General features: G+C 47.8%; 4 protein-coding genes and 1 long non-coding RNA gene across 10 annotated transcripts in view; 2 read left to right on the forward strand and 3 right to left on the reverse strand.

The window, feature by feature from the left end:
• Positions 1–20,016: 20,016 nt before the first annotated feature.
• LOC146756700 (uncharacterized) lies at positions 20,017–27,071 on the reverse strand. Its single transcript, XM_085524091.1, has 7 exons — positions 26,924–27,071; positions 24,715–24,854; positions 23,624–23,692; positions 23,411–23,482; positions 23,218–23,319; positions 22,371–22,514; positions 20,017–21,846 (listed from the first exon to the last, which is right to left on the reverse strand). The coding sequence occupies exons 2-7, from the start codon at positions 24,725–24,727 to the stop codon at positions 21,701–21,703; spliced, it is 546 nt and encodes a 181-aa protein (XP_085380217.1). The 5' UTR covers positions 24,728–24,854; positions 26,924–27,071; the 3' UTR covers positions 20,017–21,700.
• Positions 27,072–28,393: 1,322 nt separating this feature from the next.
• Positions 28,394–32,234, reverse strand: LOC146756701 (uncharacterized). 5 transcript variants are annotated; one of them, XM_085524057.1, is made up of 4 exons: positions 31,566–32,234; positions 31,326–31,410; positions 29,944–30,015; positions 28,394–29,560 (listed from the first exon to the last, which is right to left on the reverse strand). In XM_085524057.1, the coding sequence occupies exons 1-3, from the start codon at positions 32,171–32,173 to the stop codon at positions 30,010–30,012; spliced, it is 699 nt and encodes a 232-aa protein (XP_085380183.1). In that variant the 5' UTR covers positions 32,174–32,234; the 3' UTR covers positions 28,394–29,560; positions 29,944–30,009. The 5 variants fall into 5 exon arrangements, with proteins under 5 accessions (XP_085380183.1, XP_085380182.1, XP_085380184.1 ...); XM_085524058.1 differs by lacking the exon at positions 28,394–29,560 and adding an exon at positions 29,567–29,755; XM_085524054.1 differs by lacking the exons at positions 28,394–29,560; positions 29,944–30,015 and adding exons at positions 30,119–30,190; positions 30,965–31,232 and having other exon boundaries at positions 31,566–32,215.
• An 18,908-nt stretch (positions 32,235–51,142) lies between these two features.
• Positions 51,143–55,567, forward strand: LOC146756702 (uncharacterized). Of its 2 annotated transcripts, none has more exons than XM_085524025.1 (4): positions 51,143–52,696; positions 52,886–53,012; positions 53,598–53,708; positions 53,814–55,567. In XM_085524025.1, exons 1-4 carry the CDS (start codon positions 52,673–52,675, stop codon positions 54,743–54,745), a joined length of 1,194 nt encoding a protein of 397 aa, XP_085380151.1. In that variant the 5' UTR covers positions 51,143–52,672; the 3' UTR covers positions 54,746–55,567. The 2 variants fall into 2 exon arrangements, with proteins under 2 accessions (XP_085380151.1, XP_085380152.1); XM_085524026.1 differs by having other exon boundaries at positions 53,817–55,567.
• Positions 55,568–58,265: 2,698 nt separating this feature from the next.
• On the reverse strand, positions 58,266–58,947 carry LOC146756703 (uncharacterized). The gene is made up of 2 exons (XR_014937266.1): positions 58,718–58,947; positions 58,266–58,642 (listed from the first exon to the last, which is right to left on the reverse strand). It is a non-coding gene; the product is annotated as an uncharacterized LOC146756703 (long non-coding RNA).
• A 9,020-nt stretch (positions 58,948–67,967) lies between these two features.
• LOC146756704 (solute carrier family 15 member 2-like) overlaps positions 67,968–69,955 on the forward strand; it is a 4,693-nt gene continuing 2,705 nt past the window's right edge. The window contains exons 1-3 of the mRNA XM_085524249.1: positions 67,968–68,009; positions 68,138–68,225; positions 68,844–68,985. Coding sequence (XP_085380375.1) covers positions 67,968–68,009; positions 68,138–68,225; positions 68,844–68,985 — 272 coding nt within the window. The remainder of the gene's footprint in view (positions 68,010–68,137; positions 68,226–68,843; positions 68,986–69,955) is intronic.

Consider the following 69,955-nt stretch of genomic DNA (forward strand, 5'->3'; position numbering starts at 1 on the left):
CCCAGAGCCAGAAGCTTCCATTCCAAGGAGTGCTGACTCAACTACTTTGGATTCGAGCTGTCACTCCAAAGAGAGCTGACTTGACCACTTTGGACATATAAATAAGTTGGTGCTACCATTGGAAATTGTCATCGTGGTCACCATTAACAGAACAACGCCTGACGACCCACCACGACTGAAGACCAATGACTGAACTACAAACCTCGATGGATCCATGGTGGTGAATATCTCCCTCTTGCTTCCTACAGAAACTCCTTGCTTCTATTTCATATTTTTACTGCATTCCCTTCCCCATCACCCTACACCATAATAGCATCCGTCCTCCCCTTCCCCATCTCCCTGATAAAGTCTTGTAATAAACTGGTCGGACCAATGTTTGAACCGTTGTTTCTTACTCCCGCACCAGGTATACGCATATCAAAGAACCTTGCCTCCCTCCTACAAACTGGGCTGAGACAATGGCTCTTCTTACCTTACAGGCCAGGAAGGTGGAACCAGCAACTCGAGCACAGCTGCGGTGTGGGGCTGGGGGTTGGAAGGGGTCCCTGTGCTCCTTGTGCTCCTTGTGGTGCTGCACCAGGGCTGGGCTGGGACTCTGCAGGGAGCTGAGGGTTGGGATGTGAACGTGGCCCTATGGGACACCATCTCTTCTTCTTCACACAGGAAGTAACCAAACCGTCTGAGTGCTGTTCTTCAGCCTGCAAGGGGCCAACTGGCCACACGAGCATTTGGGGTCGGTGATGAACACAGCCCCATCCCCTCTACCTCTCACATCTCCCTCTGCTTCCTATGCTGTTATGCTTTTCCTGTGCTGCTTCTTGTGAAATAAAGTGTTGGGCTGTTCTGTGCTCAGCCTGCCTGCATTCTGCTCTGTGCCGTGCTTGGTTTTGGGGTGGATGAGGGGACCTCCCCTCATCCCTCCTCCCCCCACCCCACACTCTTTGCCCATTGCTCCATTTCACACTGCTGCTCTCCTCCTCCCCTTTGCACTCCCTGTGCTATCTGCACCGCTTTGGCATGAAGACATGACTGGAAAGTTCATCCAGTATTGGGCTGAGCTGTGCTTCCCCCCCATAACCCACAGTGCTGCCACAGCCACATTCTGAGGGAAGACACCCAGCTTCCATAACCAACCATGCACTGAGGCTGAGCTGCCCACACCCCACATCCCAACCTGCTCCTCTACAAAACATCTCCACTTTATTCCATACAAATCCCAGAGCATCCCACTCTTCCCATCCTGCAGCGGGGAGCGGAGACAGCCACAGCTCCCCATGTCCCATCGCATCCCACTCCAGCTGCACTGTGGTCCTCAGTGCTGCAGCAGCCGGCTGTAGGGTCCACCGCGGGTCCTCAGTTCGGTGGGTGTCCCCATCTCAGCCATGGTGTCATGCTCCAGCACCACAACATGGTCTGCCTTCTCCAGCATCCGGGGTTGATGGCGGATGAGCAGCATTGACTGGTCCCCCCTGTTGGGCATTGGGTAGGTTTGTGGCGTGGCATTAAGCTGGTACATTCGGTGTTACACACTGTGTGTGAGTCCTGTCCGTTCCCGTGTGCGGAGGCACGGTACTTTCACACAGCAGCCTTGATTTGTCACCGGATTGGGAGGCGACAGCCTTCATGTCGGAAATGTGGACAAATGCTTCTGTTGTCTGAACCGTCTCTTGGCCCTCAGCACAATGATGCTCTGCCTTTCCAACCCTTCACAGCACTGCTAGGTGCCAAGTGCTGTGCTTACATCTGTTGTACGATGAGTGGCAGAAGAGACTTTCCAAGGGAAATGCTTCATGCTGTAGATAAACAACAACAACAAATACAGCTGGGTTAATGTGGTTGTCTTCCTGTGGCATATTAGTTGAAGCAAAAAAGAAAATCCCCATCCCTTCTGGCTGGTGCTCTTGGCCACCCCCAGGATGGGCTAAAAAGCTCTTCCAGGTCCTTTCCTTTGAGCCTTTGCTGCAGAGGGTCCCCACAGATTCCATTCCAAGATCTCCCTAAGCCTCCCTGTTTCCTACAGCTGTAGGAACTGATCCTAAAACAGCTGGGCTCTGTTTCCAGCCTGTGGGACCCCAGGAGTTCCTCACACCATCTTCTGCAAAGCCAGAGCTGCCCACAGTCCCCCACAGCCACTCTTTCCACTACATACATCAGGGTGCGGATGCAGCGCGCTGAGTCCCGGATGTCCCAAACTTTGATGTACGACGTGGTGAACACCAACCCCATGTGGCTGCAGTATTTGATGGAAACAACATTATTTGGGTGGTTGCTGAGAGCAGAGCACCCATCAGCACCAGAGGTGCTCCTAAAGGGCAAAGAGAAGGTTGTCCTTGCACTTGGACAAACTCAGGAGCACGTTCACCCGAGGCTGAGCTCTGCACAGCAGTGACTTGGCTTCTGGGGCAGAGAACTCTGCTCACACAGGACCCAGCACTGCAGAGATACGGCCAGGAGTGGGGAACGCCTGCACGTGTTTCCCTGGAAGATGCTTGCAAGAAAAACACACTGACAGTGCCCAGTGTTGCTCACCCCAGCATTACAGTCCTGGTGGAGAGCCAGGAATGGGACAGGACATGCTGACAAGAGATGGCACAGAGTGTGTGATGAGGACCTCAATCTCCTTATTATGTGGATAATGCGGAGAGGTCTGGCTGACGGAGCTTCTCACTGTGTGAGTCGGTCAGCATTAGAGAAAGCCAGCATGGAGTTCTGTGAGCTTTTGCAGGGGACAAAGAAGCGCAGAAGCTGCTACCCACCCTTGGTGCTCTTAGTTAACTGAATTGGCCAAGGAGGAGCGGGAGTTATGGCTAACCTGTTTCCTGCAGGGGTGAACCCCAGAGGTTTGAGACCAAATGAGGTTTGGCAGATGGATGTCACAGACTTCCCAGAGTTTGGGTGTTTCCGTCACTTGCATGTCACAACTGACACATGCAGTGGTTTTCTCTGGGCTGTGGCACAATCTGGACAGACCGCCATGCATTACATAAAAGCGTTGTGCATGGCCATCGCTGTCATGGGTGCACCTCATGAGTTTAAGACTGACAATGACCCAGCATATAGAAATGCATGCTTTGGATGCTGGTGCACAGCTTGGGGCATTAAGCATACCTTCGGTATTCCTGGCAGCAGCACCTGCCAGGCTATTATGGAGTGTGCACATCAGACCTTGAAGGGGCGTATTTGTGCGCTTAAAGAGGGGCGAGGGCTGGAGGGGCCTGAGCTGTGCCCACACGCTCTCCTCCTGCGTAAGAGAATCGGATGGGAGACCATCAGCTGACCGAATGGACACCAATAGGTCAGGTCCTGATCAGACCTGATGGAGGGCCATGGCTCCCAGACCCTATGCCACTCCTTGTCAAGGGCAGGAAACACGTCTGTGTCGGGACCCCAAGTGGGCCCTGCTGGCTGCCGGCACGTTGGGTTAAGCCGGCACCAAATGACGAGCCATCCTGAGCACCGTGAGGATCCGAACATCTCAGCACCGGTTTTGGTCAACGTCTCCTTGGTTAATGTCTCCAGTGCAGCCAGTGATTTGACGTCAGCACTGGGCAGCGGCTGCTGGTAACGGCACATGAGACAGCGTTGCTCCCAATGTGCCTGAAGGTCCGAACTGGGAATCCAGCCTTCATGCCGGACTGATAGTTCGTGAGCGGGGGAGACCTTGTTCCTGGATAGTCCCCCAGTGGTGGACATTCAGAACGATTCTGCACAGCCAATATGTTTTTGTCTTCTTATTTGGTTATGGAGTGTGACATTATAATGCACACTGGACAGAACTGGATTGCCACGAAGATTCTGTACAATAGTGTTACATTGAACTTGGAGAAGTTGTAACTCCATTGTGTACTGTGCTGTTATCTTGAACTTGAATGCACCGTTCTCTACAAGTTGACTAAGTGTTGCCATACAGCATTTCACAATTTTTAGGCAGATTGCTGTTGTGTGCTTTCAGGTTTGTAGTCACTGCAGCTGCATCTCTTTGGTATGTTATTATGACAGTTTCATTGTTTTTCGCATATGTTTAATGATTGATTCATTTGCGGAATAGCCTTAAATGTGCAAATAACCTTTGGGGTAACAGGGAGTATGCAGGGGAACCTTTACAGGGGCTGGAGATGATAAAGAGGGGGGAGATGTTGGGTATTGGGCAGGTGGTGCCTGCGTGCACCAGAGCTGGAGTCATGGAGGTCATGGGTATCTGATAGGGGCGGTCACCTGCACCATTAAATAGGGTTTGTGGCATGGCATTAAACTGGTACTTTCGGTGTTACACACTGTGTGTTCTGGTTAGCATTTGGGCTGCTGTGCTAACAGATGTGTCTGGGCTTATCTTGTTTTAAAATGGAAGGGCTTGTAAGGAGCAGAGGGATGTGAGGTATTTCTAGTCCGCTTCATGCTCCCAATTCCAGAACCCTTCCAATTGTGAGGAAACAGAAGTGCTGAGCTGTGTGCGTGTTCCACGGTGCAGAGTCCAGTGACAGTTGGTGCCCGGTGTCTGTGCTGAGCAGCATTGAGGTCTTTAGGAATGTAGGAATCTGCCAATCCGTTGTGAAGGTACTAAAGGTAAAAAGGCAGCATTTCTATCAGTATTGGAGGAGGGAAGGGAACTTTGTCCTTAAGTGCTGTTTTTGTTCCCTTTGTCATGCAGTCAATCCAGCAACTAACTTGAGAACCCGACTTCTCCTCTCTTTAGTTTAGATTTGGGGAAATTCCCTGGGAAAAAAAAAAAAAAAAAAATTTCCTCGAAAATTCACTAGTGCCTGTGTGAGTAAAAGGTTCCAACCTTTATTGACTATCGGAAATGCTTAGCTCAGAAATGTGCAGCACTTTAATGAAAGAGTTCTGAATCACTTGAATTTGATCTTCTGTCTGGCCTGGTTGCAGGTTTTACTGCATTTGGTACCTTAAAAAATACAACAACAAAACAAATCTAAAATATCAAAATATTTGATTTTTACATCAGAAAAGAAAAAAAAAAATGAACCAACCCAAACCCTTGTTGTGGCTGAGCAGATCGTGCTGCAGCTCCATGCAGTGCTGAGTTACAGTATACAGGCACATGTGTGTGGATTTGTGTATTGATACGCACTGGCATGCTTTTGCTGTACAGGTAATAAAGACGGAGGATGGTTTTTGTGGATTCTTCAAAGGTGAAAAATCCTTGAAGACCAGAAATTCCAACTTACAGAATTTGACATAGGCAAAGTGAGGAGGAAAATTCTTCCTAACCTGTTATAATTAATTAATTCACGGATTCAGTGTTGGTTCGGCCTACAGGAGAAGTGAACTGCAAAGCTTTGAAGATCACTGTATTTGCTGAGGTTGTCCAGGTGGTTGAGCTTGAAGACCTGCAGCGGTCAGACAAATGTGTTGGGGTTACTCACTGCTGTCACTCGTGGTGTTGAAGGAGGGGCTCCATTGGAGGGCTTGCAGCCGTGCAGCCCAGGGACTCCGTGCTGAGTCAGGGTGATATTACTAGAGTTTGACCAGTGTTGAGGAGGGCAATGTTTTGAAACAACTGCTCCTGAGAGACTGATTGAATGAAGAGAACAAAGCTGGGAAGACGGGTGGGCATTCCTCATTCTTTTCTGCTTTTTAGTGTTTTGCTTAGGGTTCCTTTTCAAAAGAAGATTTCACTGATCAAGACTGTAGAAGACTTTCAGTCCAAGGAAGCACGAGCCAGCTCTTTGAGAAGCACAGGAAGAGCTGCACAGAGATCCCCGAGACCAGAACTGCTTCTGTGCGCTGGTCCAGCATGTCGATTAAAGGAAATGATTGCTATTTCTACTTCTATTCCACTTGTAAAAAGGTCTGCTTGGGTTTTTTCCTTCATTTTTTCTTTCTTTCAGTTCTGAAGTTAAGAGGAATGGGTAGAATAAGTAGAAGTATTACTGGTCTTCAGCAAACTTCATAACTAATTGCATTGTACAATAGAGCAACTCGCTAAAAATGAGCTCAAAGCATGGCCAGTTCTCAGGCTGTACTATTTCATTTTCCTCTCTTGGTTTCCATTGGGTTACAGGGAGACAACTGTCCCTTCAGGCACTGTGAAGCCGCTTTGGGCAATGAAACCATCTGCACGCTGTGGAAGGAGGGCCGCTGCTTCAGGAATGTCTGCAGGTTCAGGCACATGGAGATCAGTGTGAGTGTTGGCTCCTCAGAGTTTATCACCAAACCCACTTCTCATTTCTTTAGGTGGGCTGAATGTGCTTTTGCAGATTAGGTTCATTTGCTTTGAAATGATGATGGTTCCTACGGTTAAGAATAGGGGAGGAAGCAGAGGGAAGAGAGCTCAATGGCATTGGTATATCATAGCAGAATATTCTTGTAGTTGATACCGACAGTGTTCTATCAACAGATACTAAAGAACCACATCATTCAGACAAGCATTCTGCAAGGTGTGTTAGTTTAACCCCTTCTAAACTGGTGTCCTCACCCACAGAATGCTAGGAAAGCTCAGTGAGCCTGGTGCTCCCAGCCTGCGCACGCTTCAGAGTGGTGTTTGAGTGCTGCTTTGTGGCAGTCTGCTCACTGGCACCATCTGGAGCTCAGTCTCCCTTTGCAGATCTTAAGTCCACGTTACCATCAGCTCTTCTTCCTTTCTGTCTTCAGAAAAAACGCAGCATGATTTCCTGCTACTGGGAGAACCAGCCAGGAGGCTGCCAGAAATCCAACTGTGCCTTCCATCACACCAAGGGACGTTACCTCAATGGGGTTTTCTTTCCACCAAGCCAAAGTGAGTTTGTCTTTTTTAGGTACGAAAGATTAACTCTATTACTCACAGGTGGGTATAGTGTCATAAAGAATGCCAGGTAAAGTTCACTTGTGAGCTGATAGATAGGTTCAGAGCTGAACTTTGTGTGCTTCTGATACCTCAGTTTTATCTTGCATGCTCAGCTTCTCTCTGCTCCTGTGGCCTTTGCCTTGCAGGTTGTTCTCCTGCATTTAAGCTTTTACTGGGTGTCAGGGAGATGAATAGATGAATGTTGTGTAGGGGGGGATTTCTTTGTTCACAGAGAAGCCATTTGGATGGGCAAGTGGAGACTCAGCATTTATCTGTGTGGGTTTTCAGCCTTGCCTGCCATCTTTGTGCAGTGGATAATCTGATTGAATTCCTACCGCATAACTGAAGAGACTGATTTTTTCTTTGCTTGTACAGACCAGCTTTCTAAGGAGGGAGAAGAAACAAAAACACCTGTCCAGCAATCAGCTGAAGAAAACCATCTTGGATTGCAGATAATTTCCACTACAAAATCTGATGCTGATACAAAACAAGGTATTCCAGGATTAATCAGAAGCACTTGCCAATTAACTCCAAAGCAATTCATTGTACAAACACAACAGAACATAGGGTTGCTGAATGGAATCAGCTATTTCCATGATCTTGTTCCTACCTTGTAACTTCATGTGCCTTTCAGATTAGGAAGGTAAACTCCTTTGTTTACATCATTAGAGCAAGACGAGGCCACAGCATGGAGTTTAAGTGCCTGTATGTGCATCTTTTCAACCAGTGGTGAAAGCCACATTTGCTGATAGAGGAATCTAATGTCATATGGATGGGATAAAGTAAGGGATAAAGCCTACTTTTAATATCCAGAAGGATGAAAGGAGGGCAGCAGACAGACATCAGGTCCATGGTGCTCTTAGCTGTGGGGAGAGCTGACAGGGTTTGTTCTGCATGCTTCTGAGCAGGAGGCAGTTTGCAGAGCTGTGGTCCTCAGCGTGTGCCTCTGTCCCTCAGTCTCATTTACTGCTCTGTGTTCCCAGATGACAGTTTGAATGCTGGAATAAAAACACTTGGATCAGAAGGACCTTCAGGAGCTCCTGCTCATCGGCTTAAATCTCAGATTGTTCGTGTGCCTAAGAAGGAGAATGTGCGGACACTGGTCAGCACTGTGATGCTGCCTGCAAAGCAGGGTAATGATGAGTACCTTTGCTTCCATTTGGTGGCTCCTAAGTGGAATGGATAAATTACAATTGGGACTTACCCTGAGTGCATTACAGTTGCAATATTATTTTGTGTCAGGGCTGTCAAAGTGGTGTCTTTTGGTTGTATTTGTTTTGGGTGGGAAATGGGCTCACAAGACAGTAATTCTGTTGGTTTCTGTCAAATAAGCACTTTGTTTTTCTTTGTTTTAGGGGAGGTGCCTGTGAGTCAACCGAATACTGCTGATAAACCTGGAAAACGGAAATCCTCTGTAGGTAAGGGCTGCTTGTGAGCTGCTGTTTGGCTGCCTCCACGTAAATGGGAGGGCACTGCTGAAGCAGGAGGGAGGAAAGTGTGTCGTGGGTCTGTGATGACTCCAAGTGGCACACAAGTGTAGGAGCTGAAAGGTGAATTTGAGAACATACACTTGGAGAAACCAAAGTTTGTGGTTGACTTGTAAAAATCTTTCTCCAAAGGAATTATCTTAGGAATGTTGTTGTTTTCTCTCTGTAGCTGATGTCAGTGGCCTTCCGCTGAAGCGCAGCCTCGTAGAAAGGCTGGGGAAGAAGATCGAGGTTGACAGAGCACCAAGGAGAGGTAAATGGTCATCGGTGTTTGCTGCACAGATTCTCTAGGCTTTCTGCTTATTCTTTCTCAGGAGCGTTGTTGTTGGGAACACGTATATTCTGTAATATTATGACAAATCTGGAAACTTGAGCTCTCGTTGTAATTTCTTGTAATCCTTATGCTTCTCCTTTCTTGATGATGACAGAGAAGGGTGCCAAGCCAGCAGGGGAGATCTGGAAGAAGAGACGACTGGAAGAAGAGAAGCAAAAAGTAGAAGAGGTTCTTACTGAGAAGAGATCTAAGGATAAGCGCAAGAAGAAGAGAATTTTCCCTCCACCTGAGCCTGGTAACGTGAAACTGGAAGAGCCACGGCGTAAAATCAAGCGATTGGAAGAAATGCATATTAAAAGCTTAGAAGAAATCAAGCAGGAGAAAGCCCTGCGGATGCAGCAGATCGCAAAGCCAGCAGGTAACGAGGTGTTTCACTGTCTGCTCTGCTGAAGTGCTTCCCCTGTCAAGCAAATGGAGTTTGCTTAGAATTGCCTGGGCTGTTTCTTACAACATGCAAAGGCAGGAAGTGCCAGGATGTCCATCCATGTGTTTTTCCATTGAATCCGTGGTGTCTGCCTGCTTCATTCTGGAAAATTCATTCGCTGTGAGGTTTTGTAATTCAGTTTCTCCTGTACTTTCTTTCTGCCATGGTTTTGGTGTGGCATGTTCTGTGTGTTGACGCCAAGGTTATCTTCATCTTTGGCGTGTTGCTTGTTTTAATATGTAAATGTGTTTGTAAAGCATGGATTGAGTCCTTAACATGGGGGCCAACCTCTGTCAGAAAGGTCAGGGGGGTGAGTTATTCATTGGGCAGGTGAGAGAGGCTTTGTGAAGAGACAGCATGTGAAGGAGGGAAGAGCTTGGATACTGTATGGACTGCGAGATGTCGCCTCTCTCGTGTTCTTTGTTATTGAATGTGAGGAAATAAGCACATGGAGGAAACACTGGCACTCAGGTTTCTTTCTATGCTTGCTGTTGACCAAGTGATTTTCTTTTTCCTTGTTTTAAAGCACCTGGAAGAGAAGAGGAAAAGACTGTGGAATGGAGCAGGGCTGCTCCCAAAGCTGTCTCTGCACCCGCAGAGGTGAGTCCCTTCTGTAGATGGACACAGTGACACAATTTCTTCACATGTTCTCATGTCTCACTGCTCACCATGTGCCACCATCATGAGTGCATTCCTACCTTCCTGCCTTTGGTGAAGAGCTGCAGCCATGTTTCACAATCCTGATACTTTCAATGGCTTTCCCAGACAGCTTTGCACTCCTCAAACTCAGAATTGATCTGATTGTATCTGGCAGTGAGGCAGTAACCCTGCTGGCACCAGGTACAACTTGTGAGGTTAAGGTGGGAGCACTGGCTACAAAAAGGTCACGATGGCTTCGTGTTCAATGAAATCAGACTGTGGGTGGATGTTGTGTAGGGGAACAGGAATGACTTTCTGTTGCTCAAATAGAATGTGGTATGTAACAGCTCTAGCACTGTGCTGATTTAAACGAGCACTGAAGAAGAGGAGCCTCCAGCTAAAAAAGCAGCTTTGGTAAGGAGGGGAAGAAGTGTCAGTGCTGTCCTGGTCAGGCTGATACTGAGATACAACTCCTGTAGAAAGTGTGGAGAACTGAAATGTTCTGCAGGTTTCCTTTCAAAGTAGTCACTGTGTGCAGGATGCTGGATGAATGGCAGTGTGCGCACAATGCTCTGCAGCCCTGTGATTCCTTTGTGGTGTGAAGGAATTTGTCCATTAATGCTGCATTGTTAAAAAGACCTGAGGTGCTCTGCAGCCTTCACGTGGTTGTTAACATCCTTCAGGAGCCCCTTAGCCCCCGTGTTGGGTTCAGGATCAGCAGTGCTGAAGGAGAAGCGCTGCAGAGGAAGGATCTCCTGAGCAATCTTTGTCTTTCTTTGACTTTGTCTTCCTTTCTTTGACTTTGTCTTCCTTCTTCCCAGACTGCTGCTCCAGCCCTGCCGGAGGTCAGCCTGCTCACCAAGGCTGTAGAAGATGACACTGAAAAGTTCATCTCGGAAATCTCAGGAGGGGAAATGGAAGCAGAAATTGACTTGGACCTGGAGAAGGATGAGGATGATTTCCTTCGTGAACTTTCTGAGATGACTGACTGTTGAACTGCGTAGTAGTTATTATAGTATGTTAAAAAAAAAAAACAAAAAACACAAACAAACAAAAAACCAAAAAAACAACAAAACAACAACAACAAAAAAAAAACCCTTTAATTTAATAAAAACCTTTTCTTTTTGGTTGGATACCCTAGGGTGATACTTTACTAAAGGAGGCTTCACAATAATGAGTCTTAAAGCACAGCTGAACTGGTAAAAGATTGGCAGACTGCATTCCATTGTCCTGAGTTTTCCTGCTGGTCAGAGTTGAGGCCCTGTGCATCCATTCCCTGATCTAGGTTGGCTCCTTTCAGCAGCAAGAGGACAAAGCAGTTCTGTGACAGCCCAGAAGGACGTCCATCTGTGTGCTGCAGTGCCTGGCAATTGATCTCCTGATTCAGTGACGCTCTGAAGGCTTCAACCTCAAGCTCCTTCCTTCCCCCTCCCTTGGCCATGCTCAGCGTTGGGTGCAGCTGGAAGCTTCTTCGGTGCTCCCATTTCTCGGGCAGTCCCCATGTCTAGCCTGGAGTTCTGCCAGCTCTTGAGTTTTTTTGGTGTATGCTTTTGTTTATGACTCGAATCCTTTAAGGCAACTTAATGACAATGTGGGGGTGGGAGGGAGCAGAATTATTCTGGTGTTTTGGACCAAATGTGCCACCAAGGTGGGGGGTGCTCCCTGCTTTCCAGTTATCAGCAGTGATGCAGCAGCAGTGTGAGAAGCGGGAGCTGCATGCCACTGCTGCGTTATTCCCTCCTTTCCCTTTTGCTGGATTTCCAGTGCTGTTTGCTGGCAGAGCTTGATACTGTGCTGATGATTTCTGGAAGCCAACACGTGTGCGCTTCGCTTGTCTCAGTTCAGTGTGCAGCCATCCCAGCCCTGCTGTGGGCACAGTGCAGCCCTGGCCCTGCTGGAGGACGCCGTGGTGACTCTGTGCTTCAGCAGGGTATTGAGTGGTTTTCTGCTGACTCTGGGTGGGACTGTGCCCATGTCGTGTCTGCCACTGTTACTGTAAATATTTTATCTTTTCCTTTTGTATTTGCCTTCTATTTAAGATATTGTATGAACGTAGTCAGGCTCCTCTGTTTATGCCGGCGGCTCTCAGCTGTGTTTTTAAATAAACCTGGCACAGGACAGCAGTGCTGTACGTCTGCCTGCAGCTCTTGGAGGGAGCAGGAGGGGAGCCAGGAGTGCTGCTCCAACAACATCCTGGTGCTGCTGCCACCAGGGTTAATGCTGAGCTGCTGTTATGAGCTCCATGGAAGAGATGAGCTCCAGCACGGCCTCCTCACACTTATTTGGTTCTGAAGCCTTCAGTTGCTATTGGCCGTGGCACATTCCATGCAGTGTGAATCTCTCTAACAGACATAACTGTATCAGTGGAATTGTGGGGGCTGGGAGGGAGGACACAGTGCTGCTGAGAGCAGGGCCAGGCAGCCCAGCATGCTCAGCACCACAGCCAGGTGAGGCTGGCAGTTCAGTTACAGGTGTGTGTGCAGCTGGTCACCACTCAGCCTCCCCCATTGCAGCTCCCCGTGTCCCACAGTTCCCCCATCCCCGTTCTCCCGGTGTCCCATTGTCACCCTGCCACACCACTGCTGTGTGCACTAAACCTTTATTGCCCCCCGAAGAGGTCCTCATTGTACACCACCTGCGCCCGCTTGTCGAGGTTTCAGAAGAGGGGAAGGGAGATTGCGATTAGGTCTAACAAAAAATGAGGGAGAAAAAAGGTGATCTGAGAACGAACGGCAGTTTAATAACCCAATAATGCTAAACAACAACAAGAGAGTTTCAACAAAGAGAATACCAAGTCCCCAATGTCACCGATGTTGCTGTGGAAGGCAGGAAACTCTGACCACGTTGTCTCCTTGCAGTGAGCCGGGCCAGCAACCCCTTGTCCCCTTTACTCCCATTATTAGCATGGTGTTCTGATGTGGAATACCAACACCAACCAAATTGCAAAACCATAACATTCCACCCCTTATTACACATCATCACATCATGCCTAACTTTTATCAACATATAAACAGAACAGTAGTTAACATGCTTTACATATGTACATACATATATATATATATATACACACATGGAATCACAGGCTGCACTCCCCCAGCATCAAATTTCCCTGTGGCACACACTGAACATCCCCATCCTTCTGCATCACCCACCAGGTGCACCCAGGTCCCTGTGCAAAGACAGTTCCACGGAGGGGCCTCCCCTTTCCAGAGGCTGGGAGGACCCAAACCACTTTTCCCAGCATATTCTTTACATGCACCACAGGAACCTTGTCTCCCTCCACGGTACGCAGGGAGTTGGACTGTGTAGCGCCGTCTCGGTTGGCTGATCCTCGGGTGTTTACCAGCCAGGTGGCTTCTGCTAGATGTTTCTCCCAGTTCTTAAATGTTCCACCACCCATCGCTTTCAGCGTGGTTTTCAGCAAACCATTGTGGCGCTCGATCTTACCAGCGGCTCGTGCGTGATAGGGGATGTGATGGATCCACTCGATGCCATGTTCTTTGGCCCAAGTGCTCACCAGTGAATTTTTGAAATGAGTCCCATTGTCTGATTCGATCCTCTCTGGGGTGCCATGTTGACACAGGATTTGTGTCTCTAGGCCTAATATGGTGTTTCTGGCAGTGGCATGGGGCACCGCATATGTCTCCAGTGCTGGGTCCTGTGTGAGCAGAGCTCTCTGCCCCAGAAGCCAAGTCACTGCTGTGCAGAGCTCAGCCTCGGGGTGAATGTGCTCCTGAGTTTGTCCCAGTGCAAGGACAACCTTCTCATTGCCCTTTAGGAGCACCTCTGGTGCTGATGGGTGCTCTGCTCTCAGCAACCACTGGATACACGGCTCCAGGCGCGTGTGTGCTTTGTCGCCTTGAGCTGTTTGCTCTGATCGCATCTCACCCTGGGGAGCCGGGATTTCCCTTTGGTCTCGGTGTCACTTCGAGACCAGTAGCAACACTAGGGGTCAGAGGAGAGCTGCTGAATGTGTGAGCAAAGCTGCTAATTGAGAAGGAGATCGCACGCGTGTGACTTGGAAACCCGAATTAATGAGCTTACCATCACCCTCCTGACTAATGCAGACCTCATGCAGCCCTGGGCCTGCCCTTCTCCAGCCTCCTGCCTTGTTTTGCCTACTCATAGGAAAAGATTTAGCATAGCTCAGAGCCCCAGGCAGCGCTTGGAATGCCAGCAGGAAAGAGCTGCTGGTGTCCACATAGCTCAGGACTGCAGCAGTGGGGCTGCTGGACCTCAGTGTTCTGAACACTCTGATGTGGAAGTGATTGGCAGATGCTGTGGCCGGAGGGATGAGGTGCCTGCAGGGCATCCCTTGGAAGAAGGTTTGGTGAGGATGGATCCTCTGAGCCAGCATCGGGGACAGGGTGCTGGGTGCAAATGCCAGTGCTGCCCCCTGTCATCCTGTTGGTTTTAAAAGGAGTACAGCTCCGTTTCCAAACTTTGCCAACCACAGGCTGGCTGGCAGCTTGAAGGAACTGCCATGAAATTGGTCTAATGAAGCATTCCTGGCAGAGCTTCAGGATGGAGAAAGTGCAGTTTGTCCTCAACTGAGCTGAGGTCCAATGAGCTGAGTTTCCTGGCTCAGAGCAGAGGCCGTGAGCATCACGTCTCACAGTCTGTATCACCTGGGCAGAGCCGTTAGGCAGGGGCTGCTAGTGGGGAGATGCCAAGGTTTTCCATGAAGATGATTGCTCAGATATGCCTGAGTTCAGATGGAGGGGCCCATTGCCCTACCAGGAAGTGGAAGATGCTTGGGGGAGAGGCAGCTCGTGCTTTCCCATTCCTGTAGGACCTTACAGTGCTGTGCCTTTCCACATACCTACCCCACCTTCTTTCTTTCCCATGCAGGGGTCATCATTAATCCAGTGGGTGGCACCAAGAATGCCCGGACAGCCCCACTGCATTGTGTCTCTGTGGCAGAAGGACACACCAAGCCTGTGCTCTGCCTGGATGCCACCGATGAACTGCTTTTCACTGCCTAAAAAGGTATATGTTGGACAGAACAGGTGTGGGGGCTGCTGGCTTTTTATGCGCTATTCTCATAGATCTCCCCAGGCTGGCGTGGGGAATTGAGGTGCATGTCAGGGATGGCTCCTTCTGGGCTGCTCCCCTGTCCCTGCCTTCTGATGTCCAGGTGCTGGAGCAGGCTGGCTCCATTGCCCTGGAAAGGAGCTGTGATTGGTGGGAGGCAGCGCTTGGGAAGGAGTCGGTGCCTCCACGCCACGGAGGAACTCCTTAGCCCAACTCTCTCAGGCACGTTCTTCTTCCTGCAGACCGGAGCTGTAAGATGTGGAACTAGGTGACGGGTCAGGAAATTGCTTCCCTCAAGGGTCACCCAAATAATGTTGTTTCCATCAAGTACTGCAGCCACACGGGATTGGTGTTCACCGTGTCCACATCGTACATCAAAGTGTGAAACATCTGGGACCCAGCGCGCTGCATCCGCACCCTGAAGTATGTAGTGGGAATAGTGGCTGTGGGGGACTGTGGGCAGCTCTGGCTTTGCAGAAGATGGTGTGAGGAACTCCTGGGGTCCCACAGGCTGGAAACAGAGCCCAGCTGTTTTAGGATCAGTGCCTACAGCTGTAGGAAACAGGGAGGCTTAGGGAGATCTTGGAATGGAATCTGTGGGGACCCTCTGCAGCAAAGGCTCAAGGGAAAGGACCTGGAATAAATTTTTAGCCCTTCCTGGGGGTGGCCAAGAGCACCAGCAAGAAGGGATGGGGATTTTCTTTTTTGGTTCAACTAATATGCCAGAGGAAGACGACCACATTAACCCAGCTGTATTTGTTGTTGTTGTTTATCTACAGCATGAAGCATTTCACTTGGAAAGTCTCTGCTGCCACTCATCGTACAACAGACTTAAAGCACAACACTTGGTACCTAGCAGTGCTGTGAAGGGTTGGAAAGGCAGCGCATCATTGTGCTGAGGGCCAAGAGACGGTTCAGACAACAGAAGCATTTGTCCACATTTCTGACATGAAGGCTGTCGCCTCCCGATCCGGCGACAAATCAAGGCTGCTGTGTGAAAGTACCGTGCCTCCGCACATGGGATCAGATGGGACTCACACACAGTGTGTAACACCGAATGTACCAGTTTAATGCCACGCCACAAACCTACCCAATGCCCAACAGGGGGGACCAGTCAATGCTGCTCATCAGCCATCAACCCCAGATGCTGGAGAAGGCAGACCATGTTGTGGTGCCGGAGCATTACACCATGGCTGAGATGGGGACACCCACCGAACTGAGGACCCGCAGTGGATCCTACAGCCGGCTGCTGCAGCACTGAGGACCACAGGGCAGCTGGAGTGGGATGCGATGGGACATGGGGAGCTGTGGCTGTCTCCGCTCCCCGCTGCAGGATGGGAAGAGTGGGATGCTCTGGGATTGGTATGGAATAAAGCGGAGATGTTTTGTAGAGGAGCAGGTTGGGATGTGGGGTGTGGGCAGCTCAGCCTCAGTGCATGGTTGGTTATGGAAGCTGGGTGTCTGCCCTCAGAATGTGGCTGTGGCAGCACTGTGGGTTATGGGGGGGAAGCACAGCTCAGCCCAATACTGGATGAACTTTCCAGTCACGTCTTCATGCTAAAGCGTTGCAGATAGCACAGGGAGTGCAAAGGGGAGGAGGAGAGCAGCAGTGTGAAATGGAGCAATGGGCAAAGAGTGTGGGGTGGGGGGAGGAGGGATGAGGAGAGGTCCCCTCATCCACCCCAACCCTGAGCACGGCACAGAGCAGAATGCAGGCAGGCTGAGCACAGAACAGCCCAACACTTTATTTCACAAGAAGCAGCACAGGAAAAGCATAACAGCATAGGAAGCAGAGGGAGATGTGAGAGGTAGAGGGGATGGGGCTGTGTTCATCACCGACCCCAAATGCTCGTGTGGCCAGTTGGCCCCTTGCAGGCTGAAGCACAGCACTCAGACGGTTTGGTTACTTCCTGTGTGAAGAAGAAGAGATGGTGTCCCATAGGGCCACGTTCACATCCCAACCCTCAGCTCCCTGCAGAGTCCCTGCCCAGCCCTGGTGCAGCACCACAAGGAGCACAAAGAGCACAGGGACCCCTTCCAACCCCCAGCCCCACACCGCAGTTGTGCTCGAGTTGCTGGTTCCACCTTCCTGGCCTGTAAGGTAAGAAGAGCCATTGTCTCAGCCCAGTTTGTAGGAGGGAGGCAAGGTTCTTTGATATACATATACCTGGTGCGGGATTAAGAAACAACGGTTCAAACATTGGTCCAACCAGTTTATTACAAGACTTTATCAGGGAGATGGGGAAGGGGAGGACGGACGCTATTATGGTGTAGGGTGATGGGGAAGGGAATGCAGTAAAAATATGAAATAGAAGCAAGGAGTCTCTGTAGGAAGCAAGAGGGAGATATTCACCACCATGGATCCATCGAGGTTTGTAGTTCAGTCATTGGTCTTCAGTCGTGGTGGGTCGTCAGGCGTTGTTCTGTTAATGGTGACCACGATGACAATTTCCAATGGTAGCACCAACTTATTTATATGTCCAAAGTGGTCAAGTCAGCTCACTTTGGAGTGACAGCTCGAATCCAAAGTAGTTGAGTCAGCACTCCTTGGAATGGAAGCTTCTGGCTCTGGGATCTTAGCAGAAATTCCTTTGTTCCCATCTTCTGAGCCTTGCCAGCAGATAAGAGGGAGCAGGGATACCCATCCGCATCCTGTTTTTCACAGGGCACGATGGCTTCATTACCCAGATTTCCCACACCAAGCTGGAGCTATTTAGTCCCGGGCCAGATCTTCCGCTCATAAACAGTCCTGAGCACTCTTCTGGAGGCAAACAGCTCTGAAGGAAGGTGCTTTCAAATATTCAAATACCCAAAAAGTGATATTGATTGTCACACGGTAGCACCCATTACTTGCCACTTCAATAAATCATTGAGAGTCTTCTCACAAGAAACACCTCAGGAAGCAAGCTTGGAGCCAGAAAACAAGGAAGGACTCTCACAGCCATGACCCCCAGCCCTGTTCTTGCTGTGGGGCATGGAGCAGCTTTGAGCACCAGGAAGGGGAACCCTGGGAGAAATCGGGGACCTCAATGCTGCCCTGGCACTGGGCAGAGGTGGGGGACAGCGCTGCCCTCATCACTCACTGGGCGCCGTGTTGTAGCCTTTCTCCTTCTTCCCTGCAGACAGAGAGATGCATCAGCACAGGTTCACATCACAGCCAGGCTGAGGGCTCCTGAGGGAGCCTCAAATCCCCCCACAGCCCCCACTGTCCTCCTACACCCCTCCACTTTTACCTGCATGGCGTCTGTAGATGATGAATCCAACGCCAGCCATGATGGCAATGGCCACAACGGCGACAACCACCCCCACCACGTTGGGCACCAGGCTGGACTGTGACCGCTCTGGGGGAAGGCAGGGCTGTCAGCAGGGGAAGGGGCAGCCCAGAGCCCCCCAGCCCCACATCCCCTCACTCACCTCATGAGTAGAGGCTGGGCTGGGGCAGGCTGGCGTGCTCCACGCAGCACTGGTACTTGTCCCCGTGCGGGGCACGTACCTCCGACCGGAGCTGTTGTAGTGCACGAAGATTTCGCCATCCACGTACCCCACTTCAAAGAACCAGGGCTGCTCGGGGCCGGAATCCGTCATCCCTATTTCAAAGTACCGCATGGAGTGGAGCTCTGTGGGGTCGGAGCGCGGCGACCCCCCCTTTTTTATTAATTAGCAAGCTACTGCCTATAGAATAACAACACTACTTATATTAATAACATAACCATTATAACTCAATCAAGACCTCGATTGACAATCCTCTAGAAGTGAAAAAAGAGACAAGTCAAACACAGCATAACAACATTACTGTTAAACCTACTAAAAAGAACAAACTCGTTTGCTCTGCAACCTAAGTTTCTGCAACCTGGAAATAAATCCATGAGGGTCCCATTGTGTTCACATGTCACTAGTTAGGAAAAGTCTTCAACTTTCATATACTCTGATATATTAATTTTTAATGGCCACTAAAATTTGTGCAACAAATGCTTTTAGGATGCCCATAACCATGCCTTTGAGCTAATAATTGATAATTGAACTTTATGAAGTTGCATGTCAGATAGAACCAGTTTTAGAGGACAAATGTGCTGGAGTATCACTAGGGGCATTATTACTTATTGACCCTTGAGAAACAGCAAACCGTGTTGGTGGTGGTTGCGACAGGCGGTGCCAGCAGGGCCTTCCCTGCTTCAAAGTGCACCTTTCCTCTCTCACCCATCACAGATTCTCTCCTGCATTCAGGGTCTGAAGGATTTCTTCCAGTTGTACACCATATCTGCATGGCCAGTGCGTGATACAGAGCCCAAGTGGAACAGCTGCCTGGAAAACAGAATAAACTATCAAATTTAGTTCTATTAGTATGCACTTTTGTCTCAAGTGATGCATGGTCATATTTTTAAAATCCCAATTAGTTGGGTGTAAGAGACGTATCCATTCTACAATACAGGGTCATCCCTTTGCCTGGGATTCCTTTCCAGGTTTTGTCTTTGCAAATTAAGAAAAGCTAATTAATAGGCTAATAACATCATGAGTGAGCAGTACTAACATACTAAAAGAGCTATTCCCATAGATTACAGCACTGATTACATCAAATCCTTTCTTTAACACACATTTGATCTATGGATAATGCCTAAAATTCTAATTCTTGAGACTGCATTGGTAACACTGAAAATCACACACTATGTCAAACCATTACTAATATTATTTATAACACCGCAAGTTACAAAGCAATTCCACTAGGAAAGAAACACACAACACAGTTACTATAAAGGCTGGATGCTATTTTCTGCCTTGAGATGAGACCAACAACGTATTCTGGTGGTGTTAGTAACAACCGCACAAGATTAGAAGTGTCTAGTGTCATATGAGTATCCTCAGTGAAAATCCATTGAATGATTTGCTTAGAAGCTTCAGATCGTATCCCATAGTCAGTCACAGTCTTACCAGCCTGCTGTAACAATTTCCAATGATGCGCTTCCCACCGAGCAGCTCCCTGCTGATCGTCTATCAGCGGGCAAGCGAGCTGAAACACAGCTTGACACGGTCCCTCCAATATCATGCCTCTAATGACTCCAGACCAACACAAAGGTGGAGGATCGCTACGTGTGGGGGGGAATCGCATAGACAGGGGCTGTAAAGACATCGGTGAAACGCTCAAAGAGACTGATGCCTCCTTCATACGCAGTTCTAAGTCCTGCAGCTCCTCAGTTAATGTTTTATTATGTTCCTCCAACGCTTTCTCATTCCCACCATTATCCGAGTCGCTTTCACTCTCAGGAGCTTCTTGCTGCTCTGCACACCCCTCAGCCCCCCCCCACCGCACCTTCCTCACCAGCCAAAACCGGATCTGCCAGAGACGTTGAAGAGGTCGAGGACGGGGGATTATTCGGGGCTTCTGCGGCAGCCCTGACTTGTGAGGCTGATGAGCAAACAGAGTACGAACCTCCTGGTAACAGGGAGTCAAGCTCTGACCTTGACTGAGCACTAGGTCCGGATAGAGCTTGTACCACAGCAGCAGCAATCTGCCGCTCGGCTTGCATATTCTTCAATGTATTTATTTTGTATTCCTTATTTTTGGAGATAACAAAGTCCCACATATGGTCGACTATTTCTCGACATTCGGCTACAGTGAACATCAGTGCCACCTCCTGAAGGTGTCCATTCATATGAGCCCATTTTACCAGCTCGGATATGCATTTAGGAGATACCTGCTCCCCTCTCTTAGAGAGAATACATTTGAGCAGTTCCTCCACAGCTTCCCACAACATCGTGGCTTGCAGAGAACGGGATGGTACCCCGATGAGAGGTGAGTGCCAACCCCCCCCCCAGTTCTTTATTGCCCCCGCACCGCGCTGTTAGAGAGGGGAGGTTCTTTGTTCCTTCTCTCCCTGGGTTTGTTCCCGCTGTCACCGAGTGAGCTCTAGAGAGAACTCCGTGACACAAACTCATTGCAAAGTCTAAGCTAGAAGAAGCGTCACCTCAGTGCATCCCAGAAAAAGAACAGCGTTGAGATTTTAATTGGTTTTGGTTTTTTGTTTTATTGAGGGTGGGTTGTTTTTTGTTGTTTTTTTAGGGTTTTTTGGGGTTTTTTTTTTCTTTTTTTTGGGGGGGGGTAGGGGGGTGCGAGGGGAAGGGAGAGGGAGGGGACAGTTGTTTGGTTGTTTTTCATATACAATAAAGCTATGCAGTTCCGCTGTCAGTCGCCTCAGAGAGTTCCCGAAGGAGCTCAACCACATTCTGCTCAACATCGAGTTGTTCCATTGAGTGGAACAATGGTAGTCTTGCAGATGGAGCAATGCAGGAATTCTGACAGGATCTCCAGGTGTATCCAGTTCATCATCTGAAAGCTCCGCAACCAAATTGGAAGGGACCAGTCCTCTTGTGCCATCTGTCAGCTCTCCCTGAAACCAGCCATTCTCACCCACATCTCCAAAGACATTACGCATTGTCCGGCAGTCAGAGGAAGCTCGTTTTCTGGGTCCTCATTAGGACCCTCAACAGGAATGTAGCTGTGTCGAGCTAAGAATCTTCAAACTGCTGGTGATACCTGTCCTGGAGAATGCAGGATGAAGGACAAAAGCTCTGCTCTCACATTCAGGGCCATCCTCTGACAGAAGGCAGCACTCAGGACTGTTCCCAAGGATCTCTTTCATGGCTTTGAGTTCAAGCTCCAGGTCTTCCAGATGACCTTGAAGACTTCTGGCCTCTTCAATGGCAGAATGGAACGGACTGGAGCTATTACGGAGACTCTTGTTTGACTGGGTCAGAGTCTGTCTCGTTGCCTTCCCCAGCTCCATCTGCTGCTTCTGCTGCTCTCTTTTCCCTCTTGCGCGCTCTGTGAGAATGAGTTTCAGAAAGCACTACTCACTGACAGGAAATAAGGGGAAACTTGAAAGACTTTGCAACCTGAGTCCTGGCAGTGTACTGCCAGCGGCTGATTTGGCCGTCCAGGATCCTGGCACCACAAATGCTTCATTGCCAAATGCAGCAATAAGGTGTTCTGGGGAAAGGCCAACTCACAGGTAGTTTTTGAGCACCCATATCACAGCACCAACGGCCAGCACCAGCGCAGGCAGCAGCATCGCTGAGACCGTCACCGGAATGCGGCGCTTCCACACAGATCTGTGAGCAGCAGCCTCTGTGCTTTTGCCTGTGTTCATCCCTGGAAGAAATGAGACAATGTCCCACGTGACCTTCAGCTGCGCTACAGATAATCTCTCAGTGTGCTTCATGGACCCAAGAGGTCATTTTGTCAGTGGGTGCCTCCGTCTCTGGTGCCGAAGCACCGGAGGACAAGAAGGATTGCTTCCACCTCTCGTTGGGTACGAAGAGGCTGCACAGGCACTACCCGTGTCCTCCTCTGGGCCGAGAGCTGGGGCTGTACTCTGGGGTCTGGGCTTGGTCTGTGGGGAGAGCTACAGAGCAGAATCCCTCATGCTTTTCCCGGCATGCGTGTCCTGAGCTCTCCTGTGGGACGCCCCCCAGGCTGAAGGTCAGGCTTCAGCCAGCACAGGGCACAGCCAGAGCCAGCCCAGGGGAGAAACACTCCTGCTTCTTTTACATGTGCTCTATGCTCACACGCTCAGGTCTGGCTGCTGACCTGGTGTGCAAGAGCTGGCAGCAAGAGCCTGCAGGCACGCAGTGACTCTGGTTTGTGACACCGTATGATCATGGGACAGAAATTACCTGGCATGCTGGTTGGTGCTGCCTGCATTCCTCTGTCCGGGATGGGCAGTGTGGGATATCCACCTTCCTGGAGTGCATCCGGGACCGGCAGTGTGGGATATCCACCTTCCTGGAGTGCATCCCGCTCACTTTGTTGGTCCGTTCCTTTAGAAAGAAAGCAGGGCAGTAGGAGTGGGATGTCACGTGCCCTCATCAAAAACTGAGCTTCTCCAATCCCGAGCTCAGGTAAAGTCCAGGCCCCCCACCCCCAAGTACACTGTGAGCCCCTCTGTTACCCAAAGGCATTTGGGCCCTCCCAGCTATTGGACAATGCTGACTCCCTCACACCTCCTGAGGAATCAGCTCCTGTGCAAGGCCCTCACATTCTGTGCTGTCACCAGCCCATCACAGCCAGGTAGCTGCAGGCTGAAATCCAAGCTCTAACACACAGTCCAAGCCTTCAGAATTAGCATCTCCACCTCATTTCCAGCATTAGCAAAGGCAGCCAACCCTGCTCGGGATGCTTCTCCTGCCTTGAACTTGCTCAGCTGCACGGAGGGCTTTGGATGAACAGAAGCACAGCGCTTGCCACTTGCTGCCATCTGGGTGCCAACGACTGCACAAAGCAGCTCTGACAAGTAATGGTTGTGCTGGGGGAGCAGCTGCCTCTGGGTCTTGGCTGGATGCAGACCATCTGGCAGCAGACCAGCTCTGGTGCCTGACAGCACCTGCAAGGTGATACATGGAACACGGCTGCAGCACGGCTCTGACCCATTCCTTCCTGCTGTGCAGGCTACAGCCTGCCCACACCTGCATATCACACCTCAGCTTCCCAGGTCCCACAGTGAACAGACTGAAGTATACCCACCACGCTCTGCCTTCTCCATTTCCTTCAGCAGTCGCTTCAGGAGACGGGATGAGCCCTGAGAGTATTTTCCTCGTTTGTATTCATCCTCTTCTCTTTCCGGACCTTAACAGAATGTATGAAGTTAAATATCACGTGCATGAAGTTTTGAAGATCAGCGGCAAGTCAGCCAAGTCAGTGAAGACAGAGTACTCACTGCTGGGATTCCAGCTGGGCTCCAGCACAGGAGGAAACCGATGACCGGGCAGGGCCCACACTGGGGGCACTTCTGCAACCAAAGACCCATGAAAAGTTTCAGCCACACACTACAGCATCAACTGAGTAGCAGAGCGTACAGGGGACTGTGCCATGAAATGGCACTGAAACGGGCAGCAAAAGCTCTCTAAAGAATTTCAAAGCTATGACGTACCTGCGCGATCCGACAGAGTTTCAGTTCCAGATCTCAGAGAGGAAGCTGGATCAACTCCTCTAGTCAAATCTGCAAATGAACACAGGACAAAGCAACTGCTACTGAGCATCCCTTCAGCCACAAGGTCGCAGGATGCAATTAAAGCCAGGGATTCCTTCACAACACTATTCTCTCCCTTCCGCACAGGGAAACAAGGGGCCTGGGAGAGCAGGAAGGATGCAGATAAGGAGTGAGACCTCACGGAAGTCATCAGGCAAGGAGGAGAATAGATGTTGTAAATACCAGAAGAGGAGTTGCATCCCCCTGATAAGAACAAGAGGGGGTCTGCATGCTAAACAACTATTGAATATGTATCAGAATTCCGAGAAATCATTGACTATGTATGAGATGTACCTATATCTGTGTCACGATTTTACAAGTCCATGTGCAAGTTTGGTGGAGCTATCCCCCTTGCACCCAGCACTGGAATAAACATACCTGCTTTATAACCCATCTATGTGTTATAGAGTTTGATTCCGCAAGTCACTTACACCCCATATTTTCCCTAACAGCCACACTGGGTTATCTGGATTCGTTACATTTATCCATTGTTGCTGGCAGATGTTTCTCTCTCTCTCTCTGTCTTTAATCCCCACACAGCCCATCTTCCCAACTGTGGGTTTCGGTTAGGAGGTATGCACCCATAGGGTCCATGCCCTACTTGTAGATATTTATACTGCCCAGCCCCAGGTGCCCAATTTGAGGCAATAGTTGCACATCCCTAATAGGCACAGTAATATGAGCCTGGGTGGTTACAGTATCCCCTCCCTAGGTTTGAGCTTAGGCAAAAATAGTAACCCTTTTGGTTTAGACTGGGCTGTATAGGTACCAGGTCACACAGGGATGTAAGGAAGCTTGGTGTGGGTGGCGTTGTGCTGCTATACAAAATGTGATCACTGTGAGAATCCCCAAGTACCAATGGATACCCCTAAGGCCCATCTTTCCCCACAATTCACTCCTCTGCCTCACTCGTCAACTGGGTTGCAACCAGCTACGAGGGGTTTTTTTAGTTCTTCTCAGCAGCAGTAGTGTTCTTCAGGGGAAGCCTTTACCTGGAATACCCATTGGGCTTGTCGCATTGTGAGTTTCAGGTCGTCACTCCCGGGAGCTACCTCCCACTTCTCGTCACCGATGGGTCCTTTAACACGGCTGGCATGAGTCCATCCTCTCTCTGCGGTTCGAATAGCTGTTTCTGCAGTAAATAAAACAACATAGGGACCTTCCCCTTGTGGTGTTAGTGTAGCTTCTTTCCAAGTTTTTATTAGGACCCCATCCCCCGGCTGTATCCTATGGATTGCTATCTCCAATGGGGACTGCTGTGCAATCAGATCCTTCTTGTAGTTCCTTGCACCCACTCATTAATTGTATAAGATTTTAATTGATCATCTTGTAAATGGGGGTGACCAAGAGGTATTTCAAGATTATAGGGCATACCATACAGCATTTCAAAAGGTGAAATTCCCAGATCAGTTCTGGGCTTCACACATATATTTAACAGAGCTAACAGCAAGCATTTTATCCAAGATGTCTTAGTTCCTATCATTAATTTTCTAAGTTGTTTTTTAATTTCCCCATTCATTCGTTCTACTTTACCAGAGCTCTGAGGGTGCCAAGGAGTATGATATTCCCATTTAATCCTTAGAATTTTCATTGTGTCACGTGTAACCTTTGACACAAAATGAGCTCCCCTGTCAGAATCTATTGCTTCTCTAATTCCATATCGAGGAATTATATTTTCTAATAGTACCTTCACTACTGTTTGTGCTGTAGCCCTTGCCGTAGGGAATGCCTCAACATAGTTTGTAAGATGGTCTACAATCACTAATAAATATTTATATCTCCCAGTTTTAGGGAGTTCAGTAAAGTCCAACTGGATCCTTGCGAAGGGTCGATAAGCCAATTCTCGCCCTCCTGGGATTCTTTTTCTCATATTCTTTGCATTCACCCTCCAGCAAGTCATATGTCCATTAACAATCCCCTTTGCTATGTTATATACCCCTGTACACATAGAATTATTGGCAAACTGATCCACTAAGGCCTGAGTACCCCAATGTAACGTGGAACCTCCGTAACACCCTCATAGCTACTGATTTTGGGGTTTCCCTTCGTAACACGGCGCCTGGTGGCCGCTGTGCTCGGGAGAATAAAAGCAGCTCGGACCGCCCCGCCCGCACGGGACCCAAGCCGCCCGGCGACCCATCAGGACGGCCTGGACCCGGAAGCGGACCGGACCGGCGGCGGACCGACGCCGCGGGGAGAGTGCGGGTAAAGGAGAGAGGGGAAGGTCGGGTCTGTGCTCCCGGCCCCCTGGCAGACGGGGCCGTGGGTTCAGGTGGGGTTATGTAGGGCGGTGGTGACACTGGGACTTCTAAATCCCTTCTCCTCCCGCCCTCCTTTTTCTTTTAGGTGATATAAATGCCTCCTCGGCTCTGAGGCTATCCAGAGGTGGGCAGACTCACTTTCCTCTGAACTAAAAGACTCCTTAGCATTTACACAGAGGACAAAGGCCTGACATACCCAGTCCTTAGAGGAGCCAAAAAGGGGCCAACATACACTCTCCCCTTTTCTGGCCTTATTGCCCCATACTTCTACACAATAATGAATCATTTTAACTTTACTTTTTCCCCGCCTAGAAGGGGAATCATTCCAATTCTTAATCATGAGTCCCAATGGACTGTCTGGGGAATACAGGGTATACCTATAACCTCACCACTAGTTCCCCCACCCATGGGACCAGAAGGCTTACTCTTCTTCTGTCCCATCTTCCTGCAGCACCTTCACACACACACACACACACACACACACAAACACTCACGCACACACGCACATACATACGCACGCACACACACACACATGCACATGCACACACACACACACGCACATGCACACACACACGCACGCACACACACACGCACACACACACACACACGCACACACACGCACACACGCGCGCACAAACACACGCACACGCACACACACGCACACACACGCACACACACGCACACACACACACGCACATACATACGCACGCACACACACACACATGCACACACACACACACGCACATGCACACGCACACACACACACGCTCACACACACGCACACACACACGCTTCCCCCTTTTCGTGGCCCGGTCCCTCGCGGGATGTGGGAACCGCACTACCGACGGGTCCGCACTCGCTTCGCCCGCAATTGGACGTCTCAGTCGTTGTGCCCCGGGGAACCCAACCCAACCGAACGGCTTCACCGGCCTATACTTACCCACCCCGTGGGTCTTCGTTCGGCCTTCGTGCACAAAGATTACTAGGGGTTAACCGGTTTGCTTGTGCCCTTATTTTAGGTTCGTCGGTGAAGGGTTTGAGGAGCAGTTTCCCCGTCGCCAGGTGCCTTCGTTCCCCGTCCCGAGCTCGTCCAATCCGGAGCCGGTGGGGGCGGAGCGGCGTAACCAGGAGCGGGGAGGGCAGGAGCCGCGAAAAAAAAAGCGAGAAAGCGGGAGCCGAGGGGCGGTTACAAAACCCGGCAGCCCGCTCGACCCCGGTCCCGCACAGCCCCCACCCCCAGCAACATCCCCCCAAACATTGACAAACTGTGACACCCCACACAATGAACAAACGTTTACAAACTGTGACACCCCACACAATGAACAAACGTTTACAAACTGTGACACCCCACACAATGAACAAACGTTTACAAACTTCTTACAATGGGACCCCAAAGGGGCCCATCAGCCCCCGCCGGGCCCCCCCGTGCCCCCATGAGGTGCCCCCCACCCAACGCTCCCCCGGTGCCAGCAGCACCACCGACCCCACACGGCAGCAGCCCCAGACGCCGCCGCCCCACAGGGAAGGCGAGGAGGGTCCAATGGGGGGCGATAAAGGGGGGGTCGGGGGATAAAGGAGGTGGGGGACGGGGCTGGGGGGGGAATGGAGCACGGACGGCAACGGGAGCACGGCCCTATAGGGGAGCAGGGACGGCTATGGAAGCATGGCCCTATAAGGGATCACAGCCCTATATGGGATCAGGGCCCCCTATGGGATCAGGGCCCTATAAGGGATCACGGCCCTATATGGGAGCCGTGGTGCGACTCCATGGGGCTGCCGGCCCTGCTGAGGGCTCTGCTGCGGGAACGGAACCATAGGACCGGACTGAACGGAACGGACCAAACTGGGACAAAACAGAACGGAACGGACCGAGCCGGGACGGGACAGAACCGAGCGGACCAAACCGGGACGGCAGGTATGGGAATGGGGGGGGGGGGGCAACGGCAGGGGGGGGCAATGTGACCGGGGGGTCACCTGGGGTCAGTGTCACTGGGGTCGCCATCATGGGGGTGTCACCGTATTGGGGGGGGGTCACCTGGGGTCACCATTACTGGGGTCACTGTCATGGGGGGGGGGGGGGGTCGCCATAATGGGGGGGTCAACATAATGGGGGTCAACTGGGGTCATTGCCACTGGGGTCACCATATTGGGGGGGGTGTCCCCATCCCTGGTCGCCATTTGCCATGTTCCACCATGTCTGTGTGTGTCCCCAGGTGTGTCGGTGTCACCACGGCTCAGCACAGCATCAGCAGGACCTCCCTTATCAGCAGGACCCCCCCCACCCCCCCATCCCCCCTTATCACCATGTCCCCCCCTATCACCACCAAGGCCCTCCTTCTCACTATCACGACCCACTATCGCACCACCACAGCGCCCCCTGTCGGCCCGCCCCCCCTTATCAGCCCGCCCCCGTTTCCCGTCCCCGTTCTGCCCGTTCTGCCGCCGTAACGGGGAGTCCCGCGCGGTGTGGAGCAGCCACGCTCTGAAGGACGCGCGTGGCCGCGTGCTGTGCCCCATCCTGCGGCGCTACGTGTGTCCGCAGTGCGGCGCCACGCGGGACAACGCGCACACCAGGAGGTTCTGCCCGCTCACCCCGGCGTCATATCGCTCTGTGTATGCACCGAGAGCACGGGGACACGGGGACGGCGGTGACTGATAGCAGGTAATGGGGTATGGGGTTATAGGGGCTATTAGGTGATGGGGTTGTGGGTTATGGAGTTATGGGGTTATTTATGGGGTTATGGGGTTATTTATGGGGTTATAGGGGTATGGGGTTATTGGGGTTTGGGGTTGTGGGGTTATGGGGGTTATAAGGGGTTATGGGCTATAGGGGTTATGGGGTTGGCCCCCACATATTGTACTGTGTGTGTCGGGGCAGTTGTGGTGGTGATGATGTTAATTAAGGCCGTAATTACTAATTACTATTACTAATAACGCACTCTGTGTCATCCCCAGGCTGTGCTGAGCGCAATGTGGGACAGAAGGCAGCAGCTGGGCACCAACTGTGCACCATCATTAGTGCACTATCACTTGTGCACCATCATTTGTACACCATCAGCTTTGCACCACCGCTCGTGCACCATCATCTTTACACCATCACTTTACACCTTCAGTTGTGCATCATCACTTGTGCACCATACCTTTGCACCATCACTTTGCACCACTACTTTGTACCATCATTTGTACAACATCACTTGTGCACCATCACTTTGCAGCATCCCTTTGCACCTTCAGTTGTGCACCACCACTTTGCACCATCACTTGTGCACCATCAGCTTTACACCCCCACTTTACACCCCCACTCTGCACCAGGAGCAGAGCTCAGCAGCTGTTCCCTGTTGTGTTGTTGTGTTATTGTGTAGTTGTGTTGTTCCAGCCCTGCTCACACTCGTGTGTTTATTGCACCATTATGGGCTTTTTTCCCCAAATAAAGCCCCACTCACAGCTGCAGCTTCATCCTGGCTCGTCCCCCTCCATCTTCCTCCTCCTCCTCCTGCTGTTGTTCACCCCCCGGCTCCGCTCACGACGCAGCCGCAGCAGCGACTCCAGGGCACGATGGGCGCTCATCACACGGCGGCTGTAGGATAATGGGACCCCATAGGGGATAATGAGACCCCATAGAGACCAATGAGACCCCATAGGGAACAATGAGACCCCACAGAGACCAATGAGACCCCATAGGGGGCAATGAGAGTCCCCATAAGGGACAGTGAGACCCCATAGGGGATAGTGAGACCCCTATAGGGCACGATGGGCGCTCATCACACGGCGGCTGCAGGGACAATGAGACCCCATAGAGACCAATGAGACCCCATAGGGGATAATAAGAGCCCATAGGGGATAGTGAGACCCCACAGGGGACAGTGAGACCACACAGGGGACAGTGAGACCCCATAGGGGACAGTGAGACCCCATAAGTGCCAATGGGACCCTAACCCTAACCCCCCCCCCAGCACTCACTTGAGGTTGGACAGCTCGAGGATCAGCCCCCCCAGCACCGCAGACGCATCCTCACGTGGTGCCACCTCATTCCTGGGGGTCAAAGGGGGTGAAAATAGTACCAATCCGGGGCTTTTTAAGCCCAAAATGAGCTCTGGGTTCTGGTGGGGGGAGGGGGGTCCAACCTGGGGGTGCAGCTGGGTGAGACCGGGTCCCCATCGGCGTCCACAGGGCACAGAGGGGCTGCAGGCTGGGAGGGGGTGGGGGGCTGGGGGGGAAATGGGGTGAAATGGGGGCAACTGGGGCAACAGGGGATGAACTGGGGGGAACTGGGATGAAATGGGGTGAATGAGGGTGAATGGGGGGGGATTGGGGGATATGAGAGTGACTTGGGGGGGGACTGGGGTGATGTGGGGTGAATTGGGGTGAATGGGGGAGAATTGGGGGGATTGGGGGGGTCTGAGAGTGACGGGGGGGAACTGGGATGAACTGGGGTGAATGGGGACAAATTGGTGGGGATTGGGGGAACTGAGGGTGACTTGGGGGGGGACTGGGGTGAACTGGGGTGAATTGGGGGGGATTGGGGGGATCTAAGAGTGACTTGGGGGGGAATTGGTGTGACTTGGGATGATTTGGGGGTGAATGGGGGGGAACTGGGGTGAACTGGGGCACCAAGGGCTGAACTGGGGGGAACTGGGATGAAATGGGGTGAACTGGGGGGATCTGAGGGTGACTTGGGGGGGAACTGAGATGATTTGGGGTGAATGGGGGCAAATTGAGGGGGACTGGGGGATATGAGAGTGACCTGAGGGGGGACTGGGATGAATTTGGGTGATTTGGGGGTGAATGGCGGAGAACTGGGGTTAACTGGGGTAAGTTGGAGTGATTTGGGGTGAACTGGGGTAAATTGGGGCAATCTAGAGTGGAATGGGGGGTAAACTGGGGTGAACTGGAGCTCTATGGGGTGAAGTGGGACAATGTGGGGTGCAGTGGGGTGCTATGGGGCTGTTCCCTATGGGTTCTCATAGTACTCTGGCATTACCTGCAGCAGCTCGGTGTCCCCCCCTGGCACCCCACTGTGCTCCGGTGCTGAGATGTGGGGCAGCCCCACAGTGCCAGCCCCATAGCGCTCCTCATGCTCTGCCCCACAAGTGGGCTGCCCACTCCCCCTCCAATGGCTCTTTGGTGGCCTCAATGCATTCTGTGCCCCCATCGGTGTCACTATGGGGCTGTGGGGTGCTATGGGGCTGTAGGTCCCCCATATCAGGGCTGTTCTGGTCCTCCTGCTGCTCGCAGCCATCCATCCCATCCTGGAACAAACCCCCCCATAACCTGTGTGCTCCCTGCCCCATAGCCATGGGGAGCTGTGGGGTGATGCTGGGGGGGCAGAGGCCCTGTCCTACCTGTGCCAATGGGGCCGCTGTGGGGCTGAGCTCCTCCATCACGCTGAGCTGTGGGGTGGCTGCTGGGCCTCCGTTATCAGAGCGGCTGGGAACCAAACAGACCCCAAACCCCATCAGCTGGGGGGCACCAGGACCCATTGCTGGCCCCAGGCCCCATTCCTACCCCCAAGCCCCATTTCTGCCCCCATTTCCACCTCCAGCCCCCCTTCTGCCCCCCACCCTCCCATTTCCCCCCATTACCTCTCTGTTCCATCTCCATGCACTGAGTCCATCCCTCCGCCATTGTCCAGAGCGTCGCCTCCAATCATGGCCCCCATACTGATGTCCTCCATATTGGTGTCCCCCCCATTTATGTCTCCCCCATTGCTGTCTCCCCCCTTGGTGTCCCCCATATTAGTGTCCCCTCCACTTACATACCCCTCATTGCTGCCCCCTCTATTGGTGTCCCCCCCATTTCTGTCCCTCTCCTTGATGTCCCCTCCATTGATGTCCCCCTCATTGGTGTCCCCCATATTGCTGCCCCCTCCATTGGTTTCCTCTTCCTCGGTGCCCCCCATATTAGTATCCCCCCCCTTGGTGTCCCCTCTATTGATGTCCTCCCCCTTGGTATCCACTCCATTAGTGTCTGCCATATTGGTGTCCACCATACTGGTGTCCCCTCCCTTGCTGTCCCTCCCCTTGGTGTCCCTGTCCCCTCCATTTTTGTCCCCTCCATTGGTGTCCACCATATTGGTGTCCGCCATATTGGTGTTTGCCATATTGGTGTCCCCCCCCTTGGTGTCCCCTCTATTGTTGTCCTCCCCATTGGTGCCCCATCCAATCATGTCCCCCCCCTTGCTGTCCGCCATATTGGTGTCCCCTCCATTGTTTCCCCCCTCATTGGTGTCCCCTCTATTAGTGTACCCTCCATTGATGTCCCCCCCCTTGCTGTCCCCCATATTAGTGTCCCCCCCATTAGTGTCCTCCATATTGCTGTCCACCATATTGCTGCCCACCATATTGCTGTCCCCCATATTGCTGTCCCCTCTATTAGTGTCCCCTCCATTTGTGCCCCCTCCATTGATGTCCCCCCCCTTGCTGTCCACCATATTGTTGTCCCCACTATAGTCGTCCCCCCCCTTGTTGTCTCCCCTCAGTCCTGCCCTGACTTTGACATTGGGGCCATCATGGGGGTCAACACCTGCAAGAGGAACAGCAGCTGCTTGGACGCCATTTTGTGGCCATTTTGAGGCCCTTTGGAAACCATTTTGTGACCATTTGGTGGCCATTTTGAGGCCATTTTGCGGCTGCTTGGAGGCCATTTGGTGGCCATTTTGAGACCGCTTGGAGGCCCATTGGAGGACATTTTGAGACCATTTTAAGCCCATTTTTTGGCCATTTTGAGGCCATTTTAAGTCATTACCTGTCACCTGGCTGCTCCTCCTTTTGCCCATGGCGCCGCTCACCTGAGGGGAACACACGCCCATTGAGCATTATTTCCTCACTATTTCCCCTCAAATCCCCCATGGCCGCCCGGTCTCTCTCACTCCACGTCCCAGAATAACACCGTTATCCCGCTATAACGAGGCCCAATGGCGCCCATCCCGCCCCAAGGCCCTTCCCGGCCCCGCCGCCATTTTGCTTCACCTCAGCTCCCGCCCAACGCCTTCCCGCCTTTTTCACACCGCGCGCTCTGCGCCTGCGCCGCGCGGGGGACGCTGGGAGTTGCAGTCCCCGGAGAGACGTAACGCGGCGCAGCGCGGGGGACACTGGGAGTTGCAGTTCGCGGCGCGCCGTAAAGCGCAGTGGGGTGCGGCGCTTTTGCGACAGCGTCGCCGTAAAGTGCGGAGGTGTTGGCAGCCCCGTAGGAGGAAGCGGTGAGTGGGGACGGACCGGGACCGGGGGGGTCCGATGGGGGGGGATCGAACGGCGGGGTCCAATAGGGGGGGTGATAGACCGGGGGGGGTCCAATGGGGGGGATATAATGGGGTGGGGGTCCGATGGGGGGGGTTCAGTGGGGGAGGGGGGGGTACAACGGGGGGATCCAATGGAGGGCGGGGGGATTCAATGGGGGGGGATACAATGGGGGGGGATCTAATGTGGGGGGGGGTCCGATGGGGGGTGTACAACCGGGGGGGTCTGTGCTCTGTCTCAGGCATACAAGCCTGTTGGAAGGAGTGCATTGAGGCTGCAGCGCCCAGATAATAAACCTGAGTTTGCTGTCACCAGCAACCAAGCTTACGGTTAATTTCTGAAACAAGATTAGTGATAGTATTTCCACGCAGCTGGCACAGAAGCTTCTTGGATTACAGTGCTGACAACACACATTCACCAGAGCCAGCAATTACAAAAAAATTCCCCACTCCCACCAGACCTTGAAGGACAGAGACCAATTTAGGTTTCTTCACTCTCACGAAGGGGAGTAAGTAAGAAGGTTCACTCAGTAATTCAACCTTACAGAGGCTACTTAGTAATTCTGTGAATTTAAGGAATTATAAAATGATGGATAAAAATCAGAAGTATTTTGTATTTAAATATATGTATACATTATACAGTTATTCTAATGCGACATCAAATGATTACCATTTTGCCCACAGATGTGAGAACTGTTAAGAGAAAATATACTTGCTTTTAACCACTGTAGATCACCCATGGCACATACCTAAGGACAACATAACAGCTGAAAGCAGTAACTGGGAGAAACACTATACAAAGTATACAGATTGGGCTGCACGTGCGTCAAGTGATTTATTAACACAACGAGGTTGGGGGGGAAGAAGAATTAAGTTTGATACCTGTTGTCTTCGTTTCTCCTCTTCAATAACAGCTTTGGCTTCTGCCTCTTTTATCTGTCCAGACATACAAAGTGATAAGTAACTGTTGTAAAAGCAGGTAAAACTATTATCTTACAGAGCCATAATTTATAGAACAGTTCTCAGAAAAGCGAGCAAAACCTTCACCAAGTGAGCTGTGAGCTTACTCAGATTCTAAAACATTCTGTGAAAAACCTCTATCAATTCATGTTTGAAAAACACGGAACATAAGAGACGCTACCATGTTATAAAACTAAACTTCTGACTAACTGGAAAATTCAACTGACAAATATAAAACCTGGGGAAAATATAAATATATATATTCATTAATACCAGGGAAAATTCCTTAATAAAGTCACTCTAAGCTTTCAGTAACTCAGTCCTCAATTCAGCACACTGTACACTGATGGGTAAATCCTTATATATGTATGTAATTTACACTCACACACTTCATTCCAAGTAGTTAAATATGCCCTGACTGCTAGAGCAAAAGGAAATCTCCACTTTTGTACCAAATGACATATTGGATAATGCATACTCATATTGTTCTACTGCTCTTGTTGTAATGGAAACTGTCAATGCAATTACATTTGCTTCACCATCAGAAAGTTTTATGAAAAATAAAACCTGGAACTACAACTGATCACTCTACAGAACTGTTACATAGCATTCAAGACAGCAAATTAAATGCCAGAAACTTAAAGGAAAAAGTATGGCACAGAAAATATTAAAACATAAACATACAATGCATCTGAATCACAGTTCCTGCATTATTTTCATCCTACAATAACAAAAGAATGCAACGCCTAACATACATAAAGAACAATGGGATGGACTGGCTCCTGAATCACAGAATGGCCTGGGTTGAAAAGGACCACAATGACCATGGAGTTTCAACCCCACTGCTGTATGCAGGGTCGCCAACCACCAGACCAGGCTGCCCAGAGCCACATCCAGCCTGGCCTTGAATGCCTCCAGGAATGGAACAGCCACAACCTCTCTGGGCAACCTGTTCCAGCACATCAGCACCCTCTGTGTAAAAAACTTCCTTCTAATATCTATCCTAACCCCCCCCTTCTTGTGCTGGTGGCTCCAGGCCTGGATGCAGTACTCCAGATGGGGCCTCACAAGAGCCAAGTAGAGGGCATCTCGCTCTCCTTGCTGGCCACCCCTTTTTAAATGCAGCCCAGAACACAGTTGGCCTTCTGTGCTGCAAGCACACACTGCTGGCTCATGTCCAGCTTCTCGTTCACCAGGACCCCCAAGTCCCTCTCCACAGGTCATCTCTCAAGGAGATCTTCCCCCAGTTTGTACAAATATCTGGGATCGCCCCAACCCGAGTGCAGCACCCTGTACTTGGCCTTATTGAACCTCATTAGGTTTCCATGGGCCCACTTCTCCAGCCTGTCCAGGTCCCTCTGGATGGCTTCCCTTCCTTCCAATGTATCGACAGCACCACTCAGTTTGGTGACATCTGCAAACTTGCTGAGGGTGCACTCGATGCCACTGTCTGTCATTGATGAAGATGTTGAAGAGCACCTGTCTCAAGACCAACCCCTAAGGGACACCACTTGCGACCAGCCTCCACCCAGACACAGAACCGTTGATCATAACCTTTTGGCTGCATCCAGCCAACCGATTCCTAATCCACTGAACAGCCTATGTACCTGCAGAAGCCCTTCTTGTTATCTTTCACTCCCCTTGCCAAGTTCAGCTCCATCTGTGCCTTGACTTTCCTAATCCTGTCTCTTCACACATGGACAACAGCTCTGTATTCCTCCCAGGCTATACAACACTGCTTCCACTTTCTGAACATTTCCCTCTTTTCCCTCAAGTTTAAGCTGCAGGTCCTTGCACATCCATGATAGCTGCCTGCCTTCCCTGCTTGACTTCTTCTGCAGGGGGATGGAGAGCCACTGTGCTTTCAGAAGGGTGTCCTTAAAGAGCTGCCAGCTCTGTTCTATACCCCTGCCCTTAAAGTCGGTTTCCCAGGGGAAGCTGCTAAGAGATGTTTAACTTGGATTCATCAGGTAAAAAGCAGGTGATTGACAGGACACAAAATCCTGAAGACAGTGAAAGTGCCAAATAGTATTTTTCATTACACAAAAAGGCATATAGATGCAGCAAAGCCATCAAACATTAAGACACCAGCTCTATCTCTGAAATTCCCTCAGTCAGGCATCACTACAGTGACGGCAGTACCAGTGTGCTGGGTCAGTGTATGCGTATCTGCTGCTTGTACATGTTTCTTGGACCTCCAACTCTGCAGCCACTTAACACTACCTTAGTAAAATTAGATCTCAGAGTAATAGAATGCCCTAAGATGTAATGATATGATTGACAACTTGAAGTTAAAAACCATCTTGATCTCAATAATCAGTCTATATATGTACATATATATATTTATGTATCACATTTTGCACAGTAAAAATGGTAATTAACTAAGTAAGGTATGCACAGATGGAATTTGTTCCAATCAGTCTACAACTTAAGAGCTGTTGAAGACTAAGCAGAAGGCACACCAGCTCGTGCTTAAGAACACCGCAGCTCAAAGAGCGTGCTCTGTGCAAGCAGTTACATTTGTGGATTTTCAGATTATTTTTTTTTTAAATTGTTAAACCATATATGAAATATCACTAACAATTTCATTTCACCTAGACAACGTCAGAGTGTCTCATCAGAAAAACACACAAAGGTCTTTTTAGTCATGAATACCTGAAATAGGAAAGTTTGGTTTGCAAAAACTGCAGCCCTATCCCTCCTGGTATTTCACTGCCATCTAATGGCAGAACATCAGTTCCAAAAGAGAAATCAGCCCGTGAACACAGAATGTAGCTTCTTTTGTACGCTGCTGTTGTCGTATTTGTGTAAGATTCCTGCACACGTTTGTGCGGAACTTCCTATGCTCACAGGAACCTGTAGTCATTTGCTTGATGCATTAGAATATTTTCCCAGTTGAATTCAATGGTACAGATAAAAACTAGGAAATATCTGCTGAAGTGAAACTGCAGCTGATGCTGCACCCCACTGAAATGTGCTCCTTTGTTGATGCAGACTTCTATGAATTCACCCCCCTTCAATGCACTCCACGCCCAATAAACTCACTTCCACACTTCACTAGGATGATATGTTACTGCTGGTTTTTCTAGAAGTATATTCCAAGAGTCTTGGTGTTCAAGCTGATTGCAAAGGTGTAGAATTTGATTTACAGAGTACGTCTTAGAACTTGCCTGACAATCCTGAAATTCTGAGCAGAAACAGACAGATGTAGCTTTTACAGAATGAGGTTTTGGGTTGAATATTTAAATTATATATATCAGTATATTACACATACTACTAAGTTGATAAAAGTTAACCAGCTCATGCACCACTTCCTCATGTTTCCATAAAAGGCCTAGAAAAACAATGTGGATATTCTGTCTCTTTAGGTGAGATTATGCAGCAGTTTCTTTACTTCAAACAAAATTATTGGAGAGCATCCATGTTTACAATGGGCTGAAAAGCACATGCAGTTGCTGAAAGCTCTCTATAATTGTGGCAGTCACCTAATACTGTGTGACAGGAACACACAAGATAACACTTTGCTAACCTTCAAAGTAAAAGTAAGGCCTAAATGAAGTGCTTCTATAGCTCTCACTAGCAGTAATGATTTTATTATCATTGATTAGCACTTCTTGGCTGAAGAGGAAATCTCCAGTTCCAATGTACATTAAAAATAAAGAGGTAATAGAGCATTACCTTAACACAGTGTTTCATCAAGTGAGTTGACACTATCTACAAGTAGTGCAATTATCAGCAATAAGCCAGATTCAATAGTCCAAAAATTAAATGTGCAATTAAACTGTACGCTGAGTTACACTGCATTTCTTGCTATTACTGTCTTGAAAAAATAACGATCTGCCTGTTTTTTCCAACTTTTCTCAAGGCAATGAAGACAACATAACTAAAATGGATACACCACCTCAGACGCCTTCCGTTTCATTTCCTTGCATAACACATCACACTCCAGTGAAACTTGGCCTTCTTGTATCTTGCTGCACTGTACTTCCTGTTAAGTATAAATTGAATTGTTTGTAATTCACTTCCCTATATAAAAATTTAATTATAATGTTCATTTTGTTGGGAAAATTGTAAAACAATTTTATTCGGTATATTTACAGAATGAAGCTAATAAATAAATATTATTTGAAACTGTAACTGTATTCAAGCATCCTTTTCTATTTTCCTTCTCTCTGATAAGCTAAACTGAATCAAGAATAAATCAAGTGGTTCAGTTTAATTTTTCTTGTCTTTTTTTTCACTTATTTATTTAAGACAAAGCAATATAACCTTGTGAACTGTTACAAAAGATACCATGCAAAGTAACTAATAAGTAACTCTTCTGAAACTTCGTATCAATTCTCTAAACTGGCTGAAACTACAGGGCAAGTTCTGGTCATGGGAAGATCTCCCCTACTTCCTTCTCCTTCCTCCCCCTTACATTGAAGGCCAAAAAAAACCAAAAAACAACCCCCTCCCCCCCAAAAAAAAACAACCAAAGAACAAACAAACAAACAACAAAAAACAAAAACAAAAAAAAACAAAAAAAAACCTCCAACAAAACCAAAACAGAATACCAGCACAGAGAGAAAGTTATAATCTTATAATCTATACTACTAGCCTATGAAGAATTTTGTCAGGAAAGCACAGTAACATAGCCAGAAGCTATTCTGGTTTTCATGCTTTCTGACAATATGCAGAACAATTTTCATAGCATACAGCAAAATCCAAAAACTAACTTCTTCAGAGCAATTCCAGCAGGCTAAGATAAACCACCTGCCTAGATGGTTAAGAATATGGTCCACTACAAGTTGTGGGTTACAAATTCAAGTGGTTTATACGACCTTGCATGTTTACATGCATAGCCTCATGATGCAACAGTTAACTTCAACACCAGAAAAGGAAGAAAAAATCCTCCTGTTTTCACTCAAATTATGAGCTCCTACATTTGATATTAATTGTGATGGTTCAGATGAGGCATATTTACAGAGCAGCTTGGAATACGTGTCCTGTCAACTCCCAGCTTCACCAGTAGTATACACAGACTGAAGACTGGTAGAGGAGAATTCAGCTGCAAATATTAGGTACTCAATTCTGTTTCTCCTTATCTTCAAGATCGCAGGCTGCAGGCACAAAAGACTAAATATACAGGTATACTATCCTATCCAAGCTAAGAAAGAAGTACACTATCTGCTGTAAGTATGCAGCTCCAAGCAAATATGCATAAGGACCTTCTGGAATCAAAGATACCCTAATTACGATCTCAGACAACGGCAGATGCATAAAGCAAACGTTAAAAGACATCATCTTTCACACTACAGAAACGAGTCATATTTCTGCAGTCAGATTAGCTGCAACTAATACACAGTCCAATTATCAGTGGCTTATTGGTTCTACCATCATTTACCCTCTACACTGTAGCTCTCTGTACAAAAGAGAGCATGGATTGGGGGCTTGACCTGGAAACAGTGAGATGATATTTAAGGTGGGGATAGTGTTTTCTTCTCTTTCTGAAGGGAGACACCATTTCACTAGGAATCAGAAGGATCACTTCGTGGCTATTTAAATAAGTGGGCTGTCATCATATAAGAATTAATTTTTATTAATTATATAATTAACTCATAACAACCTTTCCACCTTATTAAAATTAAATTTACAAGATTGAGGGGGGGAAAAAAAGTAACCGTCATCATATTTAAGGACCATAAAACTTTCAGAATAGCAGATCTGGAATGTTCCATTTCAGGCCACTGTAAAAGTGAAAAGTGAGCATCCTAAACATTAATTTCATTGCTTCTTGCTACCACATTTCAGTTGGACATCCACATAATCACTGAAGACATCCCGGAACTCTGGGACAATAAAATCTGAACTGGTCTGAAATAGCTATACAGCGTCAGAACTCAGCAGAAGATGATGACACATTTCAGTTTTCCAAAAACAGTATGAAAATTAGGGACAGCAACAACTAGATGTAACAGAGCTATCATGGAAATACCCATCTTCCTTATTCAATTAAGTCTGGCATAAGAAACAAGACCTCAAAGATCATCAAGTCCAACTGTAAACCTATATCTTAAGGAACAAGAAGCAGAAGTATACACGCAACCAATGATATTATTGATTTTACTGAACACAGTAGAGTAAGATAAACTGAAATTAGTAAGAGCACTTAGTCACAACAAAATAATTTATCCTCAGCAGAAGTCAACATTTCAACTTACAAATAAAGAAAAGCTAGTTATTTATAAGCAGAGACTGCTCAATTTGAAGCACGTACTCTGGGCATTACCATCCTTTCTCTTGAACATGCGCCCTGCAAGATCTGAGATTTCTGAAGACATTTCTTGGAGAAGCTAAGAACTCTGGGGAAACTGCATCTGTGTGGAAAGCTCAGAAGTTAACCGGGTCTTGAAAATAATTTAAGCATGCTTTGTTCAAGCCAGATAGTGAATTTTTCATTAAGTTAACACTTGTCAAGAGGTCACAGCAGCCTCTGTTTTTCCCCTCATCATACTTGATAGCTATAAGCTTTGTCCTTTATCTCTGCTGAAAGCTAAGGATGCTGATGCCTCTGTTTGCTTTAAGGGCCTAAGACAACCATCAATTAGGAATTCAAAACATCTGTGACTGTTCCAATTTATGTAATTATAAACTTCTCAGTTCCTAATGAGGAAAATGTGCTTTGACTTCTTAAATCACTCCAGATCATCCGATTATTTTCCTAATGGAACTACAAAAATTGAAGTGTGCTTGAAGAGAAAGGTATTGCAAATCTGGGAGCTAACATTTTCTACAATGAATTTTATGTTCCTTAGTGAATATTTTGATTGTTCCACCCAGACTTTCAGCTGCTGTTGCTGCTCTGCTCAAGTAACTGATTCTATTCCAGTCTTGACCAGAGACAATCCATGTACACAAGCCTAGGAACATACAAAGAAAATGTGTCACTCTCAGAACTGCAACTTCAAAACTTACCTTTTTCAGTCGCTTACAAGGACACTTGAGTTTAACCTTCTGGCTGCAGTTCAGAGGACAATCACCTGAATGGCAAATCTCTTCACACCGGTGACCACAAGGCAACTACAAGCAAAACAAGAAATACCCCACCAATGAATAACTGAAATTGCATGCAGTCTATGAACTAGTTTTATTTCAGACACAGCAGCTAAACAGAAAACTCATTCAGCTCATCAGGTTTGTCTTCCTACCTGCAAAACTGGAAAGAAAAAGGTCAACTTATTTCACTAGTTACTCAGAGTTTTTTGGTTCACATAGAATTATTTATCTTTTACTGGGAACGCTTGATCAAAAAACAATTTTTTCTTTCAAATGTTACAGGAACAGTCATCTCCACAATGATTCATATATCGACTGCCCTAACTACCTGTATGATGGAGGAATAAAAGTAGATGAAGTAAGAAGAAACAGAAAACTGAAATGAAGTGTGATGTGACCCAGCCTGACCCACAAATTGCTAACAAGAGGGTAGAATTAGAAGCAAAAATACCACAAAACTAGGTTTTATGTGCAAGAACCTTGCAAACTATGCAGGAGTCAAATACAGGCCACCAATATTCTTACACCTGAATTAATTTCACTAAATCCTAAATTTCTGCATTTGGTAAATTATCCTGTTTTTGACATCTGACAAATAGCATTTCCTTTTTTTAACTATCAGTGAAAATTTTAACACTTATAATGAAACTATTATTATTCCTTACTGTATATTATTATTCATTACTGGGATAATTTAAATATGCTGCTGCCTTTTAGGGATGTAACAGTGTTCCCAGAACGACATTAGAGATTAAAAAAATAATTCACAAGAATAAAAACAAGTTTTCTTCCACAGCGTGTTGGGAGCTCAACTGACCTTGCTCAGGTCCCAAACAAAATCTTCATAATGATGATTTTTCATTTCCAATTACATAAATCAATACTGTCCAATACTGTTTATAAACAAAGGCAATAACTCATGTAAGATACCCAACTGATTCATTTATAAAGGTAGGTTTAAACAATATCACTCCCTGTACAGAAAGAGTTGGGGGAAAACACACTGGACAAATGACCACAGAGGCTCTTCCAGGATCCCACCTTAAGAGGCAAGAGCTTTTCCATTCATTTACATTTATTTTATCCAGCCATTAGGTCTTACCCACAGACTGAAAAATTTCTCTACTGTCCTTTCATAACAGGCTCTTTATTCCCATAATATTCTCTTCATTGAATTCCAAGCAGCTTCAATCAATGTTTCTTGAATATAGTAGCCAGAACTGCAAGTAATATTCCAGCTGGAAGAACATTGTACAATGCCTTAATTGCAGCTTATTCTCCACAGAATATCTTTCCCTATACATCTTCCACTCTCATGTTCACTTCTCTCCAGTTATCCATGCTGCAACAGTAAGGATTTCTACTGTCTCCCAGGAGGGTTGTTATTGGCCTTGACATGCCCAGTCTCACTGGTTTTTCTGTATCTGTACCATGTCCCAAACGCATGTGTTCTGCTGCACATGCGTTTCCTCAGTTGTCACCTACTGACAACACACCACAAATTCTCATAAGAAAATCCCAACGAGTTTTTGGTGCCAAGGTCATTACTGCAAACAGTGCAAGACTAGCCCTCAATTTGAGCCCTTGGAAAATCCCCTTATTGCCAACATTTCTCGTTCCAATCACTCCTGCAGGAATTTTTGTTGTTGCTTTTGGCTTTTGAGGTGGTTGCCCTAAATAAAAAAAAAGAACCACAAGCAGTTGTTTCCTTCAGCAAACACCAACTCTCGCAACGATCATCTCTTTTACATGAATTAGCTGTTTACTGTCTGGCACAGCCTCAAGAGCACAAGTGAAGTATGACATATGGGACTACATCTCTTCTCTTTGTCTGGAGGAAAAAAGGAATTGGTTGTTCTATCAAAGAAGGAATTCAGTTTTGTCTGGCACAACTGATCACCTGCAAATCTACTTGAACTCTGCCTCATTGTTAAAAGATGGGTTAGATGCTCATGATTAAGCCTTGCACATGCTGAAGTCAGGCATGCTTCCATTAATAATGTCAAAGCCTGAACAGTTACATACCACCAGAGCACAGCACAGGAATATACTTAATGCAATACCAAAAATCGTATTTGCTTATTGAGTTCATACACAGCTCACATTCAGTGGGATGCAGGACAAGAATGAAGCTGACAGTTTCAGCTGCTTCTCAACCCCTCCAGTGCAAACACAACATAAACTCATGGGAAGCAGTTCTATGAGTGGCAAAACAACAGCCCCAAGAGCTAAGAGAACAGAAGCAATCCAACCAGTTCTGCCAGATAAGTGCTGTAGTGGGAAGGGAGGTGGTTTTGTCCATTTATTTTTTGCAAATGTTGAGGTGCTAAAATATAATGTGTTTATCCCCTTAGATCTTTTTCACTGTAAATATTCTGTTGTTAATAGCTAGTAAACTAAAGGCTGAAAAGAACAGGCTTTATATTTGTCATAGCAAGCCCATTAAAAGAAAGCAGTATAACCCACAACTCTGAAAACAATCAAACAGAAATCTTCATGAGCATTTTCCACTTTGGGAATGCATTTAAATCCTAACATTATGCCTGGTGATGACAAAAACCGTCAACATTTATGGATGCTTAACTAATCTTCACCAGCAGGTAATAAGCTATCTGTTAATGCACACATGAGAATAACCCCACTCTTGAGCAGCTGTCTCAAAGTTACAAACAAAAGCCAAGCTTATCACTTCCAACCCATGGGGCAGACTCACCAGTTTTAAAGTGTAGCTCTGCTCTCAGAGCTCTGTGAAAACCTCTACTGCTGAAGCTAGACACTGAGAAGGATACATGCTTATGATAGAAGCAAAGCTTTCATTGCACAGTAATAAAATGTAATGGAATACTGGCGGGGAGGTTCAACCTCTACTGCCATCTCACTAACATCTGCCTCTGATGTCATGGGCTGACATAATAAAATAGGAGGCATTACTTTCAGAGCAGCCCTCATAGATATATTACAATGGGGTCCCATGTTTTACAATAAGATAATAGCAGAATGCACAGTAAAAGCACAAAGTACTGTTATTTTGTTGAAAAAATAATAATTACACGGAGCAAAGAAAAACATGTTAAACAGACCCACAACTACTGGTAATGGACATGTAAGCAATGGAAACAGATATGACTGTTAAAACTTTCGTTTAAGATCTGTCCCAAAACATCTGCTAACGTGATCATAAGAATTTAATCACCCCTGATTAAAAAAAGTTACATTTCCTTCAACAGGATATTTAGCTATTGCTACCAAACAAAGCAAAGAACTTTTTAATTAAAGCTTCACATCCAGCAGCTGTAGCAGTATCAAAGACTTTGCTTCTCCCTTTAAGCAGATAGGAAATACGAGCTGTACCGCACAACATTTGAAGTCTTTCTTAATAGCTCAATACTACCACATGCAAAACAAAAGCACGAAACCTGGCAGGACTTTTCAATTCCTGCTGTATTTTTCCCAAGGCACCAGACAATACAGCTGATTTTCATAATCCTTGGAAGAAGCACAACACCTGCAATTCAAGTACAATGCTTTCCACCATTTCCATTAATCAAAAAGACAAACATCTCAAAGCTTCAGGAGAATACTGTATTCCATTGAACCTAAACTGCACTATGCTGAACGTGGTGGAGTTACAGAATACACTGATTTTTAATAAACATTAGTTTTCCTGAGCTCTTCTGGTAAACCAAGCTCAGATTCTGACACTGAAAAGGAAATTCTCATAAAAACTAACCTGGTATTTACTTGTGGGCTGCTAAGATAACACAAAAACATTTCAGATTTGGTGTTGAGGAGACAATTCTATTTAGGCATGAAGAAATTAAGAAGAACAGAGAGTACTTCTGAGGTTATCAGAACAGGACTAGGGAAAGCAGGAGGAACAGAAAAACAAGGACAGGAACTACATGAAGCAGGACTGTGCTAACACATTTCAAGAAAATTACTAAGACAGAACTAGAAACACAGGAAGAGAAGAGAATGTATTTTTATGTAACTGATTACACTACAAAGTTTTGCGTGTAGATGAAACAAGATAAATCCATATCTACAGGAATGAGAAGAGTTAACCAAAAGCCTTATCCAACTAAAACAGACCCTGCTGCCCTGAGTCTTCTGTTCACATCCCACTGAATTCAATTCTAAAAAGGCCCTGCTCTACAAACGATGCAATTCTGAATTGCAGACTTGAATTCAGTAGTACTACTGGATGGATTTTAAACCTCAGACTGAGTCTTGGGAATACATCCAGAAAAATCTCAACAGTTAACGTTAATCAAAATCAAAGAAGAGATATGGAAAAAATCTTTGAAGAGAACCTGAAGTACAGGAACACACAGTTCATGTTAAGAGATTAGAAGTACTCCTGAAAATAAAGAGGAGGAAGCGTTGCAGCAAATAAAACCAAAGGAACAGAGAAGGAAATGGAAGGACAAAAGTTAAGAGGTAAACAGTGAAATAATTCCCCTGCCGGGAAGAGAACTTTCAGACATCCAGGTGAGAAGATTGTGACAGATGGATTCATTTACTCAAGTATGACAAATAAAGAGGATGTGCAAAACGAAGTCATCACAAAGACAAGGGCAGAAAGCAGAAGATGCAAGTAGACACACAGCAAAGAGCCCAGAATTTCTATTGGGGTTTCATGGATTTGTTAACATAACCTTGTCTGAAAAACAGAGACTCTTGGGAAGCAGGCAGGAATACTATCAGTTTTGCAAGTTACTCAAAACCAGGAAAGTCTATCTAGTAAAAGACTGGACACTTCTGAAACCAGAAAATAATGCAACACAGGTTTTGAATCTATGTCTATTCAGTTGAGGCAGAATTCAGGCAAGGTGAGACAACAGATCTCAGACTAGAGGACTCCACAGGCAAAGCAGCACAACGGAACAGAAAGCAAACAGTGCAGAAGGACAAGCTGAATCAAATTACTTCTGAGTGCCAACTACATACTACTGGAGACAAAGTACAAGGCCAAAACAGAGTAAAAAACCAATAAACAATTTCAGGATTAAGTATTCTCAACCCTTTGAAATTATGCACAAGCCTTTTCTTTACAGCTGGGAAGCAGAATTTCTGAGAAATTCTGAAGTGTTTAACAGTGGAAACACTTTCCAAAATATTCCTGACTATTCACGTTTTTCCTCTTTGTAAATTTCCTAATTCTACAGTAAGGAAACAGAGTGAAGAAAGGGCTGTCACCCCTGCCACAACTAATGACAACTAAAGAACAAAGGCACAATAGTAAGTAATACATAGATTTCTGAAAACACACAAGCAGCACAGAATAACAGCACTGGGAGGGACTAGGAACAAGTCATTTTGCCCATCCCTCATGTCTTACAGCAATAAAATCCATAACTAGACTAACCCCAATATATGTCTAAGCTGTAACTGATGAAAATTCTGTAGCTTTTCCAACCTATTCTTCCCAAGCTCTACAAGCTTTACTACTCAAAGGCAGTAACTAACACGAATCTTCCTAACTGATACAACCACTAGTTCATAGCCTGTTTGCCATATAACAAGTTTACTATTCTTCTTTACAGCAACCCTTCATATAGTCACATACAACAAAGCAATTAACTCCTTTGTCTTAAGCTTCAAGCTACTCAATATGTTTCACTAGCACAGTCAGTCATTAAGAATTCATTTTACTTAGGTCCCGTGCAGTTTTTTTTTGTTTCTCTTTTCTTGTTTCCTAAAACTGTTGTGCAGACAGTGATCACTGACCCTGTGCAAGAAAAATCACAAATACACTCCTCTGTATTTGTCCCAACCAAAGAGTATCCTGTTGAGAAAGTCTGTTCAAGATCAGTTTTCAACCACATCAAAGGACATACTCTTCCTCATTCAACCTCAGCAGCTTCAAGCTTCAGCTTTCAAGCCATGAATGAAGTATTCACTGATACTGTCCTGGAGTCCTTAACCCTCATAGAATAAAAAAATCATTACGGTTGGAAATACCTCTAAGAACAAGTCCAACCATCAACCTATCACCACCACGTTTGCAGCGTTTGAGGCACGGACTCAGATGTGAACGATCCAAATCGTTTAATACAAGTTCTCACATCCCTTATAGACCTTCACAAGTTGTTATTTTCTAACTTTCCCGTCCGCCCTTACAACTTTCCCAACCACCTTTACATGTCAACAAAGCATTCTACAGAACCCTTTTCAACTGTCCATGCAGGCACGTATCCAATCAGAGCTCTGAGACCCTTCTTCTCCTTGCAGAGGTGTCCTTGGTTCTCATGCTGTTTATCTTGCTCCACAGCTGCTGCTCTGAACAGCTTTTCTTGTATTCCCACAAGTACCAGTGCAGCCACCGCCCTCAGGCACCCTGGCCATCCCTTACTCACTTCCTTGGCAATTTGCAGCTCAGGGGTTTGGCAGATGACTTTTTTCCTGGCAGTTCTTAAGGTTCAAAGTCCAGCTGTAATCTCATTTCCCAAATATGTCACTTCCTGTTGAGTTATTTGTGCTTTCTGTAAACCAAGAAACTCAGCAAACTCTCAGTCTATTGTACACAGTCCTTTTGTTGCTGTGGCAGCCACGTGCTGCAGTAAAGTTCCACCCTAGAATGGAGGATCCCAGATCTCAGGCTCATGAGTTGACCATCATTCAGCTGTTCTCACAACCCTGTCCAGGTTAACTGAGACTCTTCTCCCCATATCAGGACTTTCCTTTTCAAAGGCAAATAACCTAAGTGTGCCCCGGTGGCGCAGTGGTTAAAGACGCCGCCTTGCAACACTGGAGCCCGGAGTTCGAATCCCCCCTGTGGCGCAAGTGGTAGAAGTGCCGCTCTGTTACACAGAGGCTCGAATCCCGGGGGCTGGACTCGATGATCTCTAAGGTCCCTTCCAACCCGCACGAAACTATGAAACTATGAAACCTTAGGCTTCCTTTGGCCAAACCAGGCAGAAGAGACATCCCTCAAATCCAGAAGGTAAACTCCATCTTTTCGTTCCTTAACTTGGTTAATAAAGTGCACGGATTTGCCACCACTGAGTGTATCCATTCAACTATTCTAGTACTTGCCCTCAAGTCTTGTACCAAACTACAGCACTTGCTATCAAAATTGGAATCCAAACTCCAAAAAGTTACCTATTATTTCTTTTATCCTCCTACAGTCCCATACCCTCAAAGGGCACCGCTTTACCCTGACTAGGCAAGCTCTTGCTTTTAACTTCTATTTAGGGCTTCATTTTTGGCCCTGATGCCCACACCACTAAGTGTATCATATTTGAGATTGCTGTAACTCCTGGGGGTACAACATTGTTTTGCCCAGTTTGTGTTAAAGCCAGAGTTACAGTTTTTAATCAGTCAATATTGTTGCACTCTTAGCTCCAGTTTTATTCAATTTCTTGCCAGAGTAACCTGGCAGGTACAAGAATTTCTGTATTCCTGCTTGTTTTCTTAGCTTATGTTTAATTAATCCAAAAAAGGAAACCTTTTCCCGTTGGGCAGTAGCATCTACACTGTTACAAAACCATCTATGGGTAGTAAGAAGCACCCATATCCACGAGAAAACGAACCTCAATATCCTGCTTTCCTAAATGCAATTTCCCACTGCAGTTTGCACACTGCTTTTCTTCCAGTGAGGTCACTCCCAAGTACACTGCCCGGTGCAACTCAAGGGTAGGTATGGCCAGCCATACGGACCACAAACCCACACAGAACCGCAAGGTATCGCTGCACAGAAGACTTATTAGGACCCTTAGACAAGGATCTGGGGAAATTTTTACTGCTGTATTCTTACAGCAGCTTCTGGGTAAAGCTCCTAGCCACAGCTCGGTTCCATTGCAAGAGTTCTGTTCAACACACAATGTCCTCTGGTGCTGTACCGGAGACTGCCTCTTGCTGGGACATACTCGTGGGGGAGAGGAGTGAAAGGAACGCCAGGACAGCAAGGGAGGGATGCCTGATGACAAGGGTGTGCGAATGTCCCCACCGAAGGAAGCAAAGAGAGCCGGCAGAAAGCGATGCTTCATTAGCGTAACAAAACACAGCCCCCATTCCTCCCTCCCTCCTCCCCCGCACCCCTTCCCATCGCCATCCCCCGGGGGCAGATGTGCCATGAAAACGAGCTCTGGGCGTGATCGTTGTGGGAATTCCTGCCTTCCTGAGCCTGTGCGGAAGAGGCGAGAGCCTGGCTGGAAGCCATCCGGGCAGCACCGCGGTGGCAGGAGGTGCACCAAGGCCGTCCTGCGGCCAGCTCCGGGCTGAGGGCACTCGGCGTCCTCTGCTCTACGCGACTCCGAGGAGCCCGGCTACCTGCACCAGAGCTGGGAGCAGCCTGCTCCGCACCCAAGGTAGGTGCCCTTCGTGGCTCGTGCAGAGGAGCGCACGCTTCCTGCCCCCTGCCAGCAGCACCGGGAGAGGAGCGGGGAGCGGCCCCGGACGGGGCGGAACCCGCACTGCCGTACCCCAGGCGGGACCCTGGTCCCGGCTCCAGCTCCCGCTCAGCGCAGCAGGTTTGCTGGCCCAGACGGGCTGCAACCAGGGCGGCAGTTCATGCAGCCCGGGCTGGGCTCCGAGGGGCACGGGAACGGGCTGGGAGCTGGGACAGTGAGGAAGGGAGCAGAGGAGGTCAGCGTGCTCTGCTGCCCGGTTGGATCTCTGTAACACAGCGCAGCTGGGGCTGCAGTTCTTCCTCTGGGCCACGGGAGACACGAGACGGCCTCGCTCTGCAGCTGTGCACGCGTGGATTGACGGAAGCTTTAAACCCCCCGATGCCTCCTTTGGAGTGTCTTAATGTGAAGCCTCCAAGTGGAAATTTGCACTCGCCCTGCTCCTCCTCCCCGGCAGCCCCCAGCTTCTCTTTGGGGACCCTGCGGGCAACACGTGCCTCTGGCGACCCTTGAAATGGCGTTACCTTTTGTTTGCTGAGCGCTTGCCTGATGGCTCAGCTGGGGTTGTGCAAAGCCCTGGCAAGGCTTTTGTTCAGGCTGTCCCGGCAGCTGCAGATGCCTTGAGCACACAGCTGCGGGCCCTGAGCACGTTCAGCATCTGCAGCAGCTCCGGCACTGGGCTCTGGAACAGACGATGAGAAGCTGGCAGCCTGTGGGCTGACTGGAGCACGCGTTGAGAACACGGCCGAGCAGCAGCAGGTCAGTAAAGCACAGCCCAGGTGCCTTCTGCAAAGGGCACGCGCTGCTGAGAGCGTCCCCTGGCAGTGAGCGCAGTCTGCGTGCTCGGCTGAAGAGGGAGGGAGGAATGAATTTATTGATATCATGCAGGTGTCCTGGAGTGCTCTAACAACTGCTTAACAAGGCTGTTGTAACCACGTGGTTGTTTATTGCCTTAATTGTTCTGTTTAGCACTGCTGCTATTCGATAAGTTGCCTTCACGGTTCAGTTAAAATTCCCAGCACAGCATCGGCTGGTGGTGGCTGTGACCGTCACAGGCTGGTTTGGCTGCAGTGCTGTCAGATACTCTCTCTTCTCAGGAGATGGAAAAATAATCTCCATGTGGTTGGATGTTTTGTTGATTTATTGTTGTGTTTAAGTAAGCCATCCTATTTATTTGAGAAGTGTGAACCATCCAGTTGACTCCTCGCCGTTTTGCACTTCCTTACCCGAGGAATGTGAGCCATCACCACTTTTAGGTAACATCAGCAGTAGGTGGTTTTGAGAACTACATCAGTCACCTTTACAGAGTACTTTTCCCAACCCTTTTCTGAGGGCTTGCTTGATTTCAGCAAGCCCAGGGCTACTTCCACTCCTGAGAGGATGTACGGACATCTGCCAGAGGATTTAATCCATTTGCCACCAGGTGTTCCCTCACGGATCTGTGGAGGTGGTGCTCCAGCAGGCTTGCTGTGTTTGAGTGTTGGGGGCTGCATTCACGGTGTTCTTCCATGAACCAGGTGCTTTTCTGCACCTCCTGCTGGATGGTTGGATGGCCATACCATTTTCTAACACTGCATCTCTTTCCTGGGTAGCCGTCCCCTTTAGGCGTGCTTGCAGTCAATCAAAAGATCCCCCAGTTGGCACAGGCTGTCCTTGTTGTATGTCCTCAACTTCCTTCACCACTCAGACCTCCAATAAAACTCCCCTTTCCCATTCCTTCTGTATCACTCTTCAGTTTCCTTAACTGCAGCTAGGGCAGGCAATAAGCCGTCATTCTGCTGCCTCTGTTTGCCTTAACTGTGTAGAGGCAGTGCCTTTAATTAGTGCTATGGGTGCAGTTTTGCATCTGTTTGGAGCCAAACCCTACAGGTGGAGGATGTGTGGCCTAAAGGATTGTAGGCGACTCGGGGAGGTCTTCGTTTATTGTGTGAATAAGCATTACCTGCACAACTTGCACCACATAGTGCAGCAGAAATATTGTGGAATATCAGTCGCTTTTGATTCTGGGAAGACCGGTGCAGTTCTCCTTTGCTTCATATGTCACTTCCAAACCCGACACGATGCTGATAACACCTTTCCCATTTTGCATCCTATTACTGCCCCCAGTGACCTCTGCTTTCTGCTCAACTACAGCAGTAGCCACGAGAACATTCACAGAAGAATTTGGGACGTGCTTCATGTCTCTTGTCATCGGTTTGTTTCCCTTCTTGCCATCCTGCAGACTTTGCCCATTGGTCACAAGTGGATCCAAACACAGCATACACTCCTAAGGGAGAAGCAGGACTATATTTGTTGATATAATAGGGATATGCTGTAGTGATTTAACAGTGACACAGCAGGATCAGAGGTGGCTGGATACACTTGGTTATTTACTGCATGGAGGGTAGGGTTACGCACACACCTACAGGAGGCCCTCCCATTGAGTCACGAGGCTCAGAGTAGTTCCCCTTTTTTTCTCATGTCTTCAGACCACAGAGGTAAGGAGCTAGGATGTGGCTGGATCCTCTCCTAGTCCCAAGCTTGGTCAAGGCTTTGTGTGGAAGGAATCATACGTGCACAGTCCCTCTAAGACAGAACCTTAGAGAGTACATGAAAGCTCCAAAGTAACCACGGGTGTCTTACAGAAGATCTGTATTGAGAAGGAGTCTTGATGTCAAGCTGCAAGGGATCTCTGTGCAGGTGTGAGCTGCAGAAACAGCCCTGCTCGAGGGCAGGTCCTGTGGTGCAGCCCGCTGCTGTGCAGCAGAGCTGGAGGGGCACTTGGGCTGCTCCCTCTTTTGGGGTAAGATGACTGCCTCCTTGCCGTGCTTTGTCTTAAGTCCCCTCTCAGTCTCAGCTGTTGAACTAAGTGTCAGCTACCAGTTGTTTCAGCCTCCCAGTCTGAGACAGCTTTGTGACGGTTCATCTCTTTGAGCCAGACTGTTTCCTGTGCTGCAGCTCATTGTCTTCCTCTGCAAGGCTGGGCAGTGCCCTGCAGAAGGGCTGAGCTGGGACTGGGACTGCTGCATTCCCTCACAGCTCCCCTGCCATTTCTCTTCTCTCTGCAGGCTCCAGTTCAACTTCTGCCTTCCAGCCGTGATCATCCCAGCCTGCAGGAGAGCAGCAAATGGCCGCAGCACATCCAGTTGAGGTAGGGGTTGGGGAAGCAGGCAGGAGAGGCCAAGGGGCCAGGGATGTGAATGCAGGGGAAGAGGGAGGTGCCCTCAGCCAGCGTGTGTGTGCTGGGGACAGAAAAGCAGCTGGGGTGTGAGGTTCTGTCCTGTGCGAGCTGCTTGCCTGGGCCTTGGCTGTTCCCAGCAAGGAGCCTCTTTGCTTGCAGGAGCCCGTGAGCTTTGAGGAGGTGGCCGTGTATTTCAGCAGGGAGGAGTGGGCGCTGCTGGACCCTGTGCAACGAGAGCTCTACCGGGACGTGATGTTGGAGACATACCAGTGTGTGGCCTCGCTGGGTGAGAGCTTGTCTGCCTTTCCTCCTCGTTAGGGCACCTTTGGCTGTGCAGAATGAGCCTCTGCAAGCCGGGCCTTGAATAAACACCATGCAGCTACATATTGACTCACACCACAGTGCCAGCAAGAAAGGAGATACTGAAAAGCATGAGTTTCAGAAGGGATTAGTATGCACGGCACTCTGATCAAAGCCACAGAGTCAGTGCTGGCAAGCAGGCATCAGCCAGGAGGGAGAAAACCAGCCCTTGTGTTGTGTGTTGCTTGGTGCCACCAGCTCCAGCTCACAGATGAATCCCTGGTTACTGCTATGGAATTGAGGATTTTCTATGCAATTGCCATCAACATTTTGATGCCTTGACCTCTGGTAGACTGTAAGAAAACAAATAAGCTGTTGTAAAGTTAATTTGAAAGAAAAAATATCCCTTCACAATGTTCAGAGATTTGCTCCAAGGGAAGCTGTAGGCACAGTGTCATTTAGACCTAAATGGTGGTTTCTCCTTGGGGAGGGGCACAGAGTGGAACTGTTGAACAGGCACTGTGCCAGCATGAGGGAAATGCTCTCTTGTTCCCTGTTTCTCTCCCTGAAGCTCCACTTCCAGCCCCCAAGCCCATGCTGATCTCCCTGCTTGAACGAGGGGAAGACCCCTGGATCCCAGATGTGCGTAGCCCTGAGGCCATGCCAGGAGACCTCAGCCCAGGTGAGGTGCTGGAGGGAAGGGGAATGTTGGGGCTGTAAGAGCCTTCTCTGCCTGTGTTTTATTTTGGGCACCGTGTGCTATTGCTGCATTTCCTCTGTCATCCAGCAGCTGATGGGATCAAAAATACAAAGGAGGTTCCGCAGAGAAATTGTGTAGCGGAAATGCAGCTGAATCGCATCTCTGTGGAAGAAATCAGAAGGGATGTCCAGGAAGTCCTGCAGCAAGGTCAGGGTGAGCACATCAAGAAGCCCCTGGGAAAGCGTCTGGGAATGACACTGAGGAACCCAGTGGACTCCAACATAGGTCCAAAGCAGCCTGAGGAAACCAGGAGCAAGGATGTGTGCCAGATGAAAAAGCAGAATCCATGCACTGAGTGTGAGAAAAGCTTTAAACTGGATTCCAGCATCACTAGCCACCAGTGCACGTACTCAGCAAAGAGGCATTACGAGTTCTGTGATTCTGCAGAGAGCATGAAATGGAGACTCCACCCCACTGGCCAGCAGTGCATGTACACAGGAGAGAGAGCCTTTGAGTGCTCTGACTGTGGAAAGACTTTTACGGACAGTGGGAGCCTCACTTCCCACCAGTGTATCCACAGAAGAGAGAGACTGTACAAGTGCCTTGAGCGTGGGAAGAGCTTGAAAGGTATTTCTAAACTCAAAATACACCAACGTGTCCACACAGGAGAGCGACCGTATAAGTGCGTTGTGTGTGGGAAGAGCTTCAAAAACAGTTCCAGCCTCACCATCCACCATCACATTCACACAGGAGAGAGACCCTGCAAGTGCACTGAGTGTGGGAAGAGCTTCAAAGGGAGAACCCACCTCACCATCCACCAGCGCGTCCACACAGGAGAGAGACCATATAAGTGCTCTGAGTGTGAGAAGAGCTTCATAAGCAGTTCTGATTTGAAGCTCCACCAGCGCATCCATACAGGAGAGAGACCCTATAAGTGTCCTGAGTGTGGGAAGAGCTTTAAAAGGTGTTCTGAGCTGACACTGCATCAGAGCATCCATCAGGAAAAAGAGACCCTGTGAGTGTCCTGAGTGTGGTAAGAGCTTCAAAGGGAGTTCTGAATTGAAGCTGCACCAGCATATGCACACAGGAGAGAGACCATAGCTTCTGTCAGACATTTTAGAACATTTTGGCCAGGCCTGCATGCAGGGAGATGCCTGGGAACTTGTCTTTTCTCTCCCTCAGAGAATCCCATCTGCTGTGTTACCAGAATGTCTGCACCAGTGAGCTGAAATGGCAGGAAGCCTTGAGTGTGAGAAGGGCTTTGTGCCTAGCAGAGAGCTCCTCACACTCCCAGAAGAACTTCATGCAAAGCTCAGTCCTCATTAAACATTGCAGTCCACAGGACAGGTAGCTACTAGGACTGCATCTCCTGCAGGAAGAGTTTCTCTCAGGGCTGGTGCCTCATTTCTCATGGGAAAACCCCCAGCAGGAGAGACCCTCAAAATGCTGGAGAGCCCAGGGATGAGGGAGACCAATGCTTCTCTCCATGCAGGAAGAGTTTGCAAAGGAGACGGCATCACCGACACCCTCTGCAGAAGGGACTTAACCCAGGAGCTTCAGATGGCCTTTCCTTGCTGCCCAAAGCACTTCTCTCACCATGCCCGCTTTCCACTTCTACTCTTCCCACCAGCTGCTTTTTGATGCTGTTTCCTAGTGGAGAAGTGGTTGTGTAGGGATCTGCTGTGTGTCTGTGTGCATGTGTTGCTCTCAGTCATTTCTGAGCGCACTGATGCATCCCAGAGAAGGGTCAGCAGAGCAGTAACGTGGCTCTTGGAGGTTTTCTGAGAATCTTCTGTAGTGGAAAGAGAAGGGGGTGAATAAAGTAGCTGAGTTGTTCTGGAGCTTTCTTCACTGTAGTCTTGTTTTTGCTCTTAAAATAAATGTCAGCATGTGGAATGAGGAGAGGGAAAGGTGCAAGCAGGGTTTCGTTTTGGTGCCCTCTCCAGCCCACTGCTTGCTTCTGGACAAGGCATTTCCTTTCTTAATAGGGGAGATGCTCCAGGCCCTTCACCATCTTTGTGGCCCTCCGCTGGACTCTCTCCAAGAGATCCCTGTCTTTTTTGTACTGGGGAGCCCAGAACTGGACACAATATTCCAGATGAGGCATTAATAGGGCAGAGTAGAGGGGGAGGATCACCTCCTTCGACCTGCTGGACACGCTCTTTTTAATGCACCCCAGGATGTCATTGGCCTTTTTGGCTACAAGGGCACACTGCTGGCTCATGGCCAATCTGTTGTCCACCAGGACGCCCAGGTCCCTCTCAGCAGAGCTCCTCTCCAGCAGGTCTTCCGCCAGCCTGTACCGGTGCATGTAATTATTCCTCCCTAGGTGCAAGATTCTACACTTGCTTTTGCTAAACCTCATCCGGTTTCTTACTGCCCAGCTCTCCAGCCTGTCCAGGTCTCGCTGAATGGCAGCACAGCCTTCAGGCATGTCAGCCAATCCTCCCAACTTCGTGTCATCAGCAAACTTGCTGAGGGTGGTCACTATCCCCTCATCAAGGTCGCTGATGATGTTTAACAAGACCAGACCCAGTACAGACCCCAGGGGGACGCTGCTAGTTATACGCCTCCAGCCAGACACCACACCGGCAATGACAACCCTCTGCACTCTGCCAGTCAGCCAATTCTCAACCCACTTCACTGTCCACTCATCTATCCCATACTTCCTCAGCTTTATAAGGATGTCATGGGGGACAGTATCAAAAGCCTTACTGAAATCAAGGTAGACTACATCTACCGCCCTCCCCCTGTCCACCCAGCTAGTGACATCTTCATAAAAGGCGACCAGGTTGGTCGAGCACCACCTCCCCTTGGTGAACCCATGCTGAGTACTCCTGATAGCCTCCATATCACCCAGTTGTCTGGAGATGGCATCTAGAACAAGCTGTTCCATCACCTTCCCTGGGACAGAGGTGAGGCTGACTTGCCTGTAATTACCCGGGTCTTCCTTCTTGCCCTTTTTGAAGACTGGAGTCTTTTTGCTTTTATAAACAAAGCTCTTCTTGTGGGTTGCTGAGCACTCTGAGGTTCTTTGAAGTCAATTGACTACAAACCTCCTGAGTGGCCCTCTGTATCTCATAGGACTGGCACTGCCAGATTTTCTCTTGTATCCTAGGCATAGCCAAAGGCCATGTAAAAGGTGACTGCTTTTTTCATCATGGCCTTATTAAAGCTAACAAATATTGGCAATAATGGATTTCTGTCACTGAATACCAGTGTAGTCTCCTCTGTTTACTGAAGGCTGTGCAAAAGCTCTTGGACAGACCTAAAGCTGAATACTGAACAGCAAAAGATCAGCTATGAGCACAGGTGTAAGAGGTGGTGGAAATCCATATTGTCATTTGGAGCTGCTAGGCATCCACAACGATGCAGGTGGGAATGGCAGCTGGTGAGTAATAAATGCAAAGAAGGACCCAATCAGCGTCTAACAAATACACTGCAGGAAGATAAAGGAAATCCGTTGAGGGTTTGTATCCTTATAGTGCATGAGGAACTACTTGGAAACAGGTTGGGAAAGCAGAGGGGCCAGGAGGTGACCATAGTGGCCTGACGAATGAAAGCAGCCTCAAATAGATTCATCAGACCACCTGCTGTTGGAGCCAGACTCATGCTGAGCCTGCAGTTGCACAAACCCAATGACTTGCAGCATCCAGGCTGTAGGTGCAGGAGAAATACCATGTACCATTGCCTGCTGGTGGGATGTGCATCTGGCTGCTTCCTTGCAGCTTCAGCTCTGCTCTGCAGCTCCCTGTGTCCATGAGGAAAGCATGTCTTTGCTCAGGGGTGCTGTTTGTATGAAGAAGAGCAACTTATGAACTCCTTCTCTTATGTGAGTATAACCTTTCTCCCCTGCAGTCGGAGGGCATTTGCACCAAGAGCCAGGGGAGAGCAGACTTCCTTGTGCACAGCATAGCCAGGACAAAAGAAATTGTGCTACAGACTGTCAGTTCAGACTGTGTGTTTAGGAAAAGTCACTAATTTTGTGTCTTTCCCTCTGGAGTTTAATACAGGGAAAACCCACTCAGCTGCTCTTCCTGCTGGAGTTGCTGGCTTTCCCCATCCGACAAAGTGATCCCTGTGGTCACTGCAGAGGGAGGCAGAAAAGAATGGATGGCACCACAAGCTCATTATAAAAATGTGGGGAACCAGAGTTAATGAATCTTGGATGAGCCCCTGATCAGCCTGGCCCTGGGTGTGGCAATGGAGGGAGCTGGTCCAGGAGGATCTGATTAAAATCTCATAGCAATGACAGTCCCTAGAATGCAGGAGGCTGTGATGTGTCTATCTGTGCTTGCATCTGGTAGGGGCCACTGATGTAGAGCTGGGATCTCTCTGGATTAGATCAGTAGGATTTCTACCAGGACAGATATTATAGGGATTTACATGTTCCCTGACCTGGCAGCTTGCCCTAATGAAACACTGATTATGCAACAGCAATCTAACTTAAGCTCTATCCAAAAAAATCCTCTGTGCTGAGAGATGGTGAGAGTACTCTCTCTGCAATGGCAAGGATTTGAAATTGTGCAGTGCATTAAGTTTGCAGATAATGAAACAATCAGGCTGTTTATTGTTGGTGCATGAAAAACAAAACTGGAAAAACTACAATTAGTGCCTGCCCTGAGATTCTCCTAGTTGTATGGCCAGATTAATGGATGAAAGTGTTTCCTTTGTGTGTATGGGAGATTAGTTCTGCTTGTCTCTCATTTCATGGCCAGCGGAGCTAAGGATAGCTCAAGGTGTCTGATATATAGCAGAATCAGAACTGAACCCCGGTGTCCTGCTGCCACATCCAGGAGCTGTGAACCCTCCTTTGCTGTCCAGCAGACCCCCAGTGCTGGGCATCCCTGAGAGCTGGCTGCGAGGGATGGAGGAGTTGCAGGATTCCTGCGTTTCTTGCTACCAGCTGCCTCTTCCTGAAGGAGAAACAAGTAAACAGTGAGTACAAGCAGCTGAGCGTGGAAAGGGATAGAAGATGGTCTGGGACTTACCACTTTGTCAGTGTGAAAAGGGCTGTTCCCAAGGCAGTATATGTCCCAGAGGCTGGAATGGACTACAGATGGCTGAGATGCTGCATGCAATTGTTTTTCAATCTTTGCTGTGATAACGCTAAAGGCAGGGCAGCTTGATGAATAGACTGCTGAGCTGGCACCTGTGAGCTTTCAGTGGAGTCTGCCTTCATCAGGACATTTTTTCCCCCTCTTTTGCCCATCTCTGAAGAGGAAATAGTGTCATCTGCACAGTGAAACACCCTGAGACCTACAGCACTAAGAACCTGCTACCAGTACCACCAGGGAGAAAATGTTTGCCAAGCAGCCATCAAGTGCTTTTTCAAAGTTCTGCCACACCACATCCATCTTTCTTCCAGCTGCAGAGACCTCCCACCTTCTCACTCCATGAAGGGGATGGAAGATCCAGCCCCAGGCAAGTGGATGGGGTTAACCTGTGGATTCTTCTAGTGCCAGGTTTTAATCAAAGAGCTGGAGTTATGCCAGAGCCAGTCAGCTGTGGTGGTGGGTGTGTGAGAGTCTAGCACATCTTGATTATTAGGGGCATTAAGAAAGCCATTCAGAATTTAGCGATCTCAAACAGCACTAAGTAGGGTGTTAGAAGATGAGCTAATGTTCCCTTTAATACCCATCTTGGTTCTCCTTTTCTTAATTTCTTTTTATTTTCTTCTTCTTTTTTTTTTTTCTTTTTCTTTTTTTTTTTTTTTTCTCAGACTTTACAAACCTGTATGAACAATAAAACTAGGTATTGTTTTAATAAGGGACTGCCTCTAAGACACGAGTTGCATTCTTAAAATGCTTTAAATGGCTATGGAGGGAGATGAAGGCCAAGCAGGAAGGACAGAGAATACAAATGTCCCAGGGATTGGACATGTGCTTGTGGGTCAGCATTGCCTGGAGCACCTCAGTGTCCATTTCCTCTGTCTTCAACCTACACAAACTGGTGCAGCTGGTCAGCTGGGAGTCAGGGCACAGTGCCTGACCTCGCAGTATCAAATACAACTTGGAATCTCAAGGGGGAAATAGTTGGAAAGGAATTCAAGAGGTCACTTAGGCTCTCTCTGTACTGACAACCTGAATAGTTAAATGATTCCTGGTTTTCAAAGTAATGTATATCCTTCCTTGGCACTCACTGTTAATCAGTGCTTGGTTACAAAAGACTGCAAGTCTTGTTCTGGAGCCAGCTTCCAATTTTTGCAGTGATTCTGTGATGTTCCCATCCTGAGAGCCTAGAAATGAGTTTACATTTATGGTTGTATTTGTTTGCACTGGGTTTTCTTCATTCTGTGTTTTGCTGAACATTTCCCCTAAGTGAAGATAAATATCCTAATTTTTATGTGCTGTAACAGTCTCTTTAAAAGTCCTTTGAAAGGGAAAGCCCTTTCCTGATGTGTTTCCCCTCCCTCCAGTCTTGTAACAGAAGCCACAAGCATTTCCAAACAAAGCTTTTTACAATTCTCTTTCTATCTTTTCATCTCTATTTCATTATATGGCCTATAGTGCTCATTCCTCCTTTCTGCTTGTTGAGTACGTAGTGAATAAATCACTATTTATTGGCGACCAAAGGACTGCTGCTGTGAAGTGAAACATTAACAGGGTGAGAGAGAGCCAGGACTGCTCAACAAGGTTCATCTTCAAGCACTACATAGCTGTGCTCATCTGGTGCACCCAGAGTAGAAGGAATGGCAGAGAAGGACCGTGAGCTGCAAACTGCAAAGGAAGCCCAAGCTGGTGAGAGAATTTCTTAAAACTCCTTTTGCTAAACTGAAGGCAAAAAGGCACCAGGAGTGATGAGAAGTTTCCCTGATGTGCACAAGCTGACTAGTGACCCGCTAACAGGCACTTAAAGACAGTTTAGGTGCTTGATATTGTTAGTGTTGTTGACTGACATACCTTTACAAGTTTGAGTCCCTAAGGACTAGTGAGTAGAACAGGGAGGCAGGACTGAAGACTTGTGGCATATTTTCTTGGTTGATCAAGTGAAACATTTGTGTTTATTTTTTTAAATTACTCTGGGATGAGTCTGCAGGTGACTGGGAGCCAGTCTTGGTCTGTCTAAATAAGTTAAGCTGTGATCTTTTCTATAATGGAAGAACTGGAGAAAGGAATCTGGAGAGATCATCTTGTCCATCCGAAGACAGACCACAGCCTGAAGTGTTCCTGGCACAGCTGTAACTTTTTCTTAGGAAAAGAGGAGAGAAACAAAGATATGGTGAAAATACTATTAAAGGATGACCAGTGTGTGTGAATTCAAAATGAGACTCATTAGAAAGAGACCAGTGTGGCTGAGCTGAAAATCAAGAAGGAATTGAACAAGATGAATGCAGACATAAATGAATTGATCAGCTGAGTATAAACAGATTAATGTGTACAGCACTGCAGGATAAAGTACTGAGGATCTAAGAATTGTAAATGCAAAAGGAAAATGCAGATTGTCCTCCTGTGGATTTAGGGATCTGAAAAATGTAGAAGATTGACTCGAAGTTGTAAACTAATATATTCATGGAAACTTACAGCTATGCAAGGCATCTGGTAGCCAAGTTTTACATTGAAGCGTGGATCATCTTACAGGTTGTCCGCTTGCAGGAAGAACAATGCAGAAAAAATCTTACATAAAGCAAAGCAGTCCTTGCTTGCCAGTTGAAGTTGTTTAGAACAGGCTTTTCATGGAAATTCAGAAGAGTGAACATCAGAGGGGCACCTGATTCGTCTGCCAGCTCTGGAACAGGGCCTGACATATTCAGCCAGTCCCTAAGATGATCTTAAATATCCAACATCAAGGACTGCCTCAACTGCACCACCTTTCTGCCAGTGCTCCCACATCCTTGCAAGAGGGAAATTTGGACAAAAGAGGCCCCAGATCTTCTTTACTGAAGTCAGTTATTTTCCTCATCTTATTAATGAAGGTAGAGAATAGTTGATCTCTGTGTCATTTTTCCTGGGGGTAGCATTTGGCAGCCATTCCTGAATTTCATCTTATTCATTCCAGAGCCACAAGATGTTATCTCCCACATAAAAATTTTGAGTTAATGCCCTATTCTCCATCCCAGTTTTGGGCACAAGTGCAAGCAGCCTGCTGGCTGTGCTTTTGTTCTCTTTGCTCATGGAGAAGTTGGGAACCTGCATGTTTTCTACCTTCCCAGTTTGGTGAGAAAGTATTGTGAGAGGGATTTCCTGTTTGCCCACTGGATGGATATTTCACATGAAGCCTCACTTGCCTTTTTAAAGATAATGGTGAAGCTTGTGCTACCTCTGACTCTTACAAGGAAGTTGGTTCAAAAACAATATCCACACCTTGAAGTGAATTTGATCAGGCTGTAGCAATTTGAGCACAACTGAAACATCTGAATATTGTATATTGTGGCTTCTTCTTTCTTTTGTTGAAGACATACAAAAAGAACACAACTTCCCTGGCTTCTCTTGATCAGCCTTTGTTTGCTCGTTTTCTAGTTTCAATAAGACTTTCATTTTCCTTCCTCTTTCTCCAGTATTTACAGCATTTCTAACACCTTTTCTTATTGCCTTTTGTGTCCCCTGCTAGCTATAATTCATTTTGTGCCTTAGCTTTTCAGCCTCTATTGCTCCATACTCGATCTGTTTGTTTGTACTCATCTTCAGAAGTGTCACCTTATTTCCATTTGTGGTACAATTCCTTTCCAATTCTCATCCCAGCCACACAGGTCTCCTATCAAGTTCTATTCAACTTGCATCTGAGTTGCTTGCACATATATTCTCCTTAACTCATTCTCACTGTTTGCTTTGACTTATTATTTATTACTACACATTTTTATTCTTTTTTCCCCCCTTTCTGTCTGAGAAAACCTTCCAGAAGATAATGGCCTAAACATCTCTGCACTGTATTTGACAAGCAGCATGTTAATTCTACTGACTGATACATATATTTTTTTTCATGCTAGTATTAGAAAAATCATTTAGCTGGTGTAAAGCACAGGTCTGTGTACTCACAAAGGAAGCATAGCTGCAGGATTCTGAAGATAATATTAAGGCATCACATTGCATCAGCATGGGAGCCCTGCATGAGGGATGCTGAAACCTCTCCTGTCTTGCTTTTGTGTAATCCTTTAATAAACTTCACTGTGTTTGTCCTGCTCATCTGTGCATAGCAGAACACAGCAGGCTCCTACTGAGGCTTGGCTGGAGATGCTTTGGCAAGTAAGAGAGACCAACAGCTGGCTTGGAAATATTTCTGCTGCCTTCAGTAAGGGGTCAGATTGACAGGACTCAAGAGTATATGCTGGCCTGGTGTGCAGGAGACAGGACCAACTTGCACATGATCTGTTATTTGTGTTGCTCTTAGCCTTGAATATACTTTAAAGTCATTCTTGCCTGTGAAATGGGCTTAACAGAGATGTTCTCTGTGTCTTGTTAGCAAGAACTGAAGACAGGCTAAGGATCTGTGGTATGAGCAGATGCCTCTTTCCTGGTTTGTCAACTGCAAACCTGGCTCCATTATACCCAGCACTAGCAGCAACTTGGTGCTGGAGCTAGGGGTGAGTTTATGGAGACACTGGTACCAACTGCAGATCCTGGGTATGATCTGTGCTTTTTCTGATAAGAAACAGGAGGAATATTTGGGAAATTGCTTTGAATATTTGCCTTTTAAAGAAGCCAAATGGAAGGGGAAGAAAAAGCCCTGCACTGCACCCAAAATGCCACAGAGTTGCAGCCACTCAGGGTGGTTTATGGGAAGGCTGTGAATTTTGTTGTAACTGCAGGCATTGCTGGGGAGCAATGATAAGGATATTGATAAGCTGATAAGGAGCTCCCTGGATTCCCGTGGGAAGGGCAAATGAGGAGGGACACCAGGGTGGGTGCCTGCTGGGAGCCGGGGGCTCCCTACCCAGCATAGAAAGCATTTGCATCATAGGGATCCCAGAGGTGGCCTTTTGTATATAAGGAGATGTTACAGCGGATTTGAAGCTGCTTCTGGGTGCTGTCTGTGCCCTCAGGATTAAACTGCCCCATAGGGGAAGTCAAGGATGTTCCAGGGAGTTGGTGTGGAAATGTACCCTGGTCCTGGAACAGCAAAGAAATGACTTAATACTGTGCAGGCACCTATGACATCCAGTGTCTTAGGGTGATGAGTGTTTCAGTGGTTATGACTTGGAGTAACGTGATTTTTCAGTGGAGCGGGACCCCTGTGGAATGAACCTGACATTACCACAATGGAGGACAGATTGATGCTTTTCTCCTAAATCAGCAGGCTCTAGAGGTCTCTGGGACCCTGGATTTTTATTCGTCTCACATGTGTGCAGCATACGGGGCTGTGCTGGGTTGATGTGTGTAAGACAGCTGGGAGCATGCCAAGCAAACTGGAGGTCTGTGCTACAAAGTGCTCACAGCCCCAACCTGCAGAAGGTTTAAGCTGCACTCCCCAGCTCTTCCTGAGCTCTGCTGTTGTCTTTCTTTATGGCATCTCCCTCCCCTTTCTGCCCAGGGAGGTTGTGGATGCCCCGTCCTTGGAGGTGTTCAAGACCAGTTTGGACGGGGCCCTGGGCAACCTGATCTATGGGATCTCTATGGGGATCTGTGGGGTCTATGGGGTCTCTATAGGGATCTATGGGGTCTCTATGGGGATCTATGGGGTCTATGGGGTCTCTATAGGGATCTATGGGGTCTCTATGGGGATCTATGGGGTCTATGGGGTCTCTATCAAACTTCATGCCTGAGGTTGGAAATCTTCCCAGTCAACTCACCATGGCCACAGAGCACGGTGGGAGACGAGACGAGAGGGGAGATGAACACTTTTCAGAGAAACGAATCCAAGGAAATTTGTTCACTTTTATTTCTGCAGGAGATGATCCCCCCAAAGGAGATTTCCCTGTTCAGAAAAAATCTCCGGTGAGTGTTACAGCTCATTTACTTTGCTATGCTTTCTGCTCAGCTTGCTCTAAACATTGCAAGATCTCTCTGTTCTTTCCTCTTTTGTGCTCTGGCTAGAGACAAACACCCTTTCTTGCAGAGGGTTGAAGTAAGCGTTAACAACTCCATGCAAAAATTCCCTCCACTAACCTGATTAAGTTGACAAAGGGCAGCTTAAAGTGTAAAAATGAACTGCATCCTTGGGGAAAAATAAAAGTGAGGGTTTGCATTGCTGCCTTTTTCCTGAATGCTCCTTTCCTTGCGGGAAAGGACTTCCTTCTGTCAATTGCAGGGAGCTGTCATGCATGGGTAGGAGGGAGCTGGGTTGTGCGTTTGCTTCCTTTGGTGAGACCATTGAGACAGGTTTCCAGGTGCTGCTAAGCAGGAGGAGGGATGGGGATGTTACCAGTGGTCCCTTTTACGCCAGGATTCAAGGGCTAAGCCTCCGCGAATCCGGCCTCCTCCAGCCGGTGCCCATTTAACTACACGTTCACACCAATATGGTGAATAGCTAAATGGCGTTTTATTGTGTGTGTTAGCGGTTTAAATAAGCCGCTATCTACTTCGTCTACACCCCTTCTACATATGCATAAATCCTTCTACATATGCATAACCAAGCAGGGGAGGGCCTATCGCGTTACATCCCGAGTGTTCGTGCACGCCTAATGCAACATGGGGACTTTGGACAGGCCACTGATGTGTGTCCCAGAGCCTCAGCTTTACGTCTTTGGCTGTGAGTTAAGCCAGATTCATTGTTTGCTTACCTTGCAGCTCTTGCGTTTGTGTAGGTTTTCAGGCTAGTTCCAGCTGAGGGCTTGACACTAAATACCGTACACTATATTGGCTTTGGTAAGAAAGAGGCTTGTTTTGCACGTGCTTTGATTCACAGGACAGTGTGGTAGTAATTGCTCTTGCAGCCAGTTATGTCATAAGCAAGCTAGATATTTAGCTGACTGTTTTAAGTACTGTGCAGGCATTAATTATTGGATATTCAGAGCTCATGTGAAATACTAATCTTAGTCCTATTTTGCAGCTGATCAGCAAGAGAGAGAAGTGAAAGCCAACAACTCTGCCACTGGCACTTTAAGGGATCCCTTATTTTCTCTCTCTCTCTCTCTCTCTTTTTTTTGTTTTTTGTTTTGTTTTTTTTTCTTCTTGAAGACACAGATCTATCAACTTCCACAATATTTCTAAGAGCTCCATAATCCTGCACATCCCAGGCTTACAGTGGTTAGCTAAGCACAGCGGTGTAGCTGTGTGATCGTCAATCCAGGTTTAGCCTCTTTGCTTTTGCTGGGGCTATCTGCTGAGCAAGGTCCTCCTCTGCAAAAGTGAGCAAACTGCAGCTGGCTCTTCCCATGGATGAAGGTTGCCCACTTTTGGATGTCCAGGCAGGCCCCATGCAGGTCAGTGATGTAGCAGAGAGAGCACCTGAGTGTTTCTGTGTGCGCTGATGCTGTCTCACAGCGTCCAGGCCAGACGAAAGTGTCCCTGCTTGTAAGTCCCTTGCTCAGCATTTGTAAGCAGTTACTTAAGGTGCTGGCTCAGGCACTGGGGCAGGTTTAGCTGTACAGTCTCTCTTCTTGCTCCCCTTTTCCTGCTTGCAGACACTGATGTGTTGGAGGTGCCCATCCCAGAGCAGGAGCCACTGCCAGGGTTTCTGTCACTACAGGTCACAGCATGGCACGTTGTACCTCCTACTGATGCACACAGATCCTGCAGGGTTTGTGCACGGAGCAGTGATTTCAGGCAGCAGCTTTCCCTACACCTGGCTGCCTTGGCTTTGTGGAGTCCCACTCTGTATCTGCATCAAATGCTATTAATTATCAGAGTACTGACAACGAGGTCTGGGAAAGAGTGGAAGAAAGATATCCCTGTTATGTCATTTTATTTCCAAGTTCAAAAAATGCCACAAAGTGACCAGAGGAAGCATTATTTCCTCCTTATGGCTTTTCCTCTATAATATTAAGAACGTGTTGCGGGAGAGCATTGTGCATTTGTGCATTTGCAGCTTCTATATACTGCCATTTTTCAGGCTGGTCTAAAAGCAGGAGCCCTGGGTCCAGTTTCCAAGGGAGCACCCTCTGTGCACTCTGTCTTGGTAGCCATATGCTGAGCACGACAGCTTCAGCACAAACGATAAATGAAATGGATAATTACATCTTTATTCAAGTGAACCCAAGGGTTTCTTAATAACAAGGCATTCCATGAATAGTGAGAGGAAAGTATTTCAAAAATCACAAAAATATCACAGATGCTGGGTTAGGGATGGGAAATGGGTTTAGTTACAGTGTTGTATTGTTTTTGTTTTTATTTTATTTAGCAAACAGTTTCTTCTCTTCTGTGGTCCTCGTATAATCTTGAGTGAGACACCATGATTAGCTAGTCATCTAACCTAGGAGGCATTGCTTTGGGAATCCAAATAAGCTCAAGTCTCGTGGTGGAATAAACCTCAATAAACACATCTATCTTCTTATCTGTGTTTGCATTTGAGACTCTGGGAAGTAATAGAGGAATTCATTACTTCTGACACAAGGTACAGAAATGCATACGAAGAGTTCATCTCACCATACCACGGTTGTTTAAAACTTTGGATGTAAATGCAGATCACAGTATTACACCCCCGTCCCTCACCCCATATATGGCCAGCCTGTCTCTCCCACTAATTGGCAGAGCTGTGAAATCTTGCTGTCCTTGGTGGGAGGCAGTGGAGATAAGCAGCTTCCAGCAGCTCCCAGCTGCTTAGCTGGGACCACCGTGGGTAGTAGAGGGATGGGGGCCTGCACAAGGTCATGCTAAGACCTGGCTGTTCAGGTGCCTTGCACTTCATTTGGAAACAGCAGATTTTAGCTTGAGTGAAGTTGATGTCAATAAAAAAGTAGCCAATTTCAGACAGGTTTGAGAAGTGCATAGCTCTTTTGTTTGATTTTTGTTTAATGAATTGAATTGTCCATAGCTCTGCCAGCATTCTTGGGATATGAAATAGCTGCCGTGGCTGAAGCTCTGCTGCAGTAAATGCAGTGGTGCAGTTTGGTGTAACTGAGGTGCAGAGACTGAGGGCAGTTGACACTGAGGAAGAAGCAGCTCTCTGGGTGCTGGGGGAGGCAGCAGTTTCAGGGGAGAGCAGTAACTCTGTGTGAAGTATAGATAAAAATGCATCTGAAGGTGTATTTTGCGTCTCAGTGGGATGTTATGTTGCAGCAGAGAGGCAGTACAATCTTTCCAAAGAAGTTTCTAGAGCTTAGGGCATAGCAGATGTTGGCTGCTGGCAGTTCTGGAGTCCCTTTGCTGTTCCTTATGGGGTCCACACCTGCCAGGAGGGTTCATAGGGAACCCTAACCAAAGCAAGATGGATGTGTGGCCTCCTTACTCCTTTGAGTCCAACCTGCAGGTTAGCCAGGCAGCACTGAGCACCTGGGTTTCAGACTGGACTCCTCTCTGCTGCCCAGGTGCTGTGTGGATGTGTTGCTGGGGTGAAAACTGTCAATAAGCTGATATGTTCTACTTTAATTCCTGTAGAAACTCTGTGACTCCAACTACCCCCTGAGCATCGCCTTCATTGTGGTGAATGAGTTCTGTGAGCGCTTCTCCTACTATGGCATGAGAGGTATGTGGCCCATGGGAAGAGACTATCCGATCCTTGTGTTTCTGTATATGATGGCCTGGCGTTCCAGAGTTCTGCTGTATATGGTCTCAGTTGTCTTTCAAAATAAACTGGTATTCTGGGATATAAGCATGAACAGCACACCCTGATGTTGAAGCTAGACCTGTTTTAAACACGAATTGGGACTAGAGACCTCCAGTGTTGCTTCCAGTCTGAATTTTTTATATCATTCTTGGTCTCAAACCAGTTTTTCCAGCATGTGATGCCTTTCAGTTGTGTGCGTTCTGTGTGTCTTTGAATTGAATCATATAGGCACCTAATTTGCAAATAGAAAATATGCATAAACAGAACTACAGGTTCAGGTGTGATAAGCTAGAAAATATATTTTCCAGCTAAACACAAATGCTTATGAGCAGGGGAAGCCTGATACTCACATACCTCATTTGAGCTTCTCCTGTGTCAGGGATTATGAGGAATAGATCTGAAAGCACAGATCTTTCCACAGCAGTGCTCATAGCTGGTACGCAAGTCCTTGTTTTCCTTGTCACTGTGATGTAGCTTCCTGCTTACCCACAGAGATGCACATCAATTATCTGATGTGGTTTGCTTGCTTCCTTTTAGCTGTCCTGACGCTGTATTTCATAAGCTTCTTCCACTGGGATGAGAATCTCTCCACTGCTGTGTACCATGCCTTTTCTGCTCTCTGTTATTTCACACCTGTCATTGGAGCCATCATGGCAGACTCATGGCTGGGGAAATACAAGTAAGTAGACATTTCTCTAATTCAGACAGGATCTGTCTGCAATGTACAGCCTGCATGAGATTCAGTGCTGCCTGCGCTTCTGATTTTGAGCTAGTTCACGGTGCAGCAAAGACACACTTTTGACATATTAACAGCTTCTCTATGTTAACTGGTGAACAACTAATGTGTTTGCTCATGCTGTTACATGCTCCCCTTTCACCCAATGACCAATAGGCAATGCAATTCAAATCAATAAATTAAATCATAGATCACAATGTTCCTCCCCTCTCCTTCCCCATGAACCTTGAGGAAACTAAGATATAGGGTGGTTAACCCTCAGCTTGCCAAGTTCTGTTGCTGAGATAGATTCAAAGTGGTAAGGAAGCAGTATTGTCCTCTTGATCTAGTAGTTTCAGATGAAATGTCACTAGCTGTACTCACATATGCTTTCTCAGTTTAGGGAATGCATTAACACAACCATTTTTATCCCAGAGTAACCTGGACTCAGACAAATCATCTCCCTTAGTACAAAACCAGCTAAACTCTCCCTGAGAAAATTAGGGACTCTTCCCTTAGGCTGATAATTTGCAGGCAGGGCCACCGTCTGACCCAGAGTGGTGGTGAGCAGCTGTACACAGGCCATTCTTTCCTTGGCACTGTCTGCTCTCTGCCTGAGGAGTCTTGCTGTTAGTGATGAAGTGCAGCTGAACCCTTCCCTATAGGTCTAAGCACATCTGGCAGTGTGAGTCTCTACATGGAAAAAAATGGCTGCAATATGCCTTTGTAGCAGAAAGCTCTTCAAGAGATATCACTATTCCTTTTTTTCTTTGTGCTTTATTTTAGTCATTTTCTCGAGTGAAATAAACCTACACACACACACATACACAAAGTTGGCTTGTTTTTTAACTTCATTAGTTGTCTGTGAATACTCATTGCTGTTTGAGGATGGATATCCATCTTGCAGCGTAATGTTGTGAAAAAATAAACCATT

Source organism: Coturnix japonica, chromosome 26 (genome assembly GCF_054131305.1).
Source record: "Coturnix japonica strain WE chromosome 26, WE-NBRP24, whole genome shotgun sequence".
In the NCBI taxonomy this organism is placed as follows: Eukaryota; Metazoa; Chordata; class Aves; order Galliformes; family Phasianidae; genus Coturnix; species Coturnix japonica.

Coding starts and splice junctions, on each gene's coding strand:
- LOC146756700 (XM_085524091.1), bottom strand. Junction 23,320..23,410: donor GCCCAGCTGGAATCCCAGCA/GTGAGTACTCTG, acceptor CATTCTGTTAAG/GTCCGGAAAGAGAAGAGGAT. Junction 22,515..23,217: donor AATGGAGAAGGCAGAGCGTG/GTGGGTATACTT, acceptor TTCTTTCTAAAG/GAACGGACCAACAAAGTGAG.
- LOC146756701 (XM_085524054.1), bottom strand. CDS start 32,173: ATGGCGGACAGCAAGGGGGGGGACATGATTGGATGGGGCACCAATGGG. Junction 31,411..31,565: donor CATGGAGATGGAACAGAGAG/GTAATGGGGGGA, acceptor TTTGGTTCCCAG/CCGCTCTGATAACGGAGGCC. Junction 31,233..31,325: donor CAGCGGCCCCATTGGCACAG/GTAGGACAGGGC, acceptor GGTTTGTTCCAG/GATGGGATGGATGGCTGCGA.
- LOC146756702 (XM_085524025.1), top strand. CDS start 52,673: ATGGCCGCAGCACATCCAGTTGAG. Junction 52,697..52,885: donor CCGCAGCACATCCAGTTGAG/GTAGGGGTTGGG, acceptor CTTTGCTTGCAG/GAGCCCGTGAGCTTTGAGGA. Junction 53,709..53,813: donor GCCAGGAGACCTCAGCCCAG/GTGAGGTGCTGG, acceptor TCTGTCATCCAG/CAGCTGATGGGATCAAAAAT.